The sequence below is a fragment of the Ailuropoda melanoleuca genome, chromosome 8, assembly GCF_002007445.2.
Source record: "Ailuropoda melanoleuca isolate Jingjing chromosome 8, ASM200744v2, whole genome shotgun sequence".
Classification (NCBI taxonomy): Eukaryota; Metazoa; Chordata; class Mammalia; order Carnivora; family Ursidae; genus Ailuropoda; species Ailuropoda melanoleuca.
The window spans coordinates 106,477,082-106,549,170 of NC_048225.1; positions in this window are offsets into that span (position 1 = coordinate 106,477,082).

Sequence of the window (72,089 nt, forward strand, 5' to 3'; positions counted from 1 at the left end):
ATTATCAAACATTCATTTCAGTTTTGGGCAGCTACAAACTCTGAACTAACATGTTGGTACATAAATTTTTAGATATCTTGTCAAGCAAACCATGGTGAATTATCGTGTGGCACATATTTCCCATGTGGCTTTTACTGGGAAAATCTTATAGGGTCAGGAGCAGTAGCAGATATACCATTGCATTCTGAGTAACACATGGTGTTCTACCTCAGGCTGTCAGGTTTTCAATCTCCTCGATTGAGGCAGCTCCAATTGCTTTTTTAATATATCAGGGGCTGGAGTCCTTGCCTGGGGTTGGCACTCTATGGCAGGTTAGAACCTCAGTCTCCAAACCTGCTTTACCGCCTCATATTCTATCAAAATGATTGACAATCAAAGTCTTGTGGTTTTCAGATACTGACTCGTCTCATTAGGGAGGGTGATAGCATGTGCTTTGAGAGGCGAGCTTAGCAGATGAGTCTCAAAAAAGTTAATCTTTTTATTTCTTTTTTACGTATGGGTCAGAGCATGCATACACCCACTAGCACTATACAATACCCATATAAAATGGGTTTTATTGCAGAAAATGTTACTAGTCATAAATCAGTAGAGCACACAAGCTCCCAAACTTTCATTACCCTGTAGATGATCTGTAGGGACCCTGACCATTATCCCAACTGAAAGAGACTCTGCTCCATAATGATCTACATGTATATACTGGTGGGAGGAGGAAACATTTAGAATCACACCAGTGGAAGTCCTTGTTCCAAGGAGTAACCTCATGAATAATGGGCATTCTGACCCCAGCACCTGGAATCAGCCTGATCTCCTCTTGATTCAGTGCAAACTTGCTGAACCATTTCTCTGTTAAGCTAATAAAGAAGGACAAAAAAATGAACCAACAAAATTATCATGATTGTCTCTCTCCCCTCTCAAGATGTCTAATAATTTAAATAACATCAGCAATATCCTTGATTAAATGTTTGATAGAACTTGTCTTTAAAATACTTTGCATGTAAGACCTTTTGGAGATATTTTGTCAGCTTTTGTAATCTTCACTGTACATATTGAAGGGGATGGAGTTTGACTCGGATTCTCTATTTGTAATGGCTGGACAGGCTGAAATATCTGAAAAAAAAAACACTGTATTAATAAACAGTATGTCCAATTCCAAGAAGAAATACATTGACTGAGATGAATGGTGAGTCTCTAGAATAGTAGTGATTTTTTTAAAAACTATATTATTTTCTTGCAAAACCACTAAGAAAAAGCAAAAGAGGAACCTGAGGGAATAAAGACTTTATAATTCATGATGTCAGTTATTACCTTTGCCACCACAACTCTGGTTTTGTGTCTTGTCATCTTAAAAACAAAAACCAAAATGCAAAACAAGAACAAAAAAATCAATGTGTACAAATAAAAGGAAAAAATAAGAGACAGGAAAAATTTTTTTAAACTATAAATAGAGAATTAGAAGTTGACAAAATTACAGAAAAAAGTAGAAAGAAAAATATCTTTAAAAATTAAAATGGCATTTATTATAAAAGCATTGGTCATCTTCTGATAGGGATTAAAGTTTAACTAAAAAAATAAGAATGTCAGGGCACCTGGGTGGCTCAGTCAGGTGTGTCTGCCTTCAGTTCACATCATGATCTCAGGGTCCTGGGATCGAGCCCCATGTGGGGCTGTCTATTCAGCAGGGAGTCTACTTTTCCCTCTCCCTCAGCCTCTGCCTCTCACTCATTCTCTCTCTCTCTCTCTCAAATAAATAAATAAAATCTCTAAAAAAATAAGAATGTCAATATGAGATTTAAGATTAATTCAAAAGCTTAAGTTAAAGAATTTAACAATCAGATAAAACATGAAGTATCAGTATTGAATAATTCATGTTAAAAGATATGGGTTTAAGAGTTTTGTGCCAACTTATTTTATAAAAATAAATTTGATGATTTCACATACAAATAACAGACTAGAAATAGATAAGTAAGATATGAAATATTATATGTACTTATAGAGCTTTCCTTCCAAATTAACCCTTCCTTTGAGAGTCTACTCTTGCCCTTAAAGTCAGGGTGAGATTTCCCCCAGCTACAATCAAGTTAGATCCCATTCTGGGGATGTTTGTTAAATGCATAATTAAGTAGAGGGGAGGGAATAAAGAATAGGAAAAACAAACACAGGGGCATACACACATGGTATGAGTAGCAAAGTATGTGGAGGGATCTGCCTTCTCCTGGAGGAGATTACAGTGTTTTAGTAGTATTGGCCCACAGAGAATAAAATAATAAGATGGGGGGGAAGCAACAACAAAAGATGATTTTGCATTTTAAAGATTATTCTTCAAATTCAGTGGATCTCATGATGAACCTGAGAGTTTGTACAAATACAGATTTTTGGCCCATGGAATAAAGATTTCCAACAGTTAGTATGGTTGCTGCCTGAACTCTACATTTTGTTTTGTTTCCAGGTTAATTTAAAGTTTAAGAGATGCTACTCTATACCTTAAGGAGAGCATGCAATTCCAGGTAATTCCATCCCTCTATTTATCAAGCAAAAAATGGAAGGTCTGTATGGTTTTCTTTAAATGTATTTACTATACCCATAATGTTAAAAAATGTTCACTGCAATTGATAGCAGATGGAAGAGCAGTAAGCATTTCTACCACGCCAAGATAATATGAACAATATTTTACTAATTAATTTAGTTATCATAAGATCTGAGAGTTACCAGGGGTTAAAAATTACAAGGTTAATGAGTAAATTAAAAGTAAATTTCCTATTTAAAACAATTAATAAATAGCAGTTCTTACAAGGAATATATATATACATACAAGCATCATGGTCTCAAAAACAAATGTTGCATAACAACAAAAAAAAAGCAACTACAAAATCAACATAGAGACTTGGAGAAGAATTTATTACTCACAAAATTAGCAAGGCTGAATATTGTGGTGAAAAGATGCAAAATAAGTACGATTAATCTAACAAGGAAGTATTTTTGTCCCTCTGTAGCTAATGTTCATACCTGAGTGTCTCTAAGGTGGATTATTCTGTAGCTTTTACCTCTATTTGTATGTATCAAGTCACTTGTATTAAAAACATTAAGATTCCCATTCTCTCAGGGGCGCCTGGGTGGCACAGTGGTTAAGCATCTGCCTTCGGCTCAGGGCGTGATCCCGGCGATCTGGGATCGAGCCCCACATCAGGCTCCTCTGCTATGAGCCTGCTTCTTCCTCTCCCACTCCCCCTGCTGTGTTCCCTCTCTCGCTGTCTGTCTATGTCAAATAAATAAATAAAATCTTAAAAAAAAAAAAAGATTCCCATTCTCTCAAGGAATTTGCTACTGAAAATGGTGTGAGTTTTGCCTTCAGTTTTAATATTAATTTTATCTAAACTTATGGCTTCATAATTTCTATCATACCCCATGACTATAATCCTTATAAATGACACCAAGGAAAATCTCAAAAATCACAAATCACATCCATTTTGGGCCACCAAAAATTTCAGGGAAGGACCTTTTTTATAAATTAGGAATATGTACCTGATCAGTATATGCAGATATAAATGAAATAAGACCAGTCTACGGTATACCTATATTTTTCTCATCCCACTCTTCATCCTCTCATCATTATTTTAAACCCTTTGAGTTGTGAAAAGACTTACTTGAACTTTCAAAAATAATTTAATTTGGTAACCAGAAGAACTTTTAATATCAGCAATACGAATTTTCTGGGTGAGCAAAAGAGTGAATTATATAGTATATTTGTTCCAAAGGCTGCTCATTACACTGCTCTGCCCTATCGTATTTGAAGTTGAGCTATCTAAATCAGAAGTTGAGAAGAATTTGAGATTTTTATGAAACTTCATATTCTACTGCATCTAGTGGTTTTAAATATAATAACTGCTATTGGCAGTTCCTTTTGAACTATTCATATAGCCATAGATTCATTATCATCCTGAAGCTAGAGTTAGAATCTGAGACTAGAAAAATAAAAATAAATAAATAAACAGGCAGAGTAAAAGAAGAAATACAGTAGAGTTGAAAGGCACAGTAGAGAGGGAATGTAAAGACTGTTCTATGCTTTACTTATTTACCCATGAAAGTAGGTAAATATTTTAATGAAAACACCATCGCTTAGTATATATTTCTAGTCTGACTGTTTTGGGAACTCATCATATAAAATTAATAGACAAGACACCATACACTTAAGTGAGAAAAAATATAAATACACACACAAATCCTCTTAAGCTCAATACTATGCTTCCATTTTGGATGACACAGTACCTTAGTGATAGTCACTGTTTTTAATAATTTAGCACAACAAAATAAAAATATGAGCTTTCAAAACTGTTTATCAATAATAACCACAGGGTTTCTGTCACACCTCATTTATAGATCCTGAATAAATGTTCTAAGTAAATGGTACTGAAATTTATAAATACTGACCGATGTCAAATTGCTTAAGTAGCTGTCTCCTGCTGATATTGCTAAGAGATTTTTTTTCCCAGAGCTTTTTTGAATCATGAGAAACCAAAAGAAATATAGTCCACTGTTTGGTTGGAAATTGCAGAAAACCATCTTTTTTCTTCTTTTCCTTTTTAAGATTTTAATTTTCTCATGTCCAGAGATTACTCTTCTATGGCCAGTTATGGCAGTTACACAGGACCTCAAAGAACCAAGAATTGTCTACTTTTCTACTCTGTCATAATTAAGCTATGGCAGTTATTCTCCTGCTTCAAATGGCTATGGCAGCTCCAGGCTTCACACCCACATTCCTCTTCTCAGGAAGGCAGAAAGAGAAGAGTAAGACATTTCCCTTTCTTTTAATAAATGTTTCCTAGAAGTTACTCATATCAAATCTGCTTACCAATAATTGGTCAGAACTTTGTCACATGATTACATCCAGCTGCTAAGAAAGCTAAGGAGTGGACTTTTATTTGGGGCAGCCACCTGCTCAGAAAGAATTCTGGGATTTTAGAAGAGAGCAGAGATTGTGGAACAGTTAGCTATCTCTGCCGTAGCCCATTTAGACACCCATAAATCTCTGCTTGCTATTTCCCAAGGAAGACACCCATTGGATTACCACATTCTGCTTAAAGTTCATGATCTCAGGATTGTATTTAGTTTTCTCTGTCATAAGGTGTAACACCCTATGGTCTTGTGATCTATATAATAAAGGACATAAAGACATTTGTCTCTAACACTGAGTAAAATAATAATTGTGCTTGGAAAGATCTGTCTGGAACAGAGGAAAATAAGAAACACAGAGCACTTAGTGGGTCCATACCCCTTATCACATCCCATTGAGCTGAAATAGTAAAGGTCCCTTTCTAAGTCAGCAGAAGAAATTCCTTGTTTAGCCCATCTGGCACAGCCTGCTTCTTTTCTGGGAAGAAATCCCTTTGTAGACATCTTCCAGGGACCATGACTCTGCTTTATGGGAAGGTCTCTATAGCTCTGTAAGCACTGAGCAATATGGGCACTGACTTTGTAGCTACAAAGCCTTAACAACTTATATCCTGCTGGTATATTTTTGAGATTTCAAGAGTTTCTTCAGGGTCTGAACAATCACAAATATTTCAGGTTAGATGTCTCTGTGGCAATAAATTTCCACAAAATTAACAGGCTTAAATTTCTTTGCTTCTAGTCAGTTTTATAAATAAGCAACCAAGACAAATAACTGTACAGACATAAAGACTGAAGACCTGGTCTTTTACTTACTGAGCTCATGTTATGCCCACTCCACCACCTCTTGACTGGTAGCTCTTTTGAGGCCATCTAAAGCAAAAAGCACTCTTAAAATAATCTTTGCTGCTATGCAGGCCCCTGCTGTCTAGTACAGAATTCTTAGGAAGGTGATAAAAAAATTTCTAGGGCATCATTTTGTTATTGATGCCACTATGAGCTACTGATTATTATTGTTTCTATTTGGAATATAGTTGGTTTTAAAACACCAACACAGATCATAGACCAGAGATCACCCTGAGCAGATACATTCCTTTCATCTCTGTTCACAAACTGACTGTTCCAGGATTTTACAAAAATCGGAGTAGAAGCAGCCAACATTCAGACCATAGCACCGTGGTAGGGACAACTAAAATTTTGATATTTTTCTTCAATGCAATAAAGTTATCATTTCATCAGTTTACAATATTTAAGTCCTTGTTACCTACCAAGTGAATGACATGGATTTTTAGTTAAGTGTAGCATTTTGTATGTGGAATACAGCTATTTAATAACCTATGTCCAGGTATGGAATTCTGCGTTAATTAGGACTAGGTTTGGCTATGAGTGAAAAAATAAGTTAAATAATAGAAGTTTAAAGTGATGAGGTTTAAGACTTTCAATTAAAAATTCAGAAGCCACCTATCCAGGGCAGGTAGAACATGAGTCACAAGAGACTTAGGTCCCTGCCATCTTATCATTCTGCCATGCTTAGGGTGCAACAGTTTCTTTTTTTTCTTTCTTTCTTTCTTTCTTTCTTTCTTTCTTTCTTTCTTTCTTCTTTCTTTCTTTCTTCTTCTTTCTTTCTTTCTTCTTTCTTTCTTTTTCTCTTTTTCTTCTTTCTTTCTTTCTTCTTTCTTTTTCTTTCTTTCTTTTTCTTTCTTTCTCTTCTTTCTTTCTTTCTTTCTTTCTTTCTTTCTTTCTTTCTTCTTTCTTTCTTATGTTTCAGTCTTAATTTTTTTAAGTTTCATGCCTGTATCTTCTTTTTAGTTTTTGACATTGTTATGTAAAGTAGATATAATTTCCTAGAAATCCTTGGATCAGTGTTACTGGATCCCAGAGGGTGGAAACCCCAGTATTTCCAGAAGTACCACTCATCCTGCCATTAACCCTGGCAACATAAGGGCTCAGAATAGTAAAGAGTAGACAGACAGGATCTGGCTGAGTCTCAGAATATATTATTGCCTAAATTTCAGCTACCAAACTATGGATATCAAGCAATGCCCAGCACAAATTAGTCTCAGAGAGGCAAATTTACACATTTTTTTTGCAAACCTTAATATATCTTCTTCAGTCTTATTTCCATGGCAACCCAAAAATAAAAATTCTCCAAGGAAAGATCTCTAACGTTTAGAATGTCCATGGGTCTTTTCTTGTCTATTGATATTTCTCTGTAGCCGCCTCACTAGTTGCCATATTCTGTTCATTAAAAAACCCAAATCACCTACAATTTATTTGGTAACTAGTGCAGAGGCTCTCCGTGAGGATGCTAGCACACTTGAGATCATGTTGGAAGATTTAGGCGACCTTTTGTGGTTACCGTAATTAGGAAATCATTATTGACAATGTGTTTGCAGGGGCCAGGAATTCTAAAGTTCCTGAAGTGCTCAGTAAAGTCATACAAATATAGGTTCCATGTAGGTAAAAAAAATTGTTTATAATGATCTGATGCTAAATCCTAACTTCATTTAACTCGTGAAAACACTTTTTTTTTTGTTTGCACAGCTTTAATATCCCCTGAGTTTTCCAGGAATGCATCTTGAAACAAGCTTGTACATTGTTTGATTTAGAGCTTTAACAAAAATTGTTTGCAGTTGAGGAAAAAGGATCATATCATAGATGACACTATCACTCATAACAAAATGATAAATGAATCAAGTTATGTACTGTGCTATAATCATTTATATAAATATTAAACTGTTTAAATGTTTTCTCTGACTTGTTTCTTTTGTATAGTATTACAATATAGAAATATATAGTAATTTAATTTTCTGTTCTTTTCTAGATAATCCTTTTGTTTGTTTCAAATCTTTCCCATTAAAGAAAAAACTATGCTGTATTTTTGGACGTGTCTACTTGCTCTAGTCTGAATATTTGTGTCTCCTCAAACTTCATATGTTGAAATCCTAACCTCTAAGGTAATGGTATTAGGAAGTAGAATCTTTGGGATGTGATTGGTTCATGGTGGGGGAGTCTTCATGAATGGGATTGGTGTCCTTATACAAGCATCCTGAAAGAATTCCCTCCTTACTTCCACTATGTGAAGTTACAACTAGAGGTGTTGTCTATGACCCAAAAAGCAAAAAGACCTGACTTTGCTGGCACCCTGATATTGACTTCAAGTCTCCAGAGCTGTGAGAAAGAAATTTCTGCTGTATATTAGCTGTCCAGACTATGGTATTTTTTGTTATAAACAGTCCACAGTCTTAAACAAGTGCAAGACTTTATCAACTATTCGCCTGAGAACAGACTTTCAGTGCTGTAAATTCATTTGGGCAGGGACAGTATTAAAAATATTTGCCCACTCTAATGTCATGGGCAGTGCTTTATCATATGGAAGGCAGCAGTCAACAACTTATTTTACCATCATAGCATTAGCTAACACCTCTATCACATCAAATAATCATAATTTTGTTTTTGTGGTGAAAACATTTAAGATCCAGTTTCTAAATGGTCTCGATTTCTGGATCACATTGTAGTTCTAATTTTTTATTTTTTGAGAACGCTTTAAACTATTTTCTATAGTGGCTATACCATTTTAAATTCCCACTAACGGTGCATCTTCTTGATGGTAGACATTCTAGCAGATGTGAGGTGATATCTCATGGTGGTTTTGGTTTGCATTTCCCAGATGATTAGTGATGTTGAACATCTTTTCATGTACCTGTTGGCCATTTGGAGGTTTTCCTTGAAAAAAATGCCTATTCAGTTCCTCTGCCTATTTTCAAGTCAGATTATTTTTTCCTTGTTATTTCATTGCATGAGTTCTATAAATATTTTTGATATCAACCCCTGATCCTATATATGATCAGGAAGGGGTGGTGCTGGCAAAGTTCCTCTTATTCTCACCAGCACATCCAAACTTGTGCTCCCCACCCCCACCAACAGAGTGCTGGAATCTCTCCTCAGGAAACCTGGTCTTATACAAAGGCTCTCTCATTTGTGGGTGTCTGCCCTGGTCAGCGCTCTCTCAGTGTTCCCTGACTTCAGCCAAGAGGGGCTGAGGCTGGCTCGCGGGTTCCTGCTGGTTTCACAGCTTGTACCAAGATTTGTCTGCCTATTACCCAATGCACAGGTAGATGAGAATCCTCCTGGGTCATTGGTGTATGGTGCTGGATCCCACAACTCCCACAGAGGCACTTTTGTTTATGGATGGATGGATGCCAAATTTAGTTGTTAAGGCAGGGGGAAGGGAGGGAGAGCAGAAAGGAGGGATGCTCTATGCTGCCATGATACTGATGCCATCTCTTAGGAGAGCGTGTTTAACTATTCTATTGAAGGACATCTAGGCTGGTTCTAGTTTTTTACTATTATGAATAAATCTGCTATTAACATTTCTGTTCAATTTTTTCTGTAGACAAAAATTTGGCAATTTTTATTTCTCTAGGATAAATGCCCAAGAGTGCAATGACTGGATTACATGGTAGTTGCATGTTGAATTATTTTTTAAAAACTGCTAAACTGTTTTTCAGAGGACTCTGTTTTACATTGTTATCCACAACGTATGAGTAATCTAGCTTCTGTCCATTCCTATCAACATTTGGTGTTGTGACTATTTTTTTAAGCCATTGTGACAGGTGTGTTAGTGCTATCTCATTGTGTTTTTAATTTGCATGTTCCTACTGGCTAGTGAAGCAGAGCATCTTTTCATGTGCTGATTTCCATTGGTATACAATCTTCGCAGAAATATCCCTTCTCATTCTTTAGCCATTTGTTAATTGGATTGTTTTTGTTCTTGATTTTTGGCAACTTCTTGTTTACTCTTGACATTAGTCCTTTGTTGGACATGTAGTTTGTATATATTTTTCCCAGTGTGTTGTTTTCCTTTTTGTTCTCTTATCCTGTCCTTTTGCAGAACAAATGTTTGGAAGTATAATATATCAGTTTTTCCTTTTATAGATTATACTTTCTGTGTCAAGTTTAATAACTCTATGTCTACCCCTAGATTCCAAAGATACTGCTGTGTATTTTTTCCTAGAATGAGATAAAACAAAATAAACTGATGTCATACTTGGAAGTGGTATATAAGAAGGGAAATACAGTTATGAAAATTAAAAAATAAATAAATTTATTTATTTAAATCCTACACCAAACAAGACCACACAAGGAACACACCATAATTACCTTACTTTTTTTAAAAAAGATTTTATTTACTTATTTGCCAGAGAGAGAGTGAGAGAGAAAGAGAGAGCATAAGCAGGGGGAGCAGCAGGCAGAGGGAGAAGCAGACTCCCCATTGAGCAGGGAGCCTGACATGGGGATTCCTCCTAGACTGTGGGGATCATGACCTGAGTGGAAGGGCAGAGGCTTACCCAACTGAGCCACTCAGGAGTCCCCATAATTTACCCTTCAATTGCTGAATAAGGTTATAATCATCGGTCTGAGCTACCTCTCATAGCAAGAAACAAAACAATCAGTTAACATGGATTTTTTGTCTATAGTATCTATGGTATTTATTAATATTTACTATACAATCAGCAATTCAAAAATCTTTTTTCTTAAAATGTGAAAATTTGAGGTTCTTTTTACTTGAGGTACAATATAATTTACAAATGTCTGTGTGTGTTTGTGTGTATATCTCCATCCATATTCCCAGTTTAATGATGCATATTAAAGTATTGCATCCTGTTAACAATTGGGTTAATATGACAATAATATGAATTTATAGTCTAACTTGTTAATGCTTAAAACCTGATTTTTGGCAATTTCTAGCTGGTCAACCTTGCTTCTGCTCTGATTTTCTCAAACTAGAAAATGAGGTTTAAAGTGAGAAAAATAACATATTTAAAATTCCTAACAGGAACCTTGCAAAAAAATTATATCATATAAATATTTTATTACCCAGGAGTGAAAATGTTTATCATACACATACACACAACATATATATGCATATATATTATATATGTATATATACATATGTGTTTATCATTTTCTGATTAATTCTCCTCGAGAGAAAGTAAAGAAAGATTATATTATTCAACAGTACCTAATGGGTATGCAGAAACCATGAATAAACTTTTTTATAGCTTTCCATATATAATAATTGAGTTATATAATTAAGATCATAATAACTTGAGCACAAAAAACTGCTAAGTTTATTTACCTACAATGATATCATGTATGAGGGAACAATATGTTAGAAGATGATCACTTTAAGTTGTTCTCAGGTTTTTTTGTTTTGTTTTTTGGCTTGTAATAAATAGTCTCTGACTATTCCAGTTTTCTCAGATTTTCCTCAGCGTATTACTCTTTGTAGAGTCCTTGTATTCTGCTCCAATTATAAAATTCCTAGGAGTGTCTCTCTGAACTGCCATGAACTACTCCTAAAGGCAGTCAACCAATGATCAGAGGAGGGCCACCTATTGCTAAGCAGTGCATCAAGAGATAGCACAGTGAAGGCAATTTATTTTCTTACTATTGTATTTGCCACCCCACAGAGGGAAGTGCAATACTTGTTGCTACTTGCTTTCTCTTCATTTGTAGAGATTATAGAGCATAAGTAAAATTATCTCAGATACACTCCCTCAAAGAATGAGACTCTGAAAAAACACCCCGAGTACACACTGTTTGAGAATTTGATATTAAATCTTGTGTGGAACTGCATACAAATAGATCATAAGATTTTTTTTCCTCTTCTAGTATGGAAAATATCCAGGGAGAATCAGATGAGATAGGCTTTTTTTATCATACAAATGCCAAAAATGCATATTTTTTATATTTTATATGATATAGAGTAACCACTTTTCTCAGTGATTCAAACTTTGTTATAAATTTTAGTTGTGTAAATCAACTAATGTTTAATTAACAGTTATAGAATCAAGTTGAAGGGTATGTATAATTTTTTGTTGTGATTATTTACATTTTGCCATTTCTGTTGATTTGTAATTTTTTGAAGGAAAATATTTGGGGGGAAATAGGTCTTTAATCAGATAGGTGAACTTGCCAGTGACAGAGCCATGATTAGAAATTATTTGTCCTAAATTTTGTCTAAGAATGTGTTTTGTGTACTGTATACTTTTTGTTTCTGTCCTTAAATAATGCAATTATTTGTGCCTGCCACAGAACTTCTCAGTATCATAAACAAAGAACTACAGCAAAAAAAGTTGTTGAAAAAAAATGCTTGAGTAATGATTAGCTTAAAATATTCTAAGCTAAACATTTCACTTTAGATGTCATTTTCCCCCAATTCTTATTTCTTTTTTTTTAAGATTTTGTTTAATTTATTTGAGAGAGAAAATGAGTGTGAGAGAGAGCACAAGCAGGGAGAGGGGCAGAGGGAGAAGGAGACTTCCTGCTGAGCTGGAAGGCAGCCATGGGGCTCAATCCCTGGACTCCAGGACCATGACTTGAGCTGAAGGCAGCCACTCAACTGACTGAGCCACCAGGTTCCCCCTCCCCCGATTCTTATTTCTAACTTACTATTTGTTCTATTCCACTATCTAAGAAACACCTTGAGTATAAGTTATTGTTACTAACAGCAGGGCATGGATAATTATCATAGGTTTATTAGATTTATTATATAAATACCCAGTGAGAGGTTATAAATATGCTTTATCATTAACTGCAATAAAAATTTAATAAATATCCAGATAACACCATTATACTTCTCCTCTAAATTATGTAAGATAATTATAAGCTAATAATAAGATAGAAATCTTTAATAATTTTACCTTAATTTTAGTGATGACTTATCCATATTCAAATATTCCATTACTCAATAACAAACACAAAAAACCCAAACAAAAAACAGTCCATTACTCCGAATTCTTACTTATACATTTAATTTCATAATATTCTTATTATTTACCTTTTAAGGTAGGAAGCAGTATGTACTCTATTTTAAACCTTTAAGGAGATACAGGAGATTGCTATTTTAATCATTTTTCTGCTATAATCACAGAAATACCAATAGCTCAGTGGATTACAACTGCAAAGTTTTTCTTTGCCCACATTACATAATAGATATGGGTCAAATACAACTCTTCTTCTGGTCTCTCCTGTTATCTCTGGGCTTGGCTGGACTCACCTGTACATGTCTTCTTATTGTGGAACTCAGTGTAAAGGAGTAGTGACCATATGGGTCATATTTTTATGGCGAAAGGCAGGAGAATGAAATTTAACAAAAGTAGAGTAAGGCCTTTTGCTCAGATAAAGCAAATGTCACATCCTTTTATACCTCATTAATCAAAGCATGTCAAATGTCCCAGAGTTCCAATTCAATGGTTTGGGAAAGTGTATTATGCCTGCAAAGAAGCATTACAAATAAAAGGACATCAAATAATCGTGAATAAATAACAAAAATTACTGTGATTATCCTCCAGTCCTGATTTTGCCTACATATTTTGTGCCTTCAAACTATGGTCCTGATAATTGCAGATTGTATGACTATTAACATTTTATCCCTGGTGTCATGAAGGACTATTCCCTCTCAGATGAAAAATTTTTGATCAACTAATATTTGGTTGTTTTACTTCATGTTAAGGCATATCAATAGTTCAGAATCCTAGTTCACTGGATGATAAGGATAAGCAGGAAGCTAAAAGGAATTACCTATTCAGAAGTAAGAAATTATATAAGATACCGTATATAAAATCATAATCACCATGTATTTTCTAATAGCCTGAGGCTTAAGTTTTTCCAACATTAACTAAGTCATATATTTCCTCCTTAAAAACAAATGAAAACATATTTAAGCTACAATTATGTTTTCTTACAATATTACTAAATTTACCAAAATGCATATCTGACATTAATATACTTAAAATAAAGAAAAAAGACAACCAAACAAACCCTGTAACTCAGACAATACCTCCAGCAAAGATGACATGAATTCCCATAATGGTAGGTGATCCCAGTGAGTAGTACCTAAGTATAAAATTGGGCAAATTATCAAGAACAGCTATGACATGACACTAGAAAATGACCAAGATAGACAATATCTTGAGAGGTGTTTCCTCATGAGGAGCTACTGCTTCCAGGAACAGTGACTGAGGGCTTTTTGTCTTAGACTATTCCCAAACTTGCAGGAGTGGCTGTCTTGATCCAGAGTAGGTGGACAGAGAAGAAAAATCTTTAATGGAAAGATTTGTGAAGTGAGAGATCTATAGAAAGACTGAGGTTAAAAATGGCAACCGCAGTGGCAGCAGCAACAGTGACAGCCCTTCTCACAGTCTTCCATGATGGCTGAATTAGAAACATGGACGAGGGACCCCACAGAATGCTAATGAAAACTGAAAAACTGGGGAGTTTGCAGATTTGATGTAATTCTGAATGCATTTCTCAAGCAACACATTATGCAGCATGAAGTGGAAATTTGTAAGACTAAAATATAACTCCTTTATGCACCTTGCGTGACTTCTAAACTATGCAGACATAGGAGAGAAGACTAGGGAGCTGCAGAAACAAAATCTGAGAAGAGGTATCAATAGCTGTACATTGCAACAAGGACAAAACAATTGCCTACTAAGATAAATACTAATAACCCTCAAAAGAACAAATTACAATTGAAGCCAAATAACTTATTTGTAATGCCAGTTTTAACTCAAAAAAATTGGCCTGTGGGGTGCCTGGATGGCTCAGTTGGTTAAGTGTCTGCCTTTGGCTCAGGTCATGATCTGAGGGTCCTGGGATTGAGCCCCACATCAGGCTCTCTGCTCAGTAGAAAGCCTGCTTCTCCCCCTCCCTCTGCTGCTCCTCCCCCTGCTGTACTCTCTCTCTGTGTCAAATAAATAAAAAAAATCTTTAAAAAATTGGTGTGGACAGGCACAGGAATTGAAAACCATACTCAGGAATAAAAGCAGTGAGCAGAGACTGCTTCTGAGTGGGATCAGACAATTGATTTGGCAGAGAAGAATCCTCAAGGGAAATATTACAAAGGTGTCCAAAGAGGAGAGGAAATTATTCTATTATCAAGTCAACAAATAGAGAAAGTTAACATAAAATGTAGACTGTGAGAAACAACCAAATGGAAATTCTAGAGATAAAGAGTATGATGATGGAAATGAAAATTTCACCAGGTAAAATCAACAGGAAATCTGAGATTGCAGAAGAAAGCAGCAATGCACTTTTCTATAGATCAGGTATCCAATCTGGAGAACAAAGAAATAAAGATGGAAAGAAAATGAACAAAATCTCACAAATCTTGATATGTTAAGACATATCAAGTATTTCAACACTTGTGAAACTGTAGTTTTAAAAAGAGGAGAAAAAAGACATAGAAATATTGCTCAAAATAATAATGGCTAAAAATTCCCACATTTGTTTAAAACAGTAATTTAAACATCCATATGGTAGGTATGGTAGGTTGACTAATACCCCCTAACGATTTTCATGTCTTAATCTCCAGAATCTATGACTATGTCACCTTATTCGACAAAAGGGACTTTGCAGAAGTGCTTGAATTAATACTTTCTGAGATGTGAAAATTATCCTGCATTATCCAGAAGCGTCCAATATAATCATAAGTGTCCTTGTAAGAGGGAGACAGGAAGGCCAGAATGAAAAAAAAGAGACATGACAATAGAAGTAGATCTGGAATGAGTCCCTTTGAAAATAGAAGAAAGAACCAGAAGCCCAAGGAATGCAGATGGTCTCCATAAATTGGTAAGCAAGGAAGCACGCTCTCCCCTAGATCCTCCAGAAGGAACACAGCTCCCTCAACACCTTGATTCCAGCCCCATAATACTCATTTCAGACTTTTGACCTCAAGAACTATGAGATGATAAATTTGTGTTGTTTTCAGCCACTGGGTTTGTGGTAATTTGTTAAAGTCACTGTAGGAAATTTATATATATATATATATATATATATATATATATATACACACTTATATCATAGCAAAACTGGTAAAAGTCAAAAGCAAAGACAAATAGTTAAAATAGCAAGAAAAAAGATACTATTAACAGCTGTCTTCAAATTTGAAAAAACAGAGCCCATACTCAGTGTGACATACTCAATGTGCTAGATAAAGAACTTTTGGCAACAGACTCATTCAGGTGACTATGCTCTCTACAAATAGACAGCAGGATCTTTGATTTTAAAGTTCTAATCATGCTCAGTCTCTTTAAGGCTATTTCCACGGTCCTTGACATTCAGACTTTGGCCCCTAGTTTATAGACTGAAGCCTTTGGTATTCTCCCATGTTGCAGTGATTGCTCAATTTATTTCTTGTTACTTAAATGTTCTCATACACACACCAAAAAAAAGATAAACATGTGAGGTAGTAGATGTGTTAATTAACTAGATGGAGGGAATCTTTTTCACAGTGTATACCACAATGTATATCATATTATCACAATGTACACTTTAAATATCTTACAATTTTATGTGCCAGTTTTATACCTAAATAAAGCTGAAATACAAAAAAAGAAGGAAAGGAAGGAAAAGAAAGAAAGAGAAAGGAAGGAAGAAGGGGGGAGGAAAGAAGGAAGGGAAAGAAAGAAAAAGAAAGGAAGGAGGGAGGGAGGAAGGAAGGAGAGAGGGAAGAAGAAAGGAGGAGGGAGGGGGAAAGAAGAAAAGAAGGACAAAGCAGGTGTCCCTTACCTTTTCCAAGGTTCTTCTATAGGCAGCAATCTATAGCTTGGACAGGTCATAAATTATGTTGCTCCCAATCCTTTCTATAGAAGTAAACATGGAACACAAGTAAAGATCATCCAAATCTTCCTTGAAATTAATTTATAGACATTGTGAAAGATGATTTATTTTTTAAAAGATTTTATTCATTATTTTAGAGACAGAGAGAGCGTGTGTGCACGCTTATGTGAGGAAGGAGGAGCAGAGACAGAGGGAGAGTGAGAAAGAATCTGAACAGACCCCGCACTGAACGGAGCCTAAAGTGGGACTCGATCTTAAAAGTGCAAGACCACGACCTGAGCTGAAATCAAGAGTCAGACACTTAATCAACTGACCCACACAGGTGCCCCAATTTCTATTTTAGGTTAAAAGTTCTATATATGGTGGAATGTACAGCTGATAGCATATCTTTTGCTACAATTGGAGAGAATCTAAAATCACATCCAATGCAAGAAATGACAAGGACAACCATAAAATAAGGAAGTAGAGCTCTAATAAAATTACCTGAGCTCCTAGATCTAGACATGCATGATGCCCAAGTCCTTTACTATAGAAATTGGATTTCAGAATGGGTCACCGTAAATGGCAAACCATAAAGTTAGGAATGGACTGCGTCAAAGTGGGCAGAAGACAATGAGAATTCCCTTATTTTTGTATGTTAAATTGGTACTCTGTTCATTCTACTACAACATAGCCCTCATTTAAAAATGTTATAGATTTTGTTCTCAGACTGGGTTAGGGGGAAAAAACTAATTTACTCTTTATCCACTGTGGAAAGGGCATGTCTATTGATAACAGAGAGGGGAAAAAGTCCATATTAAAATATGATTAAATAAATATTATCATTGAAGTTATTATTTCTGAATTATTTGATGTTAATTCTATGTAGCTAGTAAGATTTTAAAAAATTATTGACAAAGAAGATTGGCAAAAAGGAATCTACAATTTTCCCATCTCTGAATATGACCCAGTTCTTGTTACTGGAAAAGAAAAAAAACAAGTCACTCTTCATATCATGGAGCTGAAGTCAAGTCCTCCTGTATATTCCTTTTAGAAAACATGGGGCAGCATCATGACAGAAAGTACCCACTCAGAGAGAATTACAAAGAATGGATAGATTTCTGGTGAAGGCACCCACTTTACTTCATAGCTGGAAGATCTTGGTATTTTACTCTAGCACAATGTGGTATGTGCTATGAAGTTTTGACCACTCTCTGTTCTTTTCTTTTTCTTTTTCTTTTTTTTTATGTTGAAAAAGTTTACTCAGAATTAGCCAGCTAGGCTCAGTTTAGATGATCCCAATTTTGTTGGTAACATGCAAAACATCATATTCAGGTACTAGGAAAACATATGCCTTCTTCAAACCATCAGACTGATCAGGGTATTGACTTCAGCCACATCAATATCAGAGAGTTTCTTCACAGCTTGCTGGAATTAGTGCTTATTGGTGTTGACATCCACAGTGTGTGGACAACACAGTGTGTTGTTGTCTTCTATCATCTTAACAGTGACTTAGTGGTGAGGAAAAATTTGGCAAGGGCATAGTGGTCAAGCTTGCTTTTCCTGGGGGCTGCTTTTCCCAGGAATATTTGGGCTCCCTTCAGAGTACTCCTGTCTTGGGCTTCTAGAAGGTGGGTGATGTGTGAATCTTCTTTTGCCCCCTCCACCTTCTCTTGCCCCTCCCTCTTCCTCCTTTTCTTCCTCTTCCTCTTCTTTCCTTCTTTGCCTCTTCTCCTTCTCCTCTTTCTCCTTCTTCCCCTCCTTTTCCTTTTTCTTCTGGCTCTAAATGCCACTTTCTTGGCCTTCAAAATCTTTGCTGTGGCTTCAGCTTCAGGAGGGACAGGAGCTTCCTTCTTCACATTTAGTGCCATCTTTGTGAAAATCTTGCCCTTTTCCCCTTAAATGGAAATGTTATGACTGTCCTGTAATTCCTCTTTTTGTGTTGTGTGTATTGGAGTTGTTAAACATAACACTTAGTCTAAAGACTGTGGAAAGTCTAAATTGGTTTTATGATGACACTAATAATGAAGAAATAAATGTCATCTGGAAAATGTGAACTCAGAGAAAAATAATTATCTCTAGATATAATAACTGGACTTCACTTGGGAAAAAGATGAACACATTTTCAGTTTAATATGGCATTTTCACTTACACAAAACAACAGACTATTTTAAATAAGATTTATTTGAGATATAAAAGCAAGATCCATTGCCACAATTATAAATTATAAAGAATCTCTTTGTAAACTACTCTTTGGCTAGGATTTACATTTGGTTGTAAGTTACAGAGAATCCAATTAAGAGTGACTTAAATATACCAGCATTTATGTGACTTGTACCATTAGAAGTCTCCAAGTGGGTGAATAGGCAGGTCAGGACTGGTGTGTCAGTTAAGGTTTGTCACTAATGGTCTTGGTGGCCACTAGAATTCTACTGCAAGATCCTCATTCTCAAGGCATGAAGAGGGCTCCAGCTTCTCCAGGTTTTGCATGTGTATTCCAGGAAAAAAAATAAAATCAGATTGCTAAAATCCTGAGGAGTTTGTGCCAAAAATATACTATTTAAGATATTTTCTTCTAAGTTACTTACACTTACATACTTGCTCAATTCCCTTCTAGTTACTTACACTTACATAGTTTGGCCAAAACTGTGCCGCAAGATCACCTCTAGTTGCAAATAGGATCTGGAAAGATATTGATAAGTACAAAAATTAAAACCCAGAAATACAATGCTTTTTTCAGGAGGAAGGAAGTGGAGAATTACAAGTTACTAGAACACTAGTTAAACTGCCATAAGTGCCTATTCAGAAAATAAAACCATAGAGTTCCAATTAATGACAAGTTATTCTTTTAAATGATCATTCTTTACTATAATGTGAAAAACTTCTAAATTATTGATAATCATTGCAAAATTCTTCTTTGATTAATTTATACATTGGTAGATTACTTGCTTAAGGATCCTGCTTCTCCTCACTTGGGAACTGGAACTTTACAATTATTTATGTGACTACTGTGAGGCTTGTACTATTTTTATGTTATACCACCTGTCTGAGCAAAGTGGGTTGTTCTGTATGGGTGTTGGGGGAGGAAGACTTTTATTAAAATGAGCTGCTTAATTAGCCCATTCTCAATAGCACAGGTGAGTGGTCCGGAGTTGTGCATCTGAATCAAGTGGGAACATTTTTGAGTTTTTCATAGTAAAACTGATAAAGCAAGTCAGTCTCTCTCTGGTGCTAAAAGCCTAATGCATACAGTTAATATATGTCCAGGTAAGAGAGAACCAAGTTGATATATAATGAGAGCCAAGAATAAGCCATTTGTTTCTGAGGCTTAGCTGCAAAATCTGATCTGATTGCTTTGGGTTATTTAAACATTCTTTGTCTTATTATGTAACATGGAATTCTCTCTCTCTCTCTTTGACTTAGCTTATTTGTTTGACTTCTCTAATTTTGAACAGTAGATCAAACAGAAGGACATATACCCTAGTTAATATTGGCTTACAATTTATACTATTTTCTCATATAAAGAATGTAACCAAGCATCATCTTTATCTGATATACATATAAATTAATAAAACATTGAATGTGATTTGGCACTAGGTATATGCATACTGTGGTGGAAAGCCAATAATATAGTGGTTATGAGCTGTATCAGTTGAGATAAGCTAGGTTGTACCACAATAATCAATAATACAAATTATTAGTGTCTTATAGCTATGAATATTTTTATCCTATGGGTTCATCTTGATAAGGGAACAGAAGGCAAGCTGAGGACAAAGCAGAAGCTGACACCCCACAACCCCCCCCATGGGATATATGTGACATTCTTCAGACACTCCTGGCTGCCCTAAAGCTAAGGAAGGGAAAAACAAATAGCTAACTTGTAGAGATCACAATCCTGCAAGACATGAGTCTCCCAGAGTTTACAAATGTCTTAGCAATCTACAAGAACAAAGCATTTCTATCAATAACCTAGCTTCCAGAAGGGAATGTGGATACAATTAAATGTCCTTATAACCTGCAGCCCATTGACAGATACTTGAAGGGGGAAGAGTGTAATGTTCCTCCAGGAAGCTCCCAACTATCTTACTGTTAATGCCTTACTAGAGGAAAAACCACCTTAACTTTGACAATGGGAAGGCCTCTGGTATCTTGTGGGTACTCTTTAGCATGTGAAAGTTCTTTTGAAACCTTTTTTCCTTACCTCCCCCATCTGAATATGGGGTATACAATCAGCCACACTGCACAACCTGGGGCAGCAGCTCTTCCTGCCCATAGGTCCTGTCCTCATGCTTTAATAAACCACTATTTTGCACCAAAGATGTCTCAAGAATTCTTTCTTGGTTGTTAGCTCTGGACTCCACCCCATTGAACCTCACCTATATTCCAAAACCACATCAGTCTCAGATTGGCAGTAATTATGCTCCATAATTAGTCTTCATGTTGGGATCAGGCTGACTGAATGGCCTTTATCTGTAACTCCCTAGTTTCATGGAAAAGGGGAGATGCATGACTATCTTGGACTAGCTCTTAAAGCAAGCTTTCCATTAGAAGTGGCACATGTCATTTTTACCAAATCCATTAACAAGGCAAGTTATAGGACCACTCTTGAATTCAAAAGGGTGTTAGGAAATCAATGAATATTTTAAGCAGTAATAGAATATTTGACAAGAACAGAGATTCTGGAGGCTGCCTAAACTCATAATCTGAGTCTATAATTTAACAACGTTATGTTAGGCAGATTAAATAACCTCTGTGCAATCACAATGTTCATTGAAAAAGTATATATGGATGGGACTGGAGGGGATTATGCTAGTGAAATAAGTCAAGCAGAGAAAGACAATTATCATACGGTTTCACTCATATGTGGAACATAAGGAATAGGGTGAAGTACCACAGGGGAAGGAAGGGAAAACTGAATGGGAAGAAATCAGAGAGGGAAAAAACCATTAAGGACCCTGGACTCTGGGAAACAAACTGAGGGTTACAGAAGGGAGGAGGGTGGGGGGATGGGATAATTGGGTGATGGGTATTAAGGAGGGCATGTGTTGTGATGAGCACTGGGTGTTGTAAGCAACTAATGAATTGTTGAACGCTACATCAAAAACTAATGATGTACTATATGCTGGCTAACTGAACATAATAAAAAAATTAAAAAAGAAAAAAATGAAAAGAAAAGGTATACATAATTGTGACAACTTCATAGAATCGATGTGAGGGTTCAACAGCATCATGACTAGAGCATACATAGCACATTATCTGGCTCAAAGACATTAGCTTTTAAAAAATGAAACATCGAGTAATATTCGACTCAAATTTTGATTCAAAGCATTAAATCTTGACTTAGATAAAAGTAACAAATGTGCCCTAGTTTTAATCTTCTCTTAATGAAATGACTACCCAAAGATTGTATGTTAAATGTCTCTGTCAATAGCAATTTTTTTGCCTGGGGCTTTCATTGTCCATTCTTTGTTCTCTCAATAGTCTCCAATCTTTTCAGTTATTTTCATAAGGGATACTTTGATTAAAATTAAGACTCATCCGCTGCTCTTGAGATATAACATAAAGCTGAACCTCCCATCCTTCTTTACAGGATGTAAATAATAAAAACAGAAGCTGTTGCCATGGAGGCAGTGTGACAATATTAAACAATTGCCGTGAATCATTTTAGTAGTTGTACACTGTGCTGTATAGAAGTACATAGAAGTGGTGTTACTACTTGGGAGTTCACATTTTATCCTTTGAAAATTACTCACATTTTTTTCTCCATAATTACAGCTTGTTGAAGTTAATTTATCTTACTCTTATATAAATAGAGAATACTTTAAATTAGTTTTGTATTTATCATTCCAAGAGTCAACATTTTCCTATTTATTGGATTTATCAGTTTCCTATAGCATAGTTCAGCCACCACACCACAGAAAACTAAACCAAACTATGTCTCAGAGGAACTTCACAGCATAATATCTCTCAAGCCAAAGACAAACTGCCTTTTGCTGTTGTTCCTTACTGCCTTTTAGGATCTTATTGACTGGATTAATCTCTCTGCTTTGTCTTCTTTACTCATGATTGCTACTCCTACTGCATCTGGAACAAGAGGGACAATATTTTCTCCTGTTTTGTCAGAAGAGATAGCTTCATACTTTTCCATTGATTACTTGTTCAGAGTGACCTGTCCAAAGATAGTGGCTTTTCCCTGACTTCAATGCAATACACAAAAATTCTTGTAAGAGGGCAATTGTTTACTTTTCATGCCCAACAACCCTCCAAATATCTATATCATTATTCTCTCAAAATCATAAATGAAAAAAGCATTTTTTAGGTATCACTTTTTATTTGAATATAAAGCAGGAATTCACACTGACAATGTGTTACAATTCTATATTGTAAATTTATAAATATTTATTTATGAATTTGTATGTATATCTATAAATTAATATGAGGTAACATTGATACTTTAAAATTTGTTTTTAAAAGTTTGTCAGAAATTACTGCATCTGGTCATAGTTAAGAGAATAAAATCTTTTAGTTAAGATCAAATAAGAAGGCTGACTGAGTGGCTCAATTGGTTAAGCACCTGACTCTAGATTTTGGCTCAGATCATGATCTCAGTGTCATGAGATTGAGCCCCGTGTCTGGCTCTGCACACTGGCATCAGGCTTTTCACCAAGCATGGAGCCCACTTAAGATTCTGTCTCTCCTGCTTTCTCTGCCCCTCCCCCACCACTCATGCTCACTCTCTCTCTCTAAAAAAAAATCAAATAATAAGTTCATTTGTAAGAGATACAAAGTTTATGTGTTTATTTTATATCATAGTTAGTTCAGGTGTCCTATATATCTCTGCAAAGTATGTGTAGTAAAACTAGCTACAAAATCAAATAAAAAAACTGTAATTCAACAAAAACATATGCTAGTAATTCATTTATATTAGGAAAAATATCATCGTGAAGTTTTCCTTTCATACTTCATGAGAATTAGAAATTGAGTTGTGCAATTTAAATATTTATTTAATTTTATTTTTCTGTTACTGCTGTATATTGCAACTTGTGTGGATAGACATATGTACGCAAAGTGGACTAGAATTATACTGAGAATATCATTTGTTTTTGAAATCGAATGAGAGGACCTGCAACTTTCTTGCTTATTAATTCTGTTCATGGATGCCTTAGATAACATGATTTAACTTTTGTGGGACCTGAAGATAGGACATTCAGCAAGATGGCATTTGAATTGAAGAGAAAACTGGCTAGGAGAATTGACTGAAAGGTAGATTAGAAAAAAAATGGAAAAGGAAGATAAACAGCAGCTATCTAAATAAAAAAAAATTTTTAAAGATAACATTTGACTTGTCAATCAAGTCTATGTGAATAATAATTTTTTTTAAAGTGTGGAAATGACAATCAAACACTACTTAGAGTATAGCCTTAAGAATTCAGTGCAAGAAAATAAAAGGAGTTAGTTGTTTCTTACTTAAAAGGATTTAATGCAGAGACTATATAAGCTTAGAAAATTGTTAGAAAATATGACGAATAAAGAGGGGAAGGCTACAGTAGACTTCTACCTTCAAATCTATGCAGTTAGTTGCTATCCAGATGTAGCAAGAGGCGGGCTGTAGGTAGAGGCATAGTCATACTATGCAACTACTCACCCATGATGACAAGATCCCCAGGGTAAGGAAGAGCTATGTTGCTCTAAGCTGAGCAACTGGTGGATCTTATGAAGGAATGTGAGGATATGTGGAGTTCATTGGTTGGGTGATTTTAAAGGTGTGAGTTGATATCATCTGGAGATACTGTTACTCTTGGGAGACCGTTCTTTGTCACTGGTTGGTACTTGGAGACTTGTTCATTAGTGGGACTCTTCCTGATTGACATTCAAAGTGAGGGACTGATATCGCACAGTGTGTTCACTGAGACAAGTTGTTATTATTTGATTGAACTATGTGGAGGCTATAATGGTACCATGAATATAGAACAATCAGTCTTTTTCTAAGTTTATAAGAACTTAAATCTCAATAGTGATGAGACAATGGTACACATCAGTTGGACCCTGCATGTGAACCAGCATTTTAGATTCCTAAATTCTGCATTTGCCTGTAGACACATGAGCAAAAGGTTAACCAAGCTAAACACAGATCAGAGCACACATTTGTGAGCACAGTAAATGTGTATTACTGCATGCCACTAAGGTTTTGTGATTACTTACTGTTATTTTGTGATTCTTCATTGTTGTATCAACTTCATTATTTTGGCAATAAAATTATACAAGGGAACAGAATGTACAGGTAAAAATAGTGAACACCATTATTATGATTTGCCTCAAATGTGGACTTAAATATTGGGTTACTCCTATCTGGTTGAACTGTCAGGAATGACTTCACAATAGGAATAGAATTTCAAATACAGTCCAAATAATTGGTAGAAATTTGATAGATATTTGGATTCAAATATGAGATGGAATAAGTAGTGGCATATATTAATATAAATAACTTATCTAAAAACAGTGACTGGGGGGGGTGCCTGGGTGGCACGGTGGTTGAGCGTCTGCCTTTGGCTCAGGGCGTGATCCCGGCGTTGTGGGATCGAGGCCCACATCAGGCTCCTCTGCTGGGAGGCTGCTTCTTCCTCTCCCACTCCCCCTGCTTGTGTTCCCTCTCTCACTGGCTGTCCCTGTCTCTGTCAAATAAATAAAAATTAAAAAAAAAACAGTGACTGGGGCATTTAGTTTGAGTTTAGAGTAAGTACATGGCATTGATACTCAGACTGATGAACTTTCACCTTGGGTTCCACATAGGAGAAAGCCAGTAAAAGTATTGTGAAGATAGAAACTATGGATCTTGGCAATTCACTAGATGTTTATAATGCCTGTGGAATATGGAAGAGACAAATTGATTTCAAAAGCCTATGTGACTTAGAAAGTAATGTCAATGAAAATAAGCAAATGCAACAGAACAGATTGAGTTAAAATGTCATTTACAGCATTTGAATATGACATATACATATCAAATTAGATTACATTATAAAATTTACCTTTAAAATCTTACATCCACTTTGACATGAAAGTTTTTTGAGGGAAAATATGTATACGGAAGGGAGTAAGACCTTCACCAGTCCGTTTGATCAGAGGTCTACAGGCAGGAACTTTTGGAGGTGATGGATAAGTCCCTGGCATAAATTGTGGTGACGGTTTCACAGATGTATACTTATCTTCAAACCCATCAAGTTGTATGCATTAATTACATACAGCTTTTTAAAAAAATCTCTATAAAGTAGTTTAAAGAAGAAAAAGAGTAAGTGACGTACAGTGTTAAGTATAAACAGGCTTAACTTGCTTTGTATCATTAATAAATTATTCAACAAGTTCTTTGTTGATTAAAAACCAAATAAATCATATTCTGTGATAATGAAAATAAAATAAATAGAACACGCGTCCATTTGTCCAATCCGATAGAGTATATAAGACTTCAATTAGTCATTTAATAACCCAAAGTAATATATATATATAAGGGCCCAAAGTCTTGGTATATATGAAAAATGTAACCTGAGATTGATTATAAGGAGATAAGTATAGTTGAATATCATAAAATTGGGAATAACTAAAATAATATTTAAACAAGAACTTGAAGTTTGCATTTGGTTAAGCAAAGGTCCACAGATACATAGATATTCAAGATAGACATTCAAGACTTTCAAGAAAGGCCTGGATTCAGGTATGTCATTTTTATGGGGTAAATTGAAAGAGTTGGAAAGAAGGTTTTATTTTAGGGAATAGTAGAAGATTGGTTAAAAAGAATGGATTCACTTTTGAAGAGTGTTAATTTGTAAGTTGAATAGTTTGACCTGGGTCTTTTTTGGAACAAGAGATATTGGTACTATTTAAGCAGGTAAATGACAGGATGCAATATTCATGTTAGAATGGAATTGTTGGAGAGGAGGCTAAAGAAGAACATTAATTAGAAAATAGTTGCTTTTGTGTACATATCCGTCAAGGTGTTACAATGAACATGGATGGGAAACAGCAGGTCAGTATTCTATGTAGTTCAGAATATTGACATGAAGGAAGGGTAGAGTAAAGATGTTTTGCACAGTGTATCTCACAAAAGCATGGGGTTTATGGGAGTGCTTGGATTATACCGAAAACTGAGAAATTCCTAACTTAAGATATGGAAACTTGGAAGAAGATAAGGTACTTACAAGGAAAATAACTATAGGTTGATTGTATCAACTGAGCTGTGATGAAAATTATCCAGATGAAGAAGTCTTACAAGAGGAATACAGTATGGGGATGGTATTTGTATGAAAGACTGAGTTTTAAAAATTAAATTTGAGTCATTGTTATTTTTTATTATTGTATTTAAAACAAAAATCTTAAGTCTTCATAAGCAATGAAACTATATGAATGAAACTAGTATTAGTTACCTTGCATGTATATAGAACATGGTTTGTTATCAACAAAAGTGTATTACTGAAATTAAAACTTATTGGTAATTAGGTAATAATTTATACAGAAATTAAGACATGTTTTAAATATGAACTAATTAATCCATGGCATATTTTGCATAAACCTATTTTGAAGCATTCAAATAAAGACATTATTATTTTTTTCTTTTATTTTTTTATAATAATATTTTCTTCATTATATTATGTTAGTCACCATAGAGTACATCCCTGGTTTTTGATGTAAAGTTCCATGATTCATTAGTTGCGTATAACACCCAGTGCACCATGCAATATGTGCCCTCCTTACTACCCATCACCAGCCTATCCCATTCCCCCACCCCCCTCCCCTCTGAAGCCCTCAGATTGTTTCTCAGATTCCATAGTCTCTCATGTTTCACTGCCCCGTTTAATTACCCCCTCTTTCTTTATCCCTTTCTTCTCCTACTGATCTTCCTAGTTATTATGTTTCATAGATGAGAGAAACCATACGATAATTGTCTTTCTCTGCTTAACTTATCTCACTTGGCATTATCTCCTCCAGTGCCGTCCATGTTGCAGCAAATCTTGAGAAATTGTTCTTTTTGATAGCTGAGTAATGTTCCATTGTATATATGGACCACATCTTCTTAATCCAGTCATCTGTTGAAGGCCATCTCGGCTCCTTCCACGATTTAGCTATTGTGGACAAGGCTGCTATGAACATTGGGGTGCATATGGCCCTTCTCTTCACTATGTCTGTATCTTTGGGGTAAATATCCAGTAGTGCAATGGCTGGATCATACAGTAGCTCAATTTTTAACTTTTTAAGGGACCTCCACACTGTTTTCCAGAGTGGCTGTACCAACTTGCATTCCCACCAACAATGTAGGAGGGATCCCCTTTGTCCACATCCTCTCCAACAATTGTTGTTTCTTGCCTTGTCTATTTTTGCCATTCTAACTGGTGTAAGGTGGTATCTCAGTGTGGTTTTGATTTGAATTTCCCTGATGGCTAATGATTTTGAACATTTTTTCATGTGTCTGTTAGCCATTTGTATGTCTTCATTGGAAAAGTGTCTGTTCATATCTTCTGCCCATTTTNCAATTTAGGATTTGTTTATTTGTTTTTTGTGTATTGCGTTTGAGAAGTTCTTTGTAGATCTTGGATACCAGTCTTTTATCTGTAGTGTCATTTTCAAATATATTCTCCCATTCCGTGGGCCACCTCTTAATTTTTTGACTGTTTCCTTGGCTGTGCAGAAGCTTTTTTTCTTGATGAAGCCCTGCAAGTTCATTTTACCTTTTGTTTCTCTTGCCTTTGGAGATGTGCTATGAAAACAGTTGCTGTGGCCGATGTAGAGGTTGCTGCCTATGCTCTTCTCTAGGATTTTGATGGATTCCTGTCTCACATCGAGGTCTTTCATCCATTTAGAGTTTATCTTTGTGTATGGTGTGAGAGAGTGGTCAAGTTTCATTCTTTTGCATATAGCTGTCCAATTTTCCCAGCACCATTTATTGAAGAGACTGTGTTTTTTCCACTGGCTGTTTTTTCCTGCTTTATCAAAGATTAGTTGCCCAAAGAGCTGAGGGCCCATTTCTGGGTTCTCTATTCTGCTCCATTGTTCTATGTGTCTGTTTTGTGCCAGTACCATGCTGTCTTTGTGATCACAGCTTTGTAGTACAGCTTGAAATCCAGCAACGTGATGCCCCCAGCTTTGTTTTTCCTTTTCAACAATTCCTTGGAGATTCTGGGCCTTTTCTGTTTCCATACAAATTTAAGGACTATTTGTTCCAGTTNCTTCTGGTTCCACACAGATTTAAGGGCTGTTTGTTCCAGTTCTTTGAAAAATGTAATTGGTATTTTGATCGGGATAGCATTGAAAGTGTAGTTTGCTCTGGGTAGCATGGACATTGTAACTATGTTAATTCTTCTGATCCATGAGCATGGAATATTTTTCCATCTTTTTATGTCTTCCTCAATATCTTTCAAAAGTGATCTATAGTTNAGAGTGATTTGTAGTTTCTAGAATATAGATCCTTTATGTCTCTGGTTAAGTTAATTCCGAGATAACGTATGGTTTTTGGTGCTATTGTAAATGGGATGGATTCCCTAATTTCTCTTTCTTCAGTCTCATTGTTCGTGTATAGAAATGCAACTGATTTCTGAGCATTGATTTTGTATCCTGCCACATTACTGAGTTGCTCTATAACTTCTAATAGTTTGGTGGTGGATTCTTTTGGGTTTTCCCTATAGAGTATCAAGGACATTACTATTTTTTGAATGAAACCCTTCCATTTTTAGATAATAGGGCTAGCATATTTTAGCATTATAAAAGTGTAACTTTTTTATATACCTTTTTCAGTAAAAGATATAGGTTTATTTTTACAAATTTCTCTTTTTAAATTACCTTTGCTTCAAATAGAAAACTAAGTCTCTTATTAATGTTTTTTAAGTTGTTTAGTTTTGTTTGATTAATTTTTGAAAGTAGTTCATGCAGCGATCTTGCATTTGTATTATATGGACAATAATATCTACCTTTAATAAATAACCTATTTTCAAAAGCATAAAATTCAATGACTGGCATCCAATATTTGCCCAACTGTTAATTAAATCTTACAATCATTAGTTGTTTCACTCCTTTTTCACAAGTTAACAATAGGAGATATGTCAAAAACCAGAAAAATACATAAAATCTCCAAATTTGTTTGGTAAAGCTTAAGTGAAAAGTAAATGAATTTTATATGCAAAGCTGGAACAGAAAAGAATGATACCTATTTTTAAGGAACAGTAGCACATAAACTATTTGAGTTTTCTAACTGGTCACGATATGCCCACATGGTAAAATGAGAGGCTGGAAAATGGAGTACTTTACTTAGGCATATCACTGGAATGATATAAAATGGTAATCCATTATTGAGAATGGGAACATTAACATTACATACAACTACCAGTCTCTCCCTTCCATTAAACAGTTAAAAATTATTTTTTTCTAGATAACATCAAAAGCAAATTGAATATAATTTTCTAGGCCTGAGTTAAATATAATTAATGTGAGTTTTTAAATTTTTATTTTGTTGTGATATGAGCACCTAACCTGAGGTCTACCCTCCTAACAAATTTTTAAGTGTACAATATATTATTGTTGACTATAGGTACAGTGTTATATAGCACATCTCCAGAGCTTATTTAAAGTTTTTAATAGCAATAATAGAGTAGACCTGCAGACAAAGGATTACCAAGCTTTAAGCTAGAAGGCAAAAGTCATAGGTTCAAACTTAAGGAAAATGGAAGAAAATTTCTTCCACAATATTTCTCTAACTTGATGATTTTAATGTTATTTCTAGCAGCATTAAGCATGTCCTTAGGTTACATTATGTTAACTGGCTTACTGCTCTATGATTATTTTCTTTCTAAAGCAATCTTTAAAACAATCAATGAAAACTTGATTTTTCTATTGACCAAAGAAGTCTCAAAGCCTTAGTATAGGTAATAGGGAGCTTGGGTGTACAAGACGGAAATAATTTCTCAGTCATCTAGATTGTATGAGAACCTAGCAGTGTCTATCTCATGAATTTTATTCCTATTAAATTTGAACTGAAGAGAAGATATTGAAAAAAGTAGTCCCATCAAACTGAAACATGCATGCATGTGCGAACACACACACACACACACACACACACTTTCATTGTTTTTGAGAAATGTGGAGAATATAAAAGTGATGTGTGTGAGAGGAAGGGTAGAAAGGACATCTTAGTAATGTTAACATATTTTTGTGTACATATAAAAATTGTATATATCTAAGCTATACAACTGAAGTTTTCACATATGTACACATTGTGAAAAGATCACCACAATCAGGTTAAATAACACATCCATCATCTCTGTATTTAATGTGTGTCATATGCATGTGTGTGTTGAAAGGATTTATTTAATATCTATCCTCTTACCAAATTTCAAGTATGCAATTCAGTATTGTTAATTACGGTCACCATGCTGTACTTACCCCTCCAGAACTCATTTATCTTGCATGATTGAAACATTATACCCTTTGACCATCTCATTCCCTCCTCGCTCCTCCACTGGTAACCACCATTCTACTCTCTGCTTCTGTGAGTCTATTTTAGATTCCACATGTGAGTTCAAACAGAATTTGTCTTTCTGTGTCTGGCTTATTTCATTCAGTATAATGCCCTCCTGGTTCATCCATGTTGTCTCAAATGATAGGATTTCCTTTTTTTACCTGAATAATATTCCATTATATGTATATGCCATATTTTTTATCCACTTGTTCATTGATGGCCATTTAGGTGTTTCCATATCTTGGTTATTGTGAATAATGTTGCAGTGAACATGGGGGTGTAAATACCTCTTCGTGATCCACTTTTCATTTCCTTTTGATACATACTTAGTAGTGGGTTTGCTGAATCATATGGTGGTTCTATTTTTAACTTGGTAGTGTTAAAATCTGAAACCCGAGAGGACATCAGGTATCCTGCCTTGCTGAGTCACCATACACACCTCCTCCACACGCAAACACACACACTGCTCAAGCACCAACATTTGTAACAGGTCATAATTAGAATAGGGTTCCTTACTATACTGTCTATTCATCCTCAGTGCCTAACATTTGGTCATCAGGGGGACATCTAGATTCTGTGATCATTTTTTGCTTTGCTTTCCAACTGCTATGGACCTTGGACTTACCTTGAAAAATGAAATGATTGTCTTATAAATTTTGCTTCTCTTTCTAAGTATATAAACATAAAGCTGAATCTTTAAATAAAAGCATAAAACAACACTTTGAATAGTACAATGTTTAGGAACACTTGAATTCAGGGGAAAAAATTTCCTCTTCATTTTTTTCTCATAGAGTGAAAAATGAAATCTTCCACACTGATGAGTTCAATTAATAAAATTTGTGATATTGTTCTTCCAACTTCAGAACCATAATATTTTTCAAAAGCAAAGCATCTACAAATCAAAACAATTTTAACACAATATTAATTCATCAGCTTTTTAATATTTATCAACTTTTAATCAATAATTTCTCATATGGATTGGTAAATGCAGAAACAATAGATTAAAACTAAGTAGTGTGGAGTATAAATCAGGTGACATTCAGGGTGGGACTACCAAATCCATTTTACTTGAACAAAATAGTAAAAATTGAAACTATGCCTGGAAGAATGCATCACAGGAATATTTTGTTGAAAGCATCTGATCAAACTTGGGAAACTATAGATATAATAGTCAGTGTCCTGGCAGGAAAGATAAGGCACACTCAAATTGGTTAATTTGAGGAGAGATTATTAAGGGATTATCTACAAAGGTTTGGGAAGAATATAAAGGAACCATAAGGAATAGTTTGGTACCCCAGATACAGTAACAGCAGAGGGGTTTCTACTCAAGTCTAAAAGTTGAGAGAAGGGATATGCAGAGACTGACAGATGGGTGGGGACAGAGAGGTGGGGGGCGAGAGAGAGAGAGAGAGAGAGGGAGAGAGATATATGGACATGTAATTGTGTTGACCAACATATAGGCTGTATCATGTCTGTGGTTATACTGAACATGCTTCTGAATATTCTTACATGTCTTTTGGTGAATATATGCATTCATTCTACTGCACCTGACACCAAAAATATAATTAATATAATTAGTGGCAGTTGATATTGTCTTTTTAAGTTTGGATATTCTCGTTTGTGTACAATGACATTTTACTACATTTAGTTTGCCTTTACTGATAACTGATGAGTTAGAGCACATTTTCATGTGTTTATTGACCATTTATATATCCTCTTTTCTGAGATGGTTGTGTTTAAATGTTTCATTTTTTATCTCTTTCCCTACCCCCCCCTTTTTTTTTTTTGGATTGTTAGTATATCAGTTAAGATTCTCCAGAGGAACATTGTGCATGCATACATGCATGCGCAGGCACGTGCACACACACACACACACACACACACACACACACACACACACACACAATTAGGATATTTATGTTACAGAGTTGACCCATATGATCGTGAGGACTGGCAAGTCCGAAATCTGTAGGGCAGTGTAGTAGCCTTGTGATTTAAGCAGAATTCCTGTGTTACAATCTTGAAGCAGAATTTTTCTCTAGGAAATTTTCATTTATGCTTTTAAGACCTTCAACTAATCTGATGAGACCCACCCAAGGATCATTGCCTTAACTTAAAATTAACTGATTTACGCGTTCCCCACTGTTATTCAGTGACGTCCCACGAAGTTGCTGTCCACTTTTGTGTGCTATCTCAGTGTCACACAGAGCCATCTATAAACCAATCAACTGTAAAGATCTCCTCATGTAACCACAGTTGCAGGCTAGGAAAGAGGAGGCAGTAGAGTAAGATTGGGGCTAAGGCTATTTTGACCACTTCCTGCAGTAAGTTGCTTGTGCCTTCATGGTCTGCTTGAACCTGATCTTGTGCATACCACTTCCATGGGTTGATGGAGCGCTACTATGCATACTGAACCTCTGCTTTCATGGGTCAAACAATAGCTAGTTTATGTTGGGCAGCTCAGGATGTATGGTAACTCGGTGGCCCATGGTTAAGCTTTCTGAATCACTACTACAAAATCTGTATTAGATATGGTCCTCTGCAGAGACATTGGCTCACATGATTGTGGAGGCTGATAATCTGGATGTCGTAGACTGGAAACTCAGGCAGAAGTTGATGCTGTAGTGTCAGAGCAGAATTTCTGCTCAGAGAAATTTCTTTCCCTAATTCCTTCAACCGAGTAGATGAGGCCCACCTAAATTATTGAAGGTAATCTTTACTTAAAATAAACTGATAGTAGATGTTAATCATATGTACAAAATACTTTTACTGCAACAACTATATTTGTGCTTGATTTTAATAATTGGGTACTATAGCCTAGCCTGGTTGATATATAAAACTTGCCATTGTAGTCAGGCATTGTATTTTTGATTTATAGGCATTCTTTATAAATTTATATTCCAGTCCTTTTTCCCCAATTAATGCTTTGCAACTATGTTCTATGAATGTCAAACTCATTAGTCTTTTTTACGTACAGTACATTTTATGACCTATTTTTAAATGTTTTCCTATGCAAATCTCCTTATATTTTCCAATGCCTTTGATGTGGTTTTGGAATATAGGTGAGGTTCGGTGGGGTGAGAGCCATAGCTAACCACCATGAAAGAATTCTTGAGACATCTTGGTGCAAAATGGTGGTTTATTAAAGCATGAGGACAGGACCCTTGGCAGAAAGAGCTGCTGCACTGGGGTCTTGAGGAGTGGCTGATTATATACTCAGGAGTTGGGGGAAGTAAGGAAAAGGGAGGTTTCAAAAGAACTTTCATATGCTAAAAAAGGACCTACAAAATAATGCTAATGAAGACTACAGTTAATCATTCACATTTGAGTCTGTGACTCATGTCCAACATTTATTGTAACATCATTCCTTCCTCCTTGAATTTAGTGGCTCCTGGTCATAAATCAGGTTACTGTATTTATGTCAATCAGTCTTGATTCTCTTTTCTATGGGTCTCTTTTTCTATACTTGGGCCAACACTGCACTGTTTATTATAGGTAATATATAAGAAATGTGTCTCTGTGAACTTAAAATATGTATGTAACCAAGTACATAATCTAATTGGGGGATTTTTTTTTTTCCTGAGATCACTCCTCATATTAATTTCTGTGTCAGGCAGTGACCTGCTGAGATGTAGATGGCAGAATCAAATTAGGGAATTCATAGAACATTTCATTTTATATATATTGTTGGCAGAGTATAGGGAAACTGCAAGAACAAATGTGGTATTCTGGGATTACTAACAGTAGGATTTTTTTAAAACCATCTTTAGGCCTGAAGGAGCAAGAATAGGAAACAATTATTGGAACACAGAGCAAAAGAAAGTTCTGTAAGAATGTTGCTTAACAGAAGCCAAGATACGGTGTAGTCAGTACATGGTGACATTGCTGATAAGCAAGGAAATAATTCAAGCTCACTCTCCTTTCCCATCTCCTGCAGGTTCCTTTCACTGAACAAACATAACAAGGAACACAGAAGGCATGTATTTACACAGTACCTAGTGGACTGCTTTGTGAAACCATGTTTGGTTTCTAGAAGGGTACAGTGGGAACTTGATGGGAAAAATGGGATTTATCCAACACAAAAATGATATAAGAGGCCTGCAACAATTTATCCTCAACACCAAAATAAGAATACTGTTAGCCCAGGGAAGCATCATACATTTGACCTAAGTTTAAACTTCCTTTTAGTTTTAGTTTAAAAACTTGGTAATTCCAGGGCATCACTGATCACGAAGAGGAAGGATTTTAGTATGGCTTATGCTAATTAGTCAGTTTAAAGGAAGCAGAATGCCTTCATTTATTGAGTCCCACCACTAACGCCTTAGCCCATGTTCTCCCTATTTCCTGTAAGTAGTATGCACACAAGAATTACAATGAAACTGAACTAAGAACTAAATAAGAAAAGAATGGAAGAATGTAGAATATCTGGCTGATCAAAGCAGGCATATAATAATGGAGAACTTACAACCATTAATGGCACAGAAATTCTTCATTCTTGGGGCGCCTGGGTGGCACAGCGGTTAAGCATCTGCCTTCAACTCAGGGCGTGATCCTGGCGTTATGGGATTGAGCCCCACATCAGGCTCTTCTGCTATGAGCCTGCTTCTTTCTGTCCCACTCCCCCTGCTTGTGTTCCCTCTCTCGCTGGCTGTCTCTGTCTCTGTCAAATAAATAAATAAAATCTTTAAAAAAAAAGAAATTCGTCATTCTTAGACTGCTTCTGTCCCCACTTCCAGGGGAAAAATACTAGCACAGTCTAAAGATGTCTTTATTTAAGAAATTGACCTACTTCCCAAGGTGTGTTTACTGCCAAGAACCGGAGTGGCACTGAGATATACTAAAGCACACTCTTTGTGTTGTATTTGTAATTTTCTAACACAAAGTAAACTTTACCATCTATACATGCCAAAGATGCCACCTTCTACAGAGCCACTTAAGGATTTGAAGTTGAGGAGTGAAATAGAAACTTCAACTACAGTTTTATAATCACTCAAAAACTCAAAGCAGTACAATGAATAAAGCAAAAAGCAAAAGCTGAGTTTGTGTTCTAGGTCAGTGCTATCCAACGTAGGATTCATAAATTATTGCTGGTCCACAAACAGTTTGTTATTGCAAGGGCATAAGCACAGAAATTGGGAGTAAACATTTGGAAACTTCTACAACAATTCGACAGTTGTATATGGCAAGATATTCTAACTAGAAACCAGTAGTAGGATCATGCTTTAATTTGTAATAGTTAGAGGTCAGTTTGATAACTGTAACTCAAAAGTATATAAAATCTGGTATTCATTTCTTTCATGGAAAGATACTTTAAACTTAATTATGGTTATATAAGAAACATTACTGAAACTGGGTGGAAATGTTAGGTAGAAGCTAGACCAGAGCAGTGGAAGGAATGACCCCAGGCAGAATTCCAAGTCCTTGAAAGGGAATGACAGCTGCAAGAGCTGAAGCCTGGGATGGAGATAATTAAGCTACATATTAAAAGCTGGCTGAAACAACATCCTGACCTTGTGACTTGCAAGACCTTAGGATTGACAGATCTAGAGCCATGGGTGCAGAACAAAGCTCTCCTTTTCCATCTCTGCTCCAGTGTAATGCCTATGCTCATTATAATTCATTTGCATTGTAGGTACAGCCCCACCCAATGGAGCAAGGCTGCCCAGACAATTCAGGTGCAAACCTTGCAGGGTCAAAAACTCCCCCTCACAACCTGTGAGAGGAGATTCCCAAATGATTGGAAGCAGCCTCCTTCAGAGACCACGGCACAGTTCCTCCCAGCCCAGAGGGACCTAATAATAAACAATTAGAAAATAACCTAGGGCTGGTTGAGAGTGTACTTTTGCTTTCATAAACTGCTTTGTGCTTACTACTTTCCTTCTTTCTGTCTTCATTTCAGGGCATATCCCCACGTAAATTTTCTTGTGGAGGATCTAAGGACCAAGACCTTCATTTATCCAACACACTCTCATACCCCTAACAGAAACATTATTGAAACTGGATGGATGATTAAAGATGAATTTTGAAAATATGGCAACACTTGCCTCATTCTGCATTACAGTTAAAAGTGAATAGCACAGGCTCACTGAAGGTGCTTTAAAATCACATACATTACCCATCAATATGTTTCTGTGAGACTGATTGTTTTAATATGTGTTACTAAAACAAGACATAACTAGATTATAGATATGTTTTTTCTAGGAGTGATGTTATCTTCAACCTAACAGTTACATCAACAAGCAAAATTTTATACACTTTTGAGAGTTACAGTTGTTAAATTATATGCACAGATTGGACAAACACAATATATATCAATACATTGAGTGTATATCAATATTTTGAGTTTTAATGTGACAGATGGACTTGTTCAATGTGTGCATGTAGGTGTTTAATAATTCATTTATCACAGAAGGAGGCAAGATGTATCAACTGTAAAAGCAATTATCTATATTAATAACCTGTATGCATAGTTTCCATGAGCAATTTATAAAATGTTTATACTTCTTTCTTCTCATATTTGTCCTGAATATATTTACTGTTATGTGATTTTCTCTCTTGCATCTAATAAAAATAGAATTTGCATTTTATGTCTTTGTAATTTGTATTTTATTTTTCTGGTGTTTATATTTATTGCATTTTACAAAATTATTTTTCCACATTGAATTGGGAAAGGGTTGACTGATCCTTCACCACAGATAGTTAGGGAAGTACTGAGTTTGGTGAAAATTCCATAAGTGAAATAGAATATTTAAAAATAGTATGGTGTTTATTTATTTATTTATAAGGATTTTATTTTATTTTTGTATGAGAGAGAGGATGAGAGAGCACAAGTGGGGGTCAGGGAGAGACAGAGGGAGAGGGAGAAGCAGACTCCCTGCTGAGCAGGTAGCAGACCAATCCCAGGACTCTGGGATCGTGATCTGAGCCCAGTCCCAGGATCTGGGGATCATGATCTGAGTCAAACATAGATGCTTAACCAACTGAGCCATCCAGGTACCCCCAAAATAGTATGGTATTTAAAGGAATGTAAGGAGGTAGAATCTTAATCAGTGACTTAATATTCAAGTAATAAAAAAAAAGAAAAGGAAAATACGAAGCCCAGGTTTTGAATTGCTGTAATTAATAGTGGGACAATTCAATTTGCTGGGAAATTCAGGAGGAGAAGCAAGTTTGGAGAAGGGATTAGGAGCCAGTAAGGTGGTTTATAAACAAATTAAAAATTATAATAGATCTCTATATTAATATTATGATTAAAAATTTCGCTAATAACTAAAAAAACTACCATGTCATTTCCTCCCCTGGATTTGTATGGCACAGGGTCATAAAATGTCATTTGGTCTCCAGTGTTTCCTAGTTATTAGTGGAATCCTTCTTTCTGTTTGTCATACTTCTTTGCCTTCCTGCAGTCCTGTATATACCTTTAAAGATTTAGCCTGAAGACAAATTTGAATGGCATTGCATTTAGAATCATTATTGTCCTGAGATAACAAAAGCTTTGTTTGGGGATCAAAGTTTTTTCATGAAGATAGATTTCTACCAACAAGACAGTCAGTTTGGAAGGATGTGGGCCACATGTCTGAACTCTAGCCCTGGAGAAGCTTTATCTCCATTGTGGTTCTTTATGCATTATGTGTATTTTGAAATATATTTCTCAAAAGTACTTGGCTCGGTGAAATACTCAACAAATTAAAGACAAATAAACATAGCTATTGCCATATTTAAGGAATGAAATATATTATGCTATCAGATTTTGCAGGGTTCTTTCTGACACCTTTGGCTAAGTACATCATATAATACGTCTTTGGTCATTGATTAAAATCTCATGTCACCTTATTACTGTCATCTGTAGCATTGCTCAGGTATCTATTTTGCCTGCATTTGTGTGATTATATGTATCTGTCTTCCCACCATACTGTATTGCCCCTATCTTTATTCATTTTTAGTAGCTAGCATATTACCTGACCAACATTAGGGGCTAAATATTTATTATATGAATAAATGAATGATGGACTTTATTAAACAAAGAGTCTGATATTCAGAACAATATGCTTATTAATTAGCTAGTTCCATTTGCTTGTTTGTTGATATCCATCTGTCTAGGATTACTAAGACGGAGGAAGTGAAGTGCTGGCTGTTATTATCTTTAAGCACTGCTGTTCAATGATCTTGTTATTAATACAAAATTCATTTTCTTCTTATGCAAACATGAGGTAGAAGTCTTAGAAGAAAATGCACTTTTTTCTCCCATTCTGAAGTGATATAAAATACTGTAGAGGAACTTTCTCATACCAAGAAATAATCTCTAACTATACTATTCCAATAATTCCAGTAGACCATGTTACTGGAGTATAATTTAAAATTGCATAATACAATATTGACCTTAACATGATTCATAATAAATATCCCTTTCATATCAAAATTGTACATAAAGTAAATATGAATTTAACATTTACATTGAAAACACATGATGACATTATGATCAATTTACCATTCAACATTTTATATTTGGGAAATAAAAAATTTGGTATATTGATTTGCAAAATATAATCCTGATAAGGATCATGAAGACTAAATGATTTTCTAATAAAACAGAGAGAATGAAACCCACAGCTCATAAAGAGACAATATTTTAGGGTCAATATGAGAAATGATGTTACTGAAATGCAGATATAGGTGTTGAAAGAACATCTTCCTCCATTTCTTAATGTAAACTTGCAGAAAGTAAACATTGTCACTAAGTTCATTAGAATTCATTAGGTTCTCAGGTGGGATATGATCATAGAAAACACATTGTCTAACACTGTATTTTTAAAGTTGAAGTCAAAAATTTCACTAAATATTCCAATACACTTCTCCTCTGGTTTGGATTTCAACAAATTCTGGAAATGCTTCAACCTTGTCACCCATTTCCAGAGATGCCATCTCCCTTGGTTCCCATCCTCTCACAAAGCACTTGCACAAATCTGAGGAAAGTTTAATATTGACATAAGTAGGGAAATAATAAGTTAATGTATTCCATTTACTTGCTCTCCCACACTCAAATTATGTTTTATTCAGCACCTGGTCCCTAATATACTTATCTGTATGACAAAGGAGATTGCGGAAATAAAATTTGATGGTTTTAGAATAAGTTTGGGAAACACAAATCATAGTTTTTTCTCTATTTCAAAGCAATTCCTCTGTTAACTGTTAAGTCCTAGATAAGAGGTCAGATTAAAACAAAAGATAATACATAAAAGAAATTCTGTCCCATTCAAATTCAGAAGAGGATGGGGAAAAGAGAGTGAAGAGTAGAGGCATTCAACTTCTTAATCTTAAAAATTAATAAAGATATAATGTCTAAAGTAGATGGGACAAGACCCAGAGAGTTATAGTTAAACTTCTAAGATTCACCAATAGAAAACAAGAATATGATAAAACATATAACATCAGTGTCTGGGGAGGAGATGGCAATAAGTAGGTAAGTTTAGATCTAAGGCCATAGTGGATTCTTAGTAAGTACCTCTTGAAGTCTACAGATATTATTTGGAAATAGAAGTGATCTCAAAGACAAATAGCAAAATGCATTGTAGAAAAACATATTAAGAAGGCTGTTTGCTTTCTTAGCCTTCCATAAGAATTTAAAAATAATTTTAAAATGTAAATGCTTAACTTATATAAATCAACTTTTTATTCAGTCTGCTAAAGTAATAATAATAATACTTATTCAGATAATGAAATAATAGATAATATGTATGTAACATATTAACATATATGTATATGTTAATATATACACTCATGTATCAACATATATGTTTATGTATATAAATAATAAAATAATGTATTATTTATAAGTAATTTATTTATATACATAAACATATATATCTATGTCATTCAAATACTACATTATTTGAATCTACCATTTAGAAATTTTATGGATTTGGAAATGTCTTTAAGAATTTTATACTTGAAAGAGAATAACCTCTTTTTTCTATAGGTAAGGCAGAAAAGACTTTGTACTAAAACACAAACCAACAGTCAGCAATAATATACTAAAGTTAATAAACACATTCCTGTAAGTCCAAACTCACCAAGTCCAAAACCAAGAGATCATTTTTCCATCAACATCTGTCACGTCCTGATATCTCTACTTCGAGTAGCACTAGCATTCCCTAATAGCCTACTGATAGTAGTCTGCTATGTTTCTCCCATTTATCCTCATTCTTGCCATCTGAATTTTATTTCAGGCTCTACTACAGTTACCTAATTATCTTCTCTCTCCAAACACATGCTACACACAACCATTGAGTTAGTTTTTCTGAAGAAATCCTGCTCCTATCACTTCCTGCTCAAAAACTTTCCATTACTTCCCAATGTCTACTGAATAAAGTCCAAACACCCTACATTAATACACACTGATGCCTACTTTCTAGCCCCATCATTCACTATCCTGAGGTTTCCAAAATCCCAAGGTTCAGTCAAAATGGGTTCCTGTTTGCAAATGCAATTCCTGATACCATCTCCCCACTACATCTATGAGCTCACAAACAAGTCTGGGTATGAATACCCACAGATTAGAATTTGAGAAATGAGGTTTTAGAAAAGTCAGGTGATATATTACACAATTAAGATACCTGGAGTTCATCCAGTAGGAAATGGGAGAAACCATGGACATTTTTAAAGCAAGAGAGTATTATGATCAAATCTGCATTTCAGGAATTTAACTCTAGCAAGAAGAGTACAGAAAATATTAGTAGCAAAAAACAGAGAAGACTGTTAAAACAGTACAGGAGCCAATGAGGGGTGACTATGTTATTAGCAGTGGAAATAAATAAGCTGATCTGAGATTTCTGGGGAGAATCAAAAAGATTTCATGGAAAGTGTATTCAAATCTCCACTCTTGACCATTTCAAAATCACTGCCTGAGCTGTCTTTTCAAAATGCAAATCTGGGGGCACCTGGGTGGCTCCGTCGGTTAAGTGTCTGCCTTCAGCTCCGGTCATGATTCCAGGGTCTGGGATCGAGCCCTGCATCGGGCTCCCTGCTCAGCGGAGAGCCTGCTTCTCCTTCTCCCTCGGCCTGCTTCTCCACCTGCTTGTGTGTGTGTGTGTCTCTCGCTCTGTCAAATAAATAAAACCTTTTTTAAAAAATGAAAAAAAAGAAGAGACTTTGTTAAATAACTTTATACAGCAATGACATAAAAATTAGAAGGAAGTACCTCTGAAAAGTCCAGAGACATGAAAACAATATATTTTGGACTAGAAAGGGTTTTTTGTTTGTTTGTTTTTTAGGTTTTTTTGTTAGGTTATTTTAACTTACAAGTCCCATTGACACCTAAGACCTTAAGCAGTCACTGTCATCTTTGAAGGTGTGATGGTTAGTGTTTCATTATATCAGATTACCTCATGGCTTCTATTTGAGTCTATTGACCATGACTACATAACGGGTTGGGGTGGGGAGAAGCATCAATTCTCTGAAAGTACCATGTTCAGGCACATGGAAAATTTGCATATGCTGGAAGGGTAAATACCATGTATAGCATAGAAATAATACCATTAGCACAGACTCTATGTTAAGGCTATTTAGGATTTAATGTCTTAGGGGCGCCTGGGTGGCACAGCGGTTAAGCATCTGCCTTTGGCTCAGGGCGTGATCCCGGCATTATGGGATCGAGCCCCACATCAGGCTCCTCCGCTATGAGCCTGCTTCTTCCTCTCCCACTCCCCCTGCTTGTGTTCCCTCTCTCGCTGGCTGTCTCTATCTCTGTTGAAAAAATAAATAAAATCTTAAAAAAAAAGAAATAATACCATTAGCATAGACCTCTATGTTAAGGCTATTTAGGATTTAATGTCTTAAATCCTGGTATCTTTATAAAACTGACTCAGAAGGAGTTCATGTGAGGAATTGATACATAAAATTCATAAAATATCACTAGTGGTCTGGGGACATGGGTTTTAATAAAGGAATTATTAGCATGCCTAACAAGAGACAATAGGTAAAATGAACATTTCAGGCATAATAGTGTTTGCATTGGAGTGATTAACAAATATGAATAAATATTGGACTATGTTGCAACTGTGAAAAATCATTTGAAATCTGACTGTTGAATAACGTATGAAAAGGGAAAGAAAGTAAACTTAGAAACTAACAGGATATGGTTGTCTTCAGATTCAAGATGCAAGTATATCCTTGAGAAGTTCAAAATGAGGCAGGAACGGTCCCACCTGTTCAAGGCAGACAGTTCTTCTCCACCCTTCCTTCTTATCCACCAAGTCAAATCATCAGAACAGAAAGTCAGATACACTTCTAAGACCCACTTAATGTTTTAGGTTGGATACCATGTCCTCTGATTTGCTTCCCTTAAAGCAGCCAGACATAGTGCTATCACAATGACAACCTAGGTAAGCATTCTTCAACTGTTTTCAAACATCAGGGATCCAAAAAAATTCCTGTGTTATGAAGATCAAAATGAGGAAAGAGGAGAGTGATAAACTGCTAACGATTTTCTGTGTTTGCTCCCCAGACAGCTACTTTCCCCCAGTTTCTGCCTAACAAAATATCAAAAAAAAAAATCATACACACAGAAGAAGAAGAAAAGTGTTGATGTGTGTATTTATATATATGTTTCTTTTTGAAAAATTGGAGGAAAAAGGCTATATGCATAAAATTACTTTTTAAAAATCACAGTTAAATATTGAATAGCATTGTATAAATTCCCTGTTCTGTGCCAAAAAAAAAAAAAAAAAGACAACAATGGATAAAACTGATGGGATCAAAATTATTAACATGAAATGTTACTCAGTTTCATTGGCAGGTTAATTCTGGTATTTAACATCCCAGATCAATATACAAAATAACTAAAACAAAGACAATGTATTTTTGTTAATTCTTTTTTAAATGAAATATAAAATATATTTTTATTACTGAAACATCAAAGTACTGAAATATAAAATATACTTTTATGATGTAAATAATCTTTACTCATATATAAAATGAGTAACTTATTAACAATCATTTGGGAAATATCAACAAAACTCAATTGCTAATTTGTTATTAATTGAATAATAATATCTTAAATCTGAGATATGATTCTTTTTCAGTGGTTTAAATTACCATTCTCTTTCCCTCTTTTTATTTCTTTTTTTTTCTTTCCACAGAAACTAGTAATCAATAAATCTTATCCCAACTTTCAATGAAATGAGTATGTAGAGCTTCTTGGTTTGAAATGGACAAAGTTAGGAAGGTAGTAAATTACTGTCCTTTCAGTTCTCTTTTCTTTTCTACCAATAGGCATTGCTGGATGTGAAGGTTAGGGTATAATTCTGGGAGGAAAAAAGAAAGAAAGAAGAGAGTTTTGAATTAGTGATCTAGTTAAAATTGTTATCTTTTTGCATAAGGAAACTGAGGCAAAGAAAGACTATCTTTCCTTTGGGTATGGATATTAGATTTTAGAACTACACTCAAGTTATTAAAAGATTGATTGCAATCATTTTCTTAGAACTTTCTGCAGTGAAAGTCTGAAGGGAAAATGATGTACTAGTAGTAATAACAGTGTGCTGAAAAATAGACTATTGATTTGTGCTTTTTAATACATTGAATATGCTTTTAGCCCTCACATTGAAGTCAAATCAATTTAAATTTTGTAATGGGTGGAGTACAATTATCAACATTTTCCTCTTATCCCCTGCTTTTTAATATGACTACACATAATGGTTTAAAATTATATTCACTCAATCTATATTCATGGCACCTCTAGAGTTTTATTGGAAGCAAGGCCATAATAAAACAACTGAGTTGAATTACTAACATGCATCAATGCAAGAAAAATTAATTTAAAGAAATACTGGAGAAATGATATTGGATATGTGTTCTATCGAATTCAAGATAGCTAATTACACTATTACATGAACCTGGTTTCATTCAGCTATCTTGATCATTTTAAAAATCTATAATACAAACATTTCTTAAAATGGCACTAGCCAATCTTATTAAATCATTAATTGAACAAGTGTTGTCTTTGCTATTTTAGTTATGTTTTGTCAACAGATATGCCTCATAATTCACTTGTGGTTAAAAGAGTAAATATAAATATGTTATTAAGAAGTGAGTATAAGTGGTTAGCCATTTATTCTTCTACAAACACTTTTTTAGGGGTATTTTTTTCTACCAGATGTAAAGATGAATCAGGCCCTTAGTAATTTACTCAGGAGGAGTGTCCGATCTCCCCTGGGAACGGGGGAAGACCTGTAAAAAATAACTATCATACCAGGGAGAATTTGAGACATGTCTTACAGGAAGTGTGAACTCCACCTACACAGACTCGAGGACAGGATCATTGCACCTGCCTTCGGATGAGGGAAGGTATCACAAAGAGACAGCTTTTTGTTTGGAGCTTAAGAGGTAAATGCAGAACTGGTTAAGGACTAGCCAGAAGAGAAAACTTTCATTATGGTCGTTTCAGGTTATCTAAGGTCAATATAAACCTAAAATTAATTTCATGAGTCCTAATATCTCTTTTCTTTCTTCTTCTTAATAGAAAAGGGAACAACTAAGAGCCTGGAAGGGAATGAAACAAACAATAACTTAATCTAATCATTTTTAATATAGATGAGTAAATTCAGTTTCAAAATGTTGAGTGTCTTTCCCAAGCACATGTAAGTAAGTAATGTCAGAACCAGGTCTAGAAGGTATGATTGAATAAGCATGATGTATTCATGTATTTAGGATCTGTAGAAATTACACATGTATTGAACTCCAGTTTTTTGCATGTTCTCCTTGAAATCCTCTTTGGCTTAAATATTTGTTCTGATTAATGCTTACCCAGGGGAATCCTCTGTAAACTTCCCCCCTTCAAAGTCTTCTAGTTACAAGGCCTCTTTTGTTCCCTTTGCAGTCAGCGCTCACCTCCGCCAATTTTCTGTAACTCAGCATTTTGAATCTGCTTGACTGCTGTTTTCCTCTTTATAGTCTCTAAGCTTCTTGATGGCTAATTCTGACTTTTATCTGATGTTACCTCAAAATCCAGAGAGATATCTAATACATAATATGCAATTAACATTCTACTGCATACAAAATTGCAAAATTATATATTGACTTATATTGCTTTTTCATTATCTCTAGTGCATGTTTTTAATCTCATAAACCAGATTATTTGCCATCAAAGAAAGACTATATTTCATACCCAGAACCACAGCAGTACAGACCTATTGATTGACTAGTAGAATTCATATTGTTTATTTTTAAAACTAAAATAAAATAAGCATTATGAAATATATGATTTCATATGCACTCCACATTATATTCAATTAATAATATAAATTTAATTATAGTGGCTATGTTATTTATATAAGTAGTTGGATAATAAAATTGAATTATTAGTATTGAATATATTTATTCAATTATATATTTCTCTCCTGTAGAACTTAAAATCTAATAAAAAAGCCTAATCTTACTATCTCATGCTAAGCTGAATAATTGCATTCAGTTATTTACTTTTTAATCAACCTACAAATAACTGTCTTCATGAATAAACTAATGATGTTCCACTAACTTTTAAACTTTAGCACAAAAATCAATCTATGTGGAATTTTATTCTTGTGCATTGGCTGATTATTGAATGAACTTTCAAAACATGGTTACTGAATCCATTAGTTTATAATATTATACTATTATAGTACCCTAGAAAATTCAAGTAATAGATTTAAATAAGTATTTTAAAAGCACATTGATACTATGCTTGGATTTCATATAGTATAAAGATTACTCAGGGTAATGCAAATCAAAATAAAAAAAAGAGGAGTCCAAGATGGCGGAAGAACAGGAGGCTTAAATTTTGTCTGGTCTCAGGAATTCAGGTAGATAGCTATCAGACCATTCTGAACACCTACAAACTCAACTGGAGAATGGAGAAAAGAATAGCAGCAACTCTATGAACAGAAAAGTGACCACTTTCTGCAAAGAACCCAGTTTAAAACAGGTGTTGAGCTCCAGCTTGGTGTTCCAAGATGGCGGAGGAGCAAGAGAGCTAATGTTCATCTAGTCCCAGGAATTCAGCAAGAGAGCTACCAAACCATTCTGAATACCTATGAACGCAACTGGAGAACAAGGAAAAGAGTGTCAGAAACTCTATGAACAGAAAAGCAACCACTTTCTGTAAAGAGGAGAAAAGATGGTGGAGGAATAGGAGACCCTTTCTCAGCTGGTCTGCTGAGTCGAGCTGGATATCTACCAGACTACCCTGAACAACCATGGAATCAGCCTGGGACAGAGGAAGATACACCTGGATCTCTACAAATGAACATCTCCAGTGCTGAGTATTGAGGTATGAAATGGGGAGCTGTGAATCCATGCACAGATATAGGAAGATAAACGGAAGGGGGAGGGAGCTTCCGTGCTTGGGGGCCAGGAAGCAGTAGCCACTTGTGCTGGGGAGCGGGCCGAACTCGCGGACCAGCACCCACGGGAGAGCAGACTGAGACCGTGAGCCTGGGAATGCATGCAACCAGACTGAAAACTGGAGCTCAGGAGTGCTCACTGGAACCCGATTAAATCAGGGATTTGGGAGCGCATGTGTGTCCAAACTGAAAACCGGAGCTCCGGACTGCACACTTGAGCTAGACTGAAACTGAGAGCTCGGGAGTGTGCACGTGACCAGACTGAAAACTGGCACTCTGGAGTGCACACGAACCACAACGAAACAGGGAGCTCTGGAGCTTGGGAGCGCACGTGGGAACTGGGGCAGCTGGTGGTGTTAGAAGCACAAAGGACAGTAGGCACTGGCCCTGGAAATGAGGGCTGCAACACAGGCTGTGGGGCACACAACCCGGGATGCTGCAGGGTTTTCAGCAGCACCAACAGAAACAGAGTTAAAGTGGCTAAGAGAGCTCAGTGGAGAGGGGACTGAGATCTCTCTGTTCTGAGACAGAGGCTAGAATACAGCTACTGCTGCTCTGACTCTCAGAAGAGGCACAGAAAACCGCCAGGGAAAGCTGCCAGAGAACAAAGCCCAGAAATACCAGCTCACATTGTGCCCATCCCCATCCCCCCTCACGGTGGTTGGGGCAACTCTACCCAAACAGGGTTTCCTGCACGTCAGTGTGGCAGGCCCCATGCCACTGGCTGAAAAATCATGAAGCCGACATCCCTAATGTCCCTATAAAACAAGTGCACACTGCCTGTGTCCTGTTCAATAACTTGGGCTCTGGGCATCCCCACAACCTCTCCTCATCAGAATGACTAGAAGGAGAAATCCCATTCAGCAAAGAAAAGATAATGAGTCTGTGGCCTCTGCCATGGAACTGATGGATATGGATATAACCAAATTGTCAGAAATGGAGTTCAGAGTAACAATGGTCAAGATGATGTGTAGGCTTGAAAAAACTATTAATGAAAATATTAATGAGAATATAGAATCTCTAAGAGCAGAAATGAGAGTGAGTCTGGCAGAAATTAATGATTCAAATGCAGTCTAAACTAGATGCTCTGATGGCCAGGGTAAATGAGGCAGAAGAACGAATTAGTGAATTGGAGGATGGGATGGTAGAAGAGAAAGTTAAATCAGAAGCTTGCCTCAAAAAAATCCTATCTCAAGAATGTAGGTTACGGGAGATTACTGACTCAATGAGACGTTCCAATGTCAGAATCATCAGCATCCCCGACAGGGTGGAGAAAAACAGAGGTCTAGAAGAGATATTTGAACAAATTGTAGCTGAAAACTTTCCTAATCTAGTAAAGGAAACAAGCATTCATGTCCAGGAAGCAGAGAGGACCCCTCCCAAGGTCAATGAGAACAGACCTACACCACGTCACGTCATAGTGCAATTTGCAAATATTAGATCCAAGGATACAGTATTGACAGCGACCAGGGGGAAGAAAATCCTTATGTACAGAGGGAAAAATATCAGAATAACGTCAGACCTGTCTACAGAGACCTGGCAGGCTAGGAAGGGTTGGCAGGGTATTTTCAAAGCTCTATCTGAGAAGAACATGCAGGCAAGGATCCTTTATTCAGCAAGGCTGTCACTCAGAATTGATGGAGAGATAAGGACCTTCCAGGATAGGCAGAAACTGAAGGAATTAGTAACCACCAAACCAACCCTACAGGAGATATTAAGGAGGGTTCTATAAAAGTAAAAGTTCCCCAAGAGTGATACAGAACAGCAAGTCACAATCTATAGAAACAAAGACTTCACAGGAAACATGACATCATTAAAATCATATCTCTCAATAATCTCTCTCAATGTGAATGGCCTAAATGCTCCCATAAAATGCCACACGGTTGCAGATTGGATAAAAAGACATGCCCCATCCATTTGCTGTCTGCAAGAGACTCATTATGAACCTAAAGATACATTCAGACTGAAAGTTAAGGGATGGAAAACCATTTTTCATGCCACTGGACCTCAAAAGAAAGCTGGGGTAGCAATTCTCATATCAGACAGATTAGATTTTAAACTAAAGACTGTAGTGAGAGATACAGAAGGTCACTATATTGTTCTTAAAGGATGTATCCAAACAAGTGGATATGACAATTACAAATATATATGCCCCCACCAGGGGAGTAGCTTGATACATAGCCAACTCTTAACTAGAATAGAGACATATAGATAATAATACATTAATAGTAGGGAACCTCAACACTCCGCTGTCAGCAATAGACAGATCACTTAAGCAGAAAATCACAAAGAAACAAGAGCTTGGAGTGACATACTGGAACAGATGGACCTCATAGATATATATTTATAACACTACACCCCAGAACAACAGAATACTCATTCTTTTCGAATGCACATGGAACTTTCTCTGGAATAGACAATATACTGGGTCACAAAACAGGTCTTAACCAAAACCAAAAGACTGAGATTATTCCCTGCATATTCTCAGACCACAATGCTTTGAAACTGGAACTCAATCACAAGGAAAAATTTGGAAGAACCTCAAACACTTGGAAACTAAGAGCCATCCTACTCAAAAATGATTGGGTAAACCAGGAAATTAAAAATCAATTTAAACAATTTCTGGAGACCAATGAGAATGAAAACACATTGGTCCAAAACCTGTGGGACATTGCAAAAGGAGTCCTAAGGGGAAAATATATATAGTCATCCAAGCCTTACTCAAAAGAATAGAAAAATCTAAAATGCAGTTTTTATAGTCTCACCTCAAGAAGCTGGAGCTGGAAAAGAAGAACAGGCCTAACCCACGTATGAGAAGGCAGCTGATCAAGATTAGAGCAGAGATCAATGAATTAGAAACCAGGAGCACAGTAGAGCAGATCAACAGAACTAGAAGCTGGTTCTTTGAAAGAATAAATAAGATCGATAAGACACTGGCAAGACTTATACAAAAGAATACAGAAAGGACCCAATTAATAAAATTATGAATGAAAGGGGAGAGATCACAACCAACACCAATGAAATAGGAAGGACCATTAGAAACTTTTATCAACAGCTTTATGCCAATAAATTAAACAACCTGGAAGAAATGGATGCCTTCCTGGTAACTTATAAACTACCAAAAAAAGCAGGAAGAAATTGATTATTTAAACAGACTGAATAATTACAAAGAGATTGAAGCAGTGATCAAAAATCTCCCCCAAAACGAGTCCAGGACCTGACGGATTCCCCGGGGAATTCTACCAAACATTCAACGAAGAAATAATACTTATTTTCCTGAAGCTGTTTCAAAAAATAGAAACAGAAGGAAAACTACCAAGCTCATTCTATGAGGCCAGTATTAGCTTGATCCCCAAACCAGGCAAAGACACCATCGAAAAGAGAATTACAGACTGATTTCCCCAATGAATATGGATGCCAAAATTCTCAACAAGATCCTAGCTGATAGGATCCAAAAGTACATTAAAAGGATTATCCTTCAACATCAAGTGGGATTCATCCCTGAGATGCAAGGGTGGTTCAATATTCGCAAATGTATCAGTGTGACAGATCATATCAACAAGAAAAGATCACGAAGCATATGATCCTCTCAATTGATGCAGAAAAAGCATTTGATAAAATACAGCATCCTTTCCTGATTCAAACACTTCAGAGTGTAGGGATAAAGGGTACATTCCTCAGTCTCATAAAAACCATCTATGAAAAGCCTACAGCGAATATCATTCTCAATGGGGAAAAGCTGGAAGCCTTTCCCTTAAGATCAGGAACACGACATGGATGCCCACTCTCACCATGATTATTCAACATAGTACTAGAAGTCCTTGCAACAGCAATCAGATAACAAAAAAGGATAAACGGGATCCAAATCAGCAAAGAAGAATTCAAACTGTCTCTCTTCGCAGATGACATGATACTCTATATAGAAAACCCAAAAGACTCCACCCCCAAACTATTAGATCTTATAGAACAATTCAGTAATACAGCGGGATACAAAATCAATGCTCAGAAATCAGTTGCAGGGCGCCTGGGTGGCGCAGTTGTTAAACGTTTGCCTTCGGCTCAGGGCGTGATCCTGGAGTTTTGGGATCGAGCCCCATATCAGCCTCCTCTGCTATGAGCCTGCTTCTTCCTCTCCCACTCCTGCTGCTTGTGTTCCCTCTCTCGCTGGCTGTCTCTATCTCTGTCAAATAAATAAATAAAATCTTTAAAAAAAAAAAGAAATCAGTTGCATTTCTATACACGACAATGAAACTGAAGAAAGAGAAATTAGGGAATCCATTACATCTACAATATCACCAGAAATCATACGTTATCTCAGAATTAACTTAAACAGAGAAGTAAAGGAGCTATATTCTAGAAACTACAAATCACTCTTGAAAGACAATGAAGAAGACACAAAAAGATGGAAAAATATTCCATGCTCATGGATCAGAAGAATAGACATAGTTAAAATGTCCATGCTATCCTGAAAAATCTACACTTTCAACACTCTCCTGATCAAAATTCCGATGACATTTTTCAAAGAACTGGAACAAACAGCCCTTAAATTTGTGTGGAACCAGAAAAGACCCCAAATCTCCAGGAATTGTTGAAAAGGAAAAGCAAAGCTGGGGGCATCACGTTGCCAGACTTCAAGATAACTACAAAGCTGTGATCACAAAGACAGCATGGTACTGGCACAAAAACAGACACATAGAACAACGGAACAGAATAGAGAACCCAGAAATGGACCCTCAGCTCTTTGGGCAACTAATCTTTGACAAAGCAGGTAAAAACATCCAGTGGCAAAAAGACAGTCTCTTCAATAAATGGTGCTGGGAAAATTGGACAGCTACATGCAAAAGAATGAAACTTGACCACTCTCTCACACCATACACCAAGATAAACTCCAAATGGATGAAGACCTCAATGTGCGACAGGAATCCATCAAAATCCTAGAGGAGAACATAGGCTGCAACCTCTTTGACATCGGCCACAGCAACTGTTTTCATGACACATCTCCAAAGGCAAGAGAATCAAAAGAAAAAAATGAACTTGTGGGATATCATCAAGATAAAAATCTTCCACACAGCCAAGGAAGCAGTCAAACTAAAAGGCAGCCCACGGAATGGGAGAAGATATTTGCAAATGACACTACAGATAAAAGACTGCTATCCAAGATCTGTAAAGAACTTCTCAAACTCAATACACATGAAACAAATAAACAAATCCTAAAATGGGCAGAAGATATGAACAGACACTTTTCCAATGAAGACATTCAAGTGGCTAACAGACACATGAAAAAATGTTCAAAATCATTAGCCATCAGGGAATTTCAAATCAAAACCACACTAAGATACCACCTTATGCCAGTTAGAATGGCAAAAATGGACAAGGCAAGAAACAACAAAGGTTGGAGAGGATGTGGAGAAAGGGGAACCCTCTTACACTGTTGGTGGGAATGTAAGTTGGTACAGCATCTTTGGAAAACAGTGTGGAGGTCCCTTAAAACGTTAAAAATTGAGCTAATCTATGATCCAGCAATTGCACTACTGGGTATTTACCCCAAAGATACAGATGTAGTGAAGAGAAGGGCCATATGCACCCCAATGTTCATAGCTGCATTGTCCACAATAGCCAAATCNGTCCACAATAGCTAAATCGTGGAAGGAGCCGAGATGGCCTTCAACAGATGACTGGATTAAGAAGATGTGGTCCATATATAAAATGGAACATTACTCAGCTATTAAAAAGAACGATTACACAACATTTGCGGCAACATGGGATGGGACTGGAGGTGATTACGCTAAGTGAAATAAGTCAAGCAGAGAAAGACAATTATCATACGGTTTCACTCATTTATGAAACATAAGAAATAGGAAGATCGGCAGGAGAAGGAAGGGAAGAATGAAGGGGGGGTAAACAGAAGGGGAATTGAACCACGAGAGGCTTTGGACTTTGGGAAACAAACTGAGGGCTTCGGAGGGGCGGGGGTGGGGGATTGGGATAGGCCGGTGATGGGTAGTAAGGAGGGTACATATTGCATGGTGCACTGGGTGTTACATGGAAGTAATGAATCACGGAATATTGCATCAAGAACTGGGATGTACTGTGTGGTGACTAATATAACAAAATAAATATTATTAAAAAAATCACAAAGACATATCACTTCATCCCTAGAATGTTTATTATCAAAACAACAAAAGGTAAGTTTTGGCAAGGATGTAGATTAAGGGGAACCCTTGTTCAGTGTTGGTAGAAATGTAAATTGATGCAGTACAAAGTTTTCTCACAAAATTAAAACTAGAACTACCATATGATCCAGCAGTTCCACTTCTGGGTATTTATCACAAGGAAATGAAAACATTAACACAAAATAATACATACATTTCCATTTTTATAGCAGCATTATTTATAATAACCAAGGCATGGAAAATGCCTAAGCATTCATCAATGGATAAATTATTATGGAAAATGTGATAAACACACACATGTACACACAGTGGAGTATTATCCACCATGAAAGGAAGGGAATCCTGCAATTTGCAACTACATGGGTGGAACATGAGGACAAGTGAAATAAATGAGACACAGAAAGGTAAATGTCATATGATCTCATTTATATGTGTAATCTAAACAAACAAATGAAATCAAACAAACAAAGAAAAATGGAATTCACAGAGAACAGATTGGTGGTTGCCAGAGGTGAGTAGTAGGAAGGCAGACAATATAAGTGAAGGAGGTCAAAAAATACAAATTCCAGTTATAAAATAAGTCCTGGGATATAATGTACAGCATGGTGACTATAGTTAATTATACTGTATTATATATTTGGAATTTGCTAAGAGAGTAGATCTCAAAAGTTTTCATTACAAGAAAAAAAATGTAACTATGTGTGGTGATGAATTTTAACTAGAATTATTGTGGTGATCATTCTTCAATATATACAGATGTCAAATCATTATGTTGTAAACTAGAAACTAATATGTCAGTTATATCTCAATAAAAAGTATTATTAAACACAAGTATAAATAACAAAAACGATACATTTGCAAGTGACTTAAATTTCTACCTTGTACTGTCTAGCTTTGGAAGAACTGATTAGTGTCAGAATTTCATAGGTTTCATGCTGAACCACAAGTATACCTGGTATATTTCTCTCACTAAAGTTCCTCTTCAGAGTAAGTGGGGCACTAGTTTACAGAGTACAGCTCCATATTTATTATGTAAAAATTTGATTACTTGAAGGTCTATCATAGTCATAAAACATGTATTTATAAATTTTGTTACAAATAATATAATAATTACTATCTGCTACATGTCTGTTTTGTTCCATACATACTTGTCATTTATCATCACTAGAAATATTGTTCAACATGTATTTTATTATTGATGATTTAATATTTCTGTTTTAGAAATAAGAAATGCCACTTATTTATATTTTGTCATCTCAACCTCATAAACGTCATTCAAGTTCCTATAACACATGTAAATTAAAATTGTAACAACATAACCAACATAATCATACAATAAAACATTGTAACAGATCTAAGCTCTACTTGGAAAAAGAAGCTGGGGGAAGGTGGGCCAAAGGCTAAAGTCTTTCCCCAATGAAGTCTTTGCTTTTAAAAGGCAAAAATCTTCCAAATGAATTCTGTGTGAACTAACTTTCTACACTGTATTGTAGAGTCATCTATAGATTCCAAGGAATAGAAAGATAAGTACTCTGAACTTTAATTTTGTGTTGAATTTACAGACATTTCAATGAATTTTTGTAGTCAATGAAAGTAAATTAGGTTAGAACTTTCAATTAGAGTAAGGAAGGGACTCACTTACTAATAAAATGTTCTATAACATCTAAAGCTGAATTGTGATTTGCATAATAACCTATAAATAGCAGTGGCCTACTTTCAATGGTTCAATCTTTAATATTAATCTTGCTTCCTCTAAAATAAAGCAGTCACACAGTTCATTTTATCATGCTACCAATAGAGCATGGAAGAAATAACTCTCATTAATCTTCACCTATTTTAAAGTAAACATCATACAATTATTTGGATTATATTTTACCATAATTTATTTCATTATTCTAAATGATTTTGAAAGAAAATATTATATGTTACTATCAATTTGAATCAATACAAACCCTTCAAATATAGGTGTGTGTGCACACACATATAAAACTAGAATTAATATTTTATAACCATTAGTATCATGTGGAAAAGTGAATTGATAAAATATATGATAAATGTTCTGTTTTAAAAGGGAAATATTAATTTCAGACTATTTTTTCCTAATAACTTTCTTATTTTAAGCAGGGAATTTAATATGAGGGGAAATTTTTAAGAGAATTCATAATAGTTTGGGAAAGTGATGAAAATTCTTTTTAAGTATTCTTCTTTAGATGTATAAATGCCTTAAAATTTATTGGAAGAAGGTATAATATTTTATATCTGACCTACGGGCAGCAAAAATAGGACCATAGTTTGAAATTTAGATGTGTCTAACAGACTGTGTTTCAGGGTATGGAGGAATAGTGTATTTAGGGTCAAGGCAGTGTTTGGAAAATGTGACACCAGGCAATTGAAACCTCTTGATGTTAGCTGTTAGTGGTTATTTTGTTCAGCTAGAGATGATGCAGAGATGAAGTCCAGTAGGCAGTTAAATAGCTCCAAGCAACCAATTAGAGTATCTTAATCACATTTTCTTGGTAGAAATGGAGTCATACATCTGAAAAAGAGGAAGTAGAAAGAAAAAAAACAACTGTGCAAAGAACTCTAGTACTGATCACATTTTCCAAACATACTCCCAATGACCAGATGCATTTAGGGCTTTGCAAAATAAAAGTACACATCCATAGTAGAGTTCGAAGCAAGGATGATTGGATGATGAGTCTTGTAAGTACCCAGATTGGACAGAGGAGTTTTAGTTCCTTGTTGTTCTTATCCTTCAGACAATTCTTCCCAGAGAAACAGGAAAGACAAAGCCAAAATTTTTAGATGAAAGATAAGTAATCAGAAATTAGAGGAACATTTAGATACATAAGGGTGGGGGAGAGAAATGTTCCTCTTCATTTATTATAACATGATTTTGAAGAGCTATATATAAATGTTCCCTTTGATGGCAAACTATCAAAAGTTTGACTGACAAAGCTGAAAGGTACAGGATAATACTTTCATAAAGAATAATTGTTTATATGTCACTTGACCTTAATCATGATGGATAAAATGATGTTTTAATTTGAGACTAGTTTTACTACAATAGCTACCTCCACCTAGAGGAATAATCTATTGGTTAAACAGTGTGAAGCAGGAGTATGGGCATGGCACAGAGGAATTTCTTTTTTTCCCAAATATGTCAATAGTAATGATGAATAAATGTATCTCATTCTCACGGTGAGGTTTTTGATCTCTCAGCAGAATTGCACTTGTTTTTTAGGACATATTTTTAACTTTTTGTCTCAAAAGAGAGTTATTGTACAATCACTTCTGAAAATTCTAAAAACACAACTTGTGCACAGTGTCTTTGAACTTGCTGATCATTCTTACTAGCAGGAACTACCTCATGCAGATAACTTGCTTCTTTTCATCCTTCAAGGCTTTACTCAATTTTGTCACTTTTATTATGACATATTCCTTTGCCACTCCCCATTGTAGCCCTCCCCAACATCTTTGTTCCTGTTTTATGTTTCTCTTAAAATTCTCACCACTATTTAAGATACAATGTGTTTTCCTTATACATCTTACTTACAGATTGACTTCCATCACAAGATTGGAAACTCCATTCAGAAATTTTTTTAAAAAAAATGTGTTGTTGTTGTTCTCGATCAGATCTCCAGCATCTGAAATAGTACCTGGCGTAGAAAGTGCTCATTAAATATTCATTGAATGAATAAGTGAACCGTGAAGGGATAAATAATCGTGATGGTATTCTGTAAGTAGTGAAGAGTAGCGCTTTCATAAACTAACACTATCCCCTAATGAAAAACAAACAAACTAAAAGCATGCTTAAGAAAACCATACTAAAAACATTTCTTGATTTCAAGCAATTCAGACATGGAGGGTAAGAGTTAATTTGCATATGCTTAAAGAAAATGAAACTATTTTGACATTAAGAAAGGATTTTCTTCTTACATGCAACAGTGGAAAAACAAATTTAAAATAAGTAAATGAAGAGGAGATCAACTTTATTATCATCAGGGAAATAGGAATGAAACAAAAATAATACAGTGTTTCATCCAGGAGACTAGCAGAATACAGTTGAGCATAAAAGTGTCATGTTTTGTCAAGGATGTGAGAAATGAGAGCTGGTTTATTGACACTGCTTTAGCTACAATCATCTTGAAACCCAAGGAAGCACACTCCAGAACTCAGCAATTCCACTTGCTGTACATGGTCCCAGGGGATATGTACATGGTGTACATTGTGTATAATAGCAAGTTAGAAAGAGAGATAAAAAAGGAGGGGGGGAAAGGAAAGATCATGAAGTTCCATTAATAAGGCAATAGCTGATTTAATTTTGGTATATTTATAAAAGGTAAAATATAACAGAAAAATGGAAAATGAGGTGGATTAGAAATATAGTCAGTTTATAATCTATCTGATAAAAAAATTCCCAGGTTGTGTTGTTTGACAATTTGCATGTTGTAAATACTCCCACTACAGCTGATTTCAAGCTACTGATGTGAAAAGGCAGTAATGAGCTTTTTCAAGTCAATCCTTGCCAGTTCCAGCCCAACACTAAATAAAGTTACAGATCAAAAATTAAATTGTGAGTAAAAAAGTGTACATTTCCTCAACTGTATTTTGAAAACCATCATACAAATGCAGAGCTACATAGTATTACATATTCTGCACAGATGAAAATATGAAATATTAAAAATATGATTGGGGGTGCCTGGGTAGCTCAGTCGGTTAAGCATCTGCCTTCAGCTTAGGTCATGATCCCAGGGTCCTGCGATCGAGCCCCACGTCAGCCTCTCTGCTCAGTGGAAAGCCTGCTTCTCCCTCTCCCTCTGCCTGCAGCTCTGCCTGCTCATGCTCCCTCTCTCTCTCTGTGTCAAATAAGTAAATAAAATCTTTAAAAAATTAAAAAAATATGATTGGGAGGATATACCCCAAATTTATTTTAGCTGATTTTTGTTTGTTTGTTTGAAGAGAAGATAGAAGATTTTTTGAGGAGAGGATGAAATGGAAATAATTAGAAATAATGGTCAAAGATCACTTCAAATGTATCTATAATATCTTACTTTATCCATTTAAAAAGTTATTTGAACAAAGTATAAATATTGTTAAAATAATTCTGGATGACAGAAATATGATTATTTTTTTATTATCCTCTCTAGTTTTTATATTAAAAAAAACTTTTACCTAAAATTTAAGATAAAAATGTAACTGCTCTAAGAGAAGTCTGAAAGATGTTAAGTGTCACAGTAGCACAGGCTGATTTGAAACCACCATGGAGCTGAAAAGTGGTGATAAGATCAGATGAGTTCTTAGCTATCACACTCTTGGATACCTACTTGGAAAATCAGGAGCTATAAATGAGGAAAGTTTTAATGACTGTTTAGTGAATAAACAGTCCTTTAAAAATGGAGAATGGAGATCTAGTTTTGTTGAATACCCTACAACACATACCGGAGAATGGAAAATAGTGTCAAGTCCAAGTGATCCAGGTATTTTTTACAGAACAATGGAAGGTACAAAAACAAACAAAACAAAACTCTAGTTTTGAATATCATTGTATGATTTTGTACTTGGAAAAAAATGTGGCAGGATTTCAGGAGTCTGGTTTAAGAGTGACATCCTTGCTTATGAATTAGGCAACAATATAATTTATCAACAAAACAGAATCATGGTACTTTCAGAATGAAACAGAGTACTCCGCGTGGTTACGCCTGGGCAAGAGTTATAAACCTGTAAATGGGGATTTTATATCCAAACTCTTCAGAACTGACAATTTTGGTGAAATAGATCACACAGATTAGAAATTAGAAAGTATAGATTTCAAGGTCACAGTGAAATCATCAGCAGTTTAGGCACGATGTGCAATTGGATCAAGAGCATCTAAAAGAGAACCAAGAAGCAAAGACAGATGAAAAAACAAATATCTAACAGATTTTTTCAATTACTTAAGGTAGTTATCAAGCAGAAAAATAATCACAAAGGACAAAAATATCATTAATTTATGTTTTAAGTATGCTTGCAAAATATGAGCAAATTATTTGATAAAGGTAATAGTTTAACTATCTCCTGTATCATTTGTATGTTTGAGCTGTTTTTCAAAAATTTCACAAAATGTATCTGTATTTGTATTACAAACTGCTTTTGGAATATTTTTGTTCTGCAGTTTAACTCAGACGCACAGCAGTATTTTCTAACTGTGGACAGATATTGTTTTCTTTGATATCTCAAATTTTCTGAAGGGCAGAGAATCACTGCCTATGACTTGGAGTTAAAAAAAAAATCTGCAACTCTTCTTTTGTCAAGGTGTTTAATTGATGAATTGGGTCTATTAAATTGTAAAACTACCCAATTTTCTTGTTCCTGTGGTTGTTTGCTCCAGAGCCAGTATGAGAAAATCAGCACTGTAGGCAGTAATTTTTCTTTCCTTTGTAATTTTATAGAGTAAGAAATATTTCTTCTATTCTTTAAAGTTATACTCTTTCTTCAACCACTCCAGAGAATTCTTAAGTCACGGAAAGCTATTCAACCTACTTCCCACTCTCTTGGAAATTGTATACACACGAAGAGTCTAATTCCTTCTTAGCAGTACAAATATCCCAATGAATTCCTGTGTGTTTAGGTGAATCATCTTTATGAACTCATTCTTAAGTTACACAAAATAATAGTCAAAATAAAACTTTAAATTGTAGTCATGGAATATATATATGTGAATAAGAGGTTATTTATAAGCTATGTGCAGTGTGCACCCTCAGTCATGATAATTTCAAAAATAGAGAAAATAGGGCGTGTGGGTGGCTCAGTCAATTAAGAGTCCGCTTTCACTCAGGTCACTATCCTGGGGTCCTGGGATCGAGTCCTGCATTGGACTCCCCGCTCAGGGGGAGTCTGCTTCTTCCTCTACCCTTCCACCTGCTTGTGTGTGCTCTCTCTCTCTCTCTCTCCCCCTCAAATAGATAAATAAAATCTTAAAAAAAACAAAAATAGAGAAAGTAATGCATATTTATTCATCTCAAGAGATGCACATATTATTTACTAATAAAAGAGGGAAAATCCTCATAAATGTGAAGAGCTAGATTTTATTGGTGAAAAAATACAAGAGCAAAACAGTAAGTTTAATTTTGAGTATAAATAATATAGACTTTAAAACAACATTGTCATCTCAATTCTATCTCCAAAACTCAATTTTAAGACAATTATAATTAAGCCAGCACTATGGTCTGATGCTACATAAGACAATTGCATTTTAACTTATTTCAGAAAAATTTTCAGGTTTTTAACAACTAAAAGATTTTTTATCTTATTGCAATTACTCTTTAAAGATGAGCTGTTAACGAGGGCACCTGGGTGGCTCAGGGGTTAAGCGTCTGCCTTTGGCTCAGAGTGTGATCCTAGTGTTCTGCTGGGAGCCAGCTTCTTCCTCTCCTGCTCCCCCTGCTTGTGTTCCCTCTCTCGCTGGCTGTCTCTTTCTCTGTCAAATAAATAAATAAATAAATAAATAAAATCTTAAAAAAAAAAAAAGATGAACAGTTACNAATCTTAAAAAAAAAAAAAAGATGAACAGTTACTTGCTAATATTCAATGATACTGGTGATCATAGAAATATTAGTCCTATAATTTAAAATGTAGTGAAATCTTTTTAATCTCTCATTTTCTTTCATGATTATTCATTTAGAAGCCATTAACTATTTTCTTACTTCTTATTCTTTAATCTATCAAGTAATTTGGATGTTGTTGTTTGAACCTACAATAAGCTTGCCATGTCTCCATGTCATTTATTCAATTACAATTTAATGTAGGATATAGAAAAGGAAATATTTACTATTCTCACTATAATATTGTACCAAGGAAATTTGATTCAGTAGCTCAAAATACCTTTTAACCCACCAATAAGGTTTTAAAATGAGGTTAGAATATTAAGGTCTCCCCCACAATGATCAACATGGCTTTTTAAGAAAAATAAAGAAGGGTTGAAATTATTCTCTTGTTTTATCATATCAAGTATTACATTTCATTCACATAGTCCTAGTGGTAAATATCAAAAGAAAAGTGCAGTAACTGACTAACAGGATACAATTCTGACAAACATGTTTGTTAAATCTTGAGTCTCAAACATTCATCAAGGAATCACATTTAGATATCTGCCCAATAAATTTTCCGGTTATACAGATTTCAAAAGTCTTAATCTTTTCTAAATTATTCAAATGTGATAGTGCTCCCCTCCTTTTTAAAATACTTCTGTTATTTTTAAAAATATTTTATTTATTTATTTGACAGAGATAGAGACAGCCAGCGAGAGAGGGAACACAAGCAGGGGGAGTGGGAGAGGAAGAAGCAGGCTCATAGCGGAGGAGCCTGAGGTGGGGCTTGATCCCATAACGCCAGGATCACTCCCTGAGTGGAAGGAAGACGCTAACCAGCTAACCGTTGTACCACCCAGGCCCCCCAGTGCTCCCCCCCCCTTTTATCAGTAAACAAATTACTGGGAAGGATGGAACTAATACTTGAAAGGAATATTTTATTTTTTTAGAGGTTTTATTTATTTATGTGAGAGAGAGCACTAGAAATGAGAGCAAGCATGAGTGGGAGGCAGAGGGAGAGAGAGAGAAGTAGACTCCCCACTGAGCAGGGAGCCCAATGTGGGGCTCAATCCCAGGACCCTGAGATTGTGAGCTGAGCCAAAGGCAGATGCTTAACCAACTAACCCATTCAGGCACCCCTGAAAGGAATATTTTAAATACATAAAGATTGTATAATCCTTCAGAGAGAAATAATAATACTAAATTTTATTATTTTATTTACTTATTGTAATTACTATTATTATTTTTACTTCCATGGTATGATTTCCATTAAAACAAATTTCCCCTTACCTATCCCTGTTATTTCCTTAAATTTTATCTGAAGAAGAATTTGGGACATTTGTTGCATAGAGTTTCCCACATTTGTCATGATTTTGCGTATTCTATAGCCATTTTGCAGATGAATGTAACTGTCTGTTCTCTGTATAATCTTCAAGTTGGCAGGTTGCATCCCTGTGGCAAGACTGGAGTTTCTGGAGTGTTCTTCCATCAGGAGGCATGTAATATCTGGGTTTCTCTCTTCATGCCCAGTTACTGATGCTCAAGTGTCCAGATCCATTAATTTATGGAGGAGGTAAAACTTATGGTATTCAACTTCCATGTTTGATTTTATTTATTACCTATAAGAATTTAATAAGAATATACGTTCTTCATCTGCTATTTGACTCTGCAACAATGTAACTCATATAAGAATGGCAGAATAAATGCTGGATTCTTTTTTGAATTATCCAGCTTTCAAGATAATGAATTGTTTCTCTGTCATCCTCAAAGTTTACTGGTTAGTTTATTTTCCTAATTTTTTTTAATTCGTGAATTTAAACATATTGCAATTCTTCTGTTTATGAAATCTAAAAGTGTTACAGTTTTAGCCATCAGGAGTCTCTTCAGTTTGACCTGAGTCTTTTTGCCTAAATGCCCAGAATATTTTTTCCCTTGAGTCCAATAACCTTACTAGAATGTCTGTTAGTGTTGGCTGTTCTTGGTCAGTATTGTCATGTAAATATTGCTTTTTCAATATGCAGGTTTAAGTCATTTTTTAGAAAGCTCTATTTAATTAGTTTTAGTATTTTTTCCTGTCCTTTTGCTTTGTCCCCCTCTTCAAGTACCCTGCTATATTTATGCTGAATTTTCTCTATCTTCTGTCTTATTACTTTCTATGTAATAAATTTTACTTTTTATTTTTGAATACTTAAACCTCTCTTCCTTTACATCTTTACTGTTTATAATGCATTATCTGCTGCACTTACATGCTTCTAGTTTAGCTTTCATTTCTAAAATAATTGTTTTTCTTTGAACTCTAATTCTTTCCAAATTTTTGCCACATCTTTTTTTTACATTTTCTAGGTATCATTTAAATTTTTTATATTGTATAATTTTCTTAGTATCTTTGAACTCACTATCCATTCTATGTTACAGATTTGATATTTCTTTTTTAAATTTCAGCATGTTTTTCTGATATGCGTTCATCGTCTGTAAGGATGTTACTTCCCTTCTTACTCTTGTTTTTCTTTACCAATTTTTTTATTTGACCTTGATACTTTCATGTTTCCTATTTTTATGTAGATCTAGTTTTCTCAAACTTTTAGCAGATAATATCCTTTCTAACTTCATAGTGCCCTTCATGTATGTATCCTTGTGCATATGTGTGTGCATCAGTGAGTGAGTGTGTGTGTGTGTGTGTGTGTGATAAACAATTTAGTGAATTGCCTTCTGTGGCATCATGGCTATTTCCCTCTACCATTTTTATCCGGATTTCTCTTTAATTTGTTGCTATTTTCCTTGTAGTACACAATTTTAATTCTACTCTCAGCCATTTAAAATTTTCCTGAATGGGAGGCATGAGCCCTGAAAGTTTATGGGAGCTTGATTATTCTAGCCCACTTGTTTTCACTGCATACCCACTCAACTCATCCACTACCGGATTAGGAAAAACACCCTCTGGTTTCAGCTGCTCTTTTCCTTTGGACCATTGTACTTCCCTGTGACTATCTTTTAGCTATTTTATAGTTTTCCTATTTTCATCAGATGTCCCATTGCTTCCTCTGTTTTTCCATTACAAACATCAATAACATGCTGGTCTTGTACCTGTTGGTGGTTATTGTAAATATTGTCCATGGGGTTTTGTTTTTGATACCTAATTGCTTGTCTATTTTAATGTGATAATCACAAATACTTAAAACTGTTACTACCACGGTGAATTTTTCCAGAAAAACCTTTCCTTAGCCCTTTAAATATACATCTAGTCTGCCAATTCAGATATCAATCCCTAAACAAGCGACAGCAAAAAAAAAAAAAAACCTTTTTAAAAGCTAACTCACTATAAGTTCATGCTCTCTAATCTGATAGAGGATTAAGTATTGCTTGATAATCCTTTTGTTAATTCCTAAGACAGTCCCTATTGACTTATAGACTCAGCTTCTACTATATGGTGCAACTAATCCTGTCTTTTGACAATAAGTCTTTGAGGTTGGGGGAACTAAATTATAGACAGGAAGAGTTTGTGATGGAGGCACCAAAATTTTGTCTTTCAATTTTGTTCTTGCAACTTGGTTCTAACAAATGAACTTATTTTTTTTTCTTATTTGTGTTTCCTACAGCTCATATTATACAGCTAGATGTCAGTTTGTATGTCTAAGCCTTCTTTAGTGTACAATATTAGTCTTCCAGACTATGTGTGTGCTAGTTGTCTATTCCTTAGAACAAAACTCTGATAGCTAGTGGAGTTGCTTAATTTCTATTGTTGTACAGATGTCCTAATGATAATCTTACATTTTAAAATACTTACTCACATTTCCCATTGACATGTTATATATAAGATTATTAGTCATAACAAAGAATAAAATCTTGCCGTTTGGGATACAAAACATGATGGACCTTGAGAGCATTATTTTAGGTGAAATCAGTCAGACAGAGAAAGACAAAGAGCATATGATTTGTTTTACATGTGGAATCTAAAAAAAAAAAAAACCCAAAACCAAAAAACAACAACAAAAAACAAGCTTATAGATACAGAGAACAGATTGGGGTGGTTGCAAGATGTGGGGACCAGTGAAGAGAAATGGATGAACTTTTTTGTTTTAAATTTAAATAAATTGAATACATGCCCTCCTTACTACCCATCACCAGCCTATTCCATTCCCCCACCCCGCTCCCCTCTGAAGCCCTCAGTGTGGTGATGGGTAGTAAGGAGGGCACGTATTGCATGGTGCACTGGGTGTTATATGCGACTAATGAATCATCGAACTTTACATCAAAAACCAGGGATGTACTGTATGGTGACTAACAATGTAATAAAAATATTATTATAATAAAAAAAATTTAAATAAATTGAATAAAAATTTTAAAAAAGAAACATTTTTCTGTAAATAGACTTTGACCATGTAGTATTAATTTAAAAATAATCTTTAATTTTAATTAGAAATAGTAGTTAACAAAACACAACAGGTCAAAGATTAAAGAAGCAAAGCCTCATTAATTGTTCCTTATCCTCTTGGAGATCTATTAGAAGGGATATAATAAATTTGTTAGTTCCCTGGAAGTGTAAAAGAATATTGAACAATTATAATTAGAAATGTTAATTAAATTACCTTCTACAAATTGTTTATTACTGTCCGTATGTAAATGGATGATATCTACTTTGAACTAGCTTAGCCAAACAGGTGATTTAAATAGGATGCTTGCTCTTCCCAAGGGAGGACATGAGGGTAGTTTGGCCACAGTGATTACTGAGAACAGGCACTTGGGGAAAAAAGGAGCATATTCTCCCCCAGCTGTTGTTTCTTCTTCATTTGTATTATAGCTTTATTCACTTCATCAACTGAGCATCCCAGCATTGTAGAAGCCATATTACCAATAGTTTCAGATTTTCCGTATTTATCACTAGGTCTGGATTCCCCATTTTGTAGGAGTTTAAATTTTTGAAAACCAATCAAAATAAAGATGTCTACTACTGTTCACCCCATGGCCACCATGTATATATACTCACATACATGCACAGAAACATAACTTTTCCCCCTTTCAAATTCAAATTAAAAATTGTCCCAGATAACCCAATTCAATTATTCCATATGCAATTCAAAACCACCTCCAAAAGGGAATATGTAGCTATGATATTAGTATTTTGGTAGAATGTCCATTCCTGTCAAACAGATCTTTTTAGATCTATATCTGAATAGAAAAACTCTCGGGATAGGAAATGAGACAAATAATATAATTTTACCTTTCCACCATAATCAAAGGATAATAGTGAAAAAATATATAAAAAGATAACTGAAAAATTTTAATTACAATGAGGGAAATGTAATTATAAAAACAAGTCTTACTATCTGGGCTGGATAATAATGTTTGCATTTCTATATTCCATCTTTCGATATTATGTGGCCCGGAAAAACAAGTCTCTTTATTCTGCACCAAGCAGACTTTCATGCCTTCTGACTGGTTTTGTCACTGGGATCACTGGGGGATTGAGTGAGTGAGAGGAAAGAGCTTGGTTACTGTCATAATAAGACACATGGATGAAGTGAATACTTGAACTTTTGATCTCCCCCAGCAATCTGTAGCATTGTATAATTTATCATGGGGTCCATAAGAAATAAGTTGTTGGTAGTATGTTAAGTGCTATTTAACATATATAAACAGAAAAAAAATTTTAGGTCTATTGAAAGAAGTTGAGTCAGTTGATGATACAGGAATTTTTTGTGTCCTTATCACATTCACAAATTGGAGCCAGCTTATAGAGCTGGGTTTTCTTGATTGAGGGGATAGGACATGCTTTGAAGAAGGACTCTGCAAAGTGGCCACATGCATCTTTCTTCAAGTTTCCCACAGTAAGATGTGCAGTCATTTACCTAAGTGAGTATTTATTATGAAAAGGAAAATATTTTGAATTCCCATGGAATTATAAAGTAACAACTCAAAATTGATGTCAATCCCTGAAAACTATAACACCAGCCACAAGTGAAGTTTCATAATTTATAAAGTGTTGTTCTGAGCCTATTTCTCAGCTGATCCATTGGGCCCATGACTTATATACTACTGAGTATATTTCTGTAGTTCCAGAAAGTATAGTCAGAAAAGGTATAATTGAAAAACTGGAAAAATTCTGATAATGAACCCTGACCCATGGAGTGATACTATAGAAGGAAGGACCAAAGAATAAGTCCTTGGAACTGCCTCCCATCCATACTCCCTTAACTTAAAAAAGAAAAAAAAATACAGTAATTTCAAAAAAATTCCAGGGAAACTACAGAAATTAGTGCCAAAATCAAGAACTTTAAAGTTGCAGGATTGATCATTTATACCTCATACCTCTTTCCCTCACATTTTACCTGTGCAAAAGTCAAACAGGGCCATGGAAAATGACTAGGTAGTCTTATAAACTAAATCTGAAATTACACCCATTCTAGTGTATCAATTTTCTTGCACTCTGATACATTGCTTATTTGATATCCTACACAATAATACCTTGACCCTAAAACTCATTTTATGACAATGTATAGCCTAAGAAATTTACAAAGATTAATATGTGCCCATCAACAAGAAGTAACTGACTTGAGGGAATAATGGAATAACATGCCACATGAGATACAACATGTGTGAAGTCAGGGTTCTTTCCTACAGGATATGAATATGTTTTCTCTTAATTATTGACAAATATATGATTGCACTACTCTGAGAACAAGGAAAGGAATGGCAGCATCTCCTTTCACCATTCAATCTAATAATACCTTTAAGGATATTTTGTCTCCCATTCCTGTGAATTTAGAATCGACAGGTTTTGATGACCTAGTTGTATCCAAGGAAGAGATGCTTGTACTTTGGAACACACCTATGGCTCTGTTGATTTAGAAGCTAACATTACAAAGTTATTCTGAATTTTTATGCATCTTATCCAAGAGAGTAAATGGTTTACTCCACTGGCTGGTTGCTTGATTCCAAATATGAAGAATAATTTGAATTGATGTCTCATAGAGTAAGAAGTACTTATCTGGAATTTATGGGGTTCACTTCAGCCCTTCCTAGGGTTCCCTTGTCCAATAATACTGGTCAGTATGAATCTGCAGTAGCCATTAAGGATAGGACCACTGTAATCTGGGATCCTGGAATTAAGTTTTAGGTTAATTTAACAGAGTCTGTAGTAGATTAAAGATGACTTCAAATATCTGTCCCTTCTCCCTTTGAGAAGTGATGCAGAATTGTCCTTCCTTTGAATTGGTTGTAGCGAATAACACCTTTGATTAATAGAGCATGGAAGAAATGAAGCTAGACCAGTCCAAGCCCAAATTTTAAGAAATTGTCATCTTCCACCTCTTGTCTTTTGGAACACTTACTCCTGAGGGAGCCAACTGAAATGTAAGAAGTACCAAAAGGTGTAAACAGTCCAAACTGAGCCCAAGCTTTCAGCCAACCCTACTGTTATGGATTAAATTGAGTCCTTCTGAAAGATATGTGGACTAATTCTGTGTATCTAAAAACATGAACTTACATGGAAATAGGTCATTATAGACATAAATAATTAAGATGAGGTCATACAGGAGGAGGGTAGGCCCTAAATCCAATATGACTGGTATTCTTATAAGACAATATAATGCAATGAATCTGGGAAGACAACCATTTGACAACCGATGCATAGATTGGAATGATGTGTTTGCCACCTAACACTGACAATGCCTTGATTTCAGACCGCTAGCCTCCTTAAAATAAATTTCTGTGTTTTCTACTGCCCAGATTGTAATAGTTTGTTACCACAGCCCTGGGAAACCAATACAATTACCAAGACACCACACATATGGTGAAAAGACAACAACAACAGCAGCAGCAAATAGCTGGATCCCTCTAGTCTAGCCCATCCAACAACTGAATGCTGTTGGTCCATGCCACAAAGGAGCAGATATTATGGCTACGTAATCTTGCTAGCCTGGGCTGATGTAACCCCCTGGTTGACTGATTTAACTGTCTTTGCAGAAAGATCCTCTACTAAATGTTCAGCTCACCATTCTGATTGTGCCATCAGTTTCTTGCTATGATCTGGACTCGTGCTTCTTACCTACTGAAATCCCCAATGAGATAAAAATGGGCCAAATGGAATAAATCCATAATAGTAAGAAATGTTAGGGAGGGGGAGTTGTGGCAAAGATCTGCACAGAAACATGTTAATTGAGTCTTGTGGTCAGATTCCAAGTTAAGAACCCAGAAGGACTAAATTGTGTCAAGTGTCTCTGTACCTCAAAATCAGAAGGCTAAGAGATATTGTCTGAGCCATCTTAGACCATGCATCCATCACTGACACAGACGTTTTTGATTTTTGAATCATGGTCATGTGGTGATAACATGGAGGCTAGAATCCTCTCTCTGTAATCCCACTCATGCACACTTCAAAAGAGGCTGTGGAATTTAACTTATTATCTGATAAGATATTCCAAGATCCATTTACAACCTCATTTCCGATTTCCTAATAGTAATCCGTATAGGAAGTTCTGAGGAACAAAGAAGTTCAAGTAGCGTATACCCTTATCTAACTACAAACAAGTTGAATTCATATATTCAAGCTCTTCTAGCTTGCTGTAGCATTTTGATGTAATGAAATGTAAAGTGGAAACATATTGTCAAAATCTCTAACAGAACTGAGAAAGTCACACATGATACAAATACTGTACATAGTTTACTCATAAGAACTGAGATTTCAGATTCTGACCCCTTTCATACCTTCTGATACTATTCATCCAAAGGGTTTATTGCTTTTTAAACAAGGGATGCAATTTTTCAAATGATTGGTAATGATGACTCTGTCATCAAAGTCACTTTAGTTTAGGTATGCTAAAAATATCTCAGTTTCAGTATTTATCTGGTATCTCAGAACACAGAAAGTTAATAATAGAATAGAAAAACTGTTAAACTGATTTGTACAATGTGTGCTTGCTTGCTTGCTTGCTTATATACCATCAGAGTGAGAAAATATGGTTTGCTATAATTTTAAAAATTGAAACTATTTTACAAATTATATTTTTATTTAGGGGGATGTTTTTTGGTGTTAGTAAACATTTTTTAAAGTATTTTTTATTATGTTAATCATCATACAGTACATCCATGGATTTTATGTAAAGTTCCATGATTCATTAGTTGCGTATAACACCCAGTGCACCAAGCAATACGTGCCCTCATTACTACCCATCACTGGCCTATCCCATTCCCCCAGCACCTCCCCTCCGAAGCCCTCAGTTTGTTTCTCAGAGTCCATAGTCTCTCATGCTTCACTTCCCCCTCTGATTACTCCCCCTTTCTTTACCCCTTTCTTCTCCTACCGATCTTACTAGTTCTTATGTTCCATAAATGAGAGAAACCATATGATAATTGTCTTCTCTTCTTCTTATTTCACTTAGCATTATCTCCTCCAGTGCCGTCCGTGTTGCAGCAAATGTTGAGAAATCATTCTGATAGCTGAGTAATATTCCATTGTATATATGGACCACTACTTCTTAACCCAGTCATCTGTTAAAGGGCATCTCAGCTCCTTCCACGATTTAGCTATTGTGGACAATGCTGCTATGAACATTGGGGTGCATATGGCCCTTCTCTTCACTATGTCTGTATCTTTGGGGTAAATACCCAGTAGTGCAATGGCTAGATCATAGTGTAGCTCAATTTTTAACTTTTTAAGGCACCTACACACTGTTTTCCAGAGTCGCTGTGCCACCTTGCATTCCCACCAACAATGTAGGAGGATCCCCTTTCTCCACATCCTCTCCAACAAATGTTTCTTGCCTTGTCAATTTTTGCCATTCTAACTGGCGTAAGGTGGTATCTTAGTGTGGTTTTGATTTGAATTTCCCTGATAGCTAATGATTTTGAACATTTTTTCATGTGTCTGTTAGCCATTTGTTTGTCTTCATTGGAAAAGTGTCTGTTCATATCCTCTGCCCATTTTAGGATTTGTTTATTTGTTTCTTGTGTAATGAGTTTGAGAAGTTCTTTGTAGATCTTGGATAACAGTCTTTTAACTGTAGTGTCATTTTCAAATATATTCTCCCATTCTGTGGGCTGCCTCTTAGTTTTTTTGACTGTTTCCTTGGCTGTGCAGAAGCTTTTTATCTTGATGAAGTCCCACAAGTTCATTTTAACTTTTGTTTCTCTTGCCTTTGGAGATGTGTCATGAAAAAGTTTGCTGTGGCTGATGTTGTAGAGGTTGCTGCCTATGTTCTCCTCTAGGATTTGGATAGATTCCTGTCACACATTGAGGTCTTTCATCCATTTAGTTTATCTTTGTGTATGGTGTGAGAGAGTGGTCAAGTTTCATTCTTTTGCTTATAGCTGTACAATTTCCCCAGCACCATTTATTGAAGAGACTGTCTTTTTTCCACTGGATGTTTTCTCCTGCTTTGTCAAAGATTATTTGCCCAAAGAGCCAAGGGTCCATTTCTGGGTTCTCTATTCCGTTCCATTGGTCTATGTGTCTGTCTATGTGCCAGTATCATGCTGTCTTTGTGATCACAGCTTTGTAGTACAGCTCGAAATCTGGCATTGTGATGCCCCCAGCTTTGTTTCTCCTTTTCAACAGTTCCTTGGAGATTCAGGGCCTTTTCTGGTTCCATAGAAATTTAAGGACTATTTGTTCCAGTTCTTTGAAAAATGTCCTCGGTATTTTGATCGGGATAGCATTGAAAGTGTAGATTGCTCTGGGTAGCATGGACATTTTAACTATGTTAATTCTTCCAATCCATGAGCATGGAATATTTTTCCATCTTTTTATGTCTTCCTCAATATCTTTCAAAAGTGATCTGTAGTCCCTAGTATATAGATCTTTTATGTCTCTGGTTAAGTTAATTCCAAGGTAATGTATGGTTTTTGGTGCTATTGTAAATGGGATGGATTCCCTAATTTCTCTTTCTTCAGTCTCGTTATTCGTGTATAGAAATGCAACTGATTTCTGGGCATTGATTTTGTATCCTGCCACCTTACTGAATTGTTCTATAACTTCTAATAGTTTGGGAGT